The 71,729-nt window shown below is 47.2% G+C and overlaps 1 protein-coding gene and 1 gene segment (V, D, J or C); one reads left to right on the forward strand and one right to left on the reverse strand.

Moving 5' to 3' along the window:
• Positions 1–9,715: 9,715 nt before the first annotated feature.
• On the reverse strand, positions 9,716–10,696 carry LOC745160 (probable non-functional immunoglobulin heavy variable 7-81). The segment is given in 2 exon segments: positions 9,716–10,387; positions 10,472–10,696. Coding segments are annotated over 2 exon segments (486 nt in total).
• A 17,053-nt stretch (positions 10,697–27,749) lies between these two features.
• Positions 27,750–34,242, forward strand: LOC739380 (uncharacterized). Its single transcript, XM_054666359.1, has 3 exons — positions 27,750–27,874; positions 28,938–29,069; positions 32,360–34,242. Exons 1-3 carry the CDS (start codon positions 27,765–27,767, stop codon positions 32,898–32,900), a joined length of 783 nt encoding a protein of 260 aa, XP_054522334.1. The 5' UTR covers positions 27,750–27,764; the 3' UTR covers positions 32,901–34,242.
• Positions 34,243–71,729: the final 37,487 nt, after the last annotated feature.

Genomic DNA, 71,729 nt, shown 5'->3' on the forward strand with positions numbered 1-71,729 from the left:
TTGTTTTTCATTCTGGGTATTATAAACTGATGCTACTCAGCTTAGAGAGGTACACAGCTGGGAAACACATGGTTCTTATTCTTACAGCAACATAAGCAACTAAGCTTGAAAAGCTGCACATTAATCAAGTTTATTAAATACATCAGGTAATAAAAGGTATAGATTTATTTGTGTTGTGGGGTGGGTGTACGTCAGTTTCTGTGTGAGAGAGAGAAGGCAGGAAGGAAGGCAGAAAGAAAGAGAGGAATGTTACATAATTGACCACAGTTTATGAGGTCCTCAAGAAATTACAGGGAATTAGTCCTTATGGACAAGGCTGACATAGATGGAGAGGACAACTTGACACACCTAGCTATGGTTATATATTGATATAAATATCATTTTCTTTTTTTCTCTTTTTTTTTTAAATGGAGTCTCGCTCTTTTGCCCAGGCTGGAGTGCAGTGGCACGATCTTGGCTCAACGCAACCTCTGCCTCCCAGGTTCAAGTGATTCTCCTGCCTCAGCCTCCCGAGTAGCTGGGACTACAGGCGTGTGCCACTGGGCCTGGCTAATTTTTGTATTTTTAGTAGAAACGGAGTTTCACCATGTTGGCCAGGCTAGTCTTGAACTCCTGACCTCAGGTGATCTGCCTGCCTCGGCCTCCCAAAGTGCTGGGATTACAGGCATGAGTCACCGCACCTGGCCCCAAAATATCATTTTCTAATTATACAAACACTCACATGCGTTAGAACATGCGTTAGAACAAATGTAGTGGAGGGTATCTAGTGGTGAAATATGATGGTGACACAAAACCCCTCATCCAGCCCCTTTTCATCCCAGCTTCACCTGCCCTAAGGCTGAGCCTTGAACTTGCTCTTTCTGAGTCCTCACAATGGTCCTGAGCCCCCTGCTGTACCGAGCACCCTCTGGTGTCCTGATTTTCCTCGATGGTTCCTGAGAGCCCCCGGCTGACCTGAGTGCTTCTACAATGGTCTTGAGTGCCCCCTGGTGTCCTGAGAGCCCCCTGGGGACCTGAGCAACCCCTTCTGTCCTATGCACCTCCACAGGGAGGTATGGGTGTGAGCTCACACTGTGATTCCCTCACTGTGTCTTTGGCTTAAAAATACATGGCTATGTGCTTGTTGCTCACGTAGCTCAGCTGTAGGAAGAACTGCTTTTTTGGACACGGATCTGGGGATGGTGACTGGACACTTGAGGAGTGGGTGGTAATGTGTGCTCCCTTCATGACCTATGCACCCAATCCACTCCATTCCCTTCCCTGGGGGTGCTGATGGATCCAGCTTCAGCAGGAAGACCTCGTTATCATGGGGAACACAGACACAGCGCAGGTAAGGGAGAGGGTCTGTGAGGGCTTCACCAGGCCAAGAGTGCGCTGAGAAACACAGTTGTTGGCATGCACAGGTTCTGGGCAATACATTGAAATTCTCAAATACGTACATTTTTATGAGAATAAACAGCTCACTTGTGTTCAATTTGTGAGTCTCCTAGAGCAATGCAGCAGATTCTGAGGTTAGATTCAGACAAATATAGGGTCACGTTTTTCTCCATAGTTGGAACCAAATTATAAAGAGAAACTTATGTCAGTAGAATGGGCATTGAACTATCTCTGTCTATGATAATGGTGATGTTCAGAATAGGATTGGGATGTGACAACCTGAAGGGTGTCCTAATTATTAACCCACAATTAGACCTCAGCAGCAATCACTGGCAGTGGAGGTCACCCACATGGAGAAATGTCTGACTCACTGAAGCTGCACCTGGGGGTCTCTGCAGGCTCTGAGTTGTGCAGAAACAGCTCCTCCCTCAGACTTAGAGTGAGGACAATCTCTGCTCTTTCTCTGGGGGAGGTGAGGGTTAGTATGAGGAAAGAACCAACCTTACTGTAATCAAGATCTCTGTTCTTAGACAGAAATCAAAGAATATGAGAAAAAACTGATCTCAGTTTAAACAGAACAATTCATCATGAGGAAGGTAATAATATGTCTGGATGCTGCACAGAATTAAGAAACAATGAATTTGGGATAAGGTTGAACATTATTTTGCAAAGTCTGGTTTTTTTTGTTTTTTGTTTTTTGATGGAGTCTCACTCTTGTTGCCCAGGCTGGAGTGTAATTGTGTGATCTTGGCTCACCACAACCTTCACCTCCCGGGTTCAAGTGATTCTCCTGCCTCAGCCTCCCCAGTAGCTGGGATTACAGGCATATGCTACCATGCCTGGCTAATTTTGTATTGTTAGTAGACATGGATTTCTCCATATTGGTCAGGCTGGTCTCGAACTCTCGACCTCAGGTGATCTGCCTGCCTTGGCCTCCCAAAGTGCTGGGATTACAGGCGTCAGCCACCACGTCCGGACCAGACTCTGTTCTTAATTATCTATGTCATCTGAGAAAATGAAGTAAAATCATGGTTTTTATATAAAAATTCACAAACTGGGTGCTGGCCCTGAGAATCTACCTCCCATCTCTCCAACATCAGGGAGCCCAATAGACCAGGCAGCCAGCTGCTGCACTGCACTCTAATGCCTGTCACCTGGTGTGTGCCAAAGACACCCAACCTGCGAGCTCCTCCCAGACAATGGCTGTGCACAGCGGAAGTACTGAGGCATGGCTGCTGCTGGGACACATGGGAGATCCTGATGGACAACTGAGCTCTGGGAGGCACCAGTGGCCTCGCTGGACTTAGCTTGGACCCAGGGTATTTAGGGAAGCTCCATCAAACTCCCACTCTTCTCCAGCACTAGTGGTGAGATTGACATTCTGGGGTGGCAGTGTCTACAGCCTCCCTGGCCTCCTGTGCATTTTTATGCCTCCATTACTTACATCTGCCTTTGGGACAAATGAGAATGTTTCCACTTCTTATAATAAACTTTTCTAATCCAGAGACCTCAGGGATGGGCACAGAAACATAAATGTCAAGAGGCTCACAGGGGAACTGTTGGATGCAGAGAAAGCCACAGACCCTGAAGGAAAGTAGCCCATGACGACCGTCTGCACCTGCCCTAGAGCTTCCCCTGTTTTCTGTGGGTCTTGAGTGCTCCCTTTATCCCAGCCTCCTCCCTTATCATTGCAGGAAATTCTGTGTCTGTGTTCACACTGATATCTTCTTACCTGGTGCCTCACATACAGTAATACACGGCCGTGCCCTCTGCTCTCAGACTGTTCATCTGCAAATACAGTGAGTTTTGGCACTTTCTTTGGAGACGGTGAATCTGCTCGTCACAGATTGTGCATAACATATCTGACTTCCATCACACTGTATATCTACTACTCACTCCAGCCTCTTCCCTGGAGCCTGGGAAACCGAGCTCATTCAGTAGCTACTGATGGTTAATCCAGAGTCTGCACAGGAGAGTCTCAGGGATCCCCCAGGTTGTCTTGGGTCCTCTCCAGACTCCACCAGCTGTACCTCACACTGGCAACCTGTAAACTCATAGAGATCCTGGTAAGAAACTGCCTGACATATCCACTGTTTCTCTCAAATATATTCACTCATACTCTATCTCTCTGGTTTACCTTTTAAAATAACAACTGTGAAACCCAGCTCAGCCCAGACTCCATGGTGGGTCCTCTGTCTTTAGTCCTGATCACCAAACGGAAACCCCTGGGAATCCCAGGGCTGGCGCTTCTCTCCCAGAGCTGTGGGGTCAGGACTGGGCTGGTTTTCATCAGCAGAGGGAGAAACCTATTTGCATGTCTCCTACTGTATAGCAAGCTCTGGGATGGGAATCCTGGGGAGGGGCAGGACCCCGAGCAGATAAAGTGCCCTGGGGGAGATTGGTAGTCATCTTATCACTCAGGAAAATATCATTTTATATTATGTGATCATGCCTTGATAACTATTTAGCAGTCATCATCTTATTTCATTTCTACATATTTGCAGAATGCATTTAATGCAAGTGTCAATGTTACATCTTAAGGAATTTAAATTACACACAGAACAGAGTGGCTGTACAATATGGTCAAGATCACACAGCTGGACAGAATTAGCCCCATTATCCATGCCTGTGCCTCCGACCACTAGAGAAGACTGCTCCCCTGAGACAACTCCAGGGCAGTGTGGGACATGCCTAGTGAGGTTTGCAGGATTCCACCCCTGCCAGGATATCTCTGTTTTCTTTTAGTGTATTCTGTTGTTTACCTGAAATATATATAGAGAGAACCAGTGTTCATGCATGTGTACTTTCAAAAGTCAGAGATGTTTCAAGTGTTAATAGCCATCTATTTTTTGCTCCTCCTCAACCAACACATTCGTTTGTTTCTTTGTTACTGCTTTTTAAAGTACAAAATTAACCAATAATTAATTCAAATATATACTGCACAATTTGGAATATGTTAATGTATGTGTGCAACCCTTTAATCAGGGTTTCAATTAAGTCGTGTGCAATTAAGTTAACCCCTAAATCTTTCTGTCACTTCTCTGTAATTTCATCTCAACACCCCATTACTTTCAACACCCAATTCCCACCAAATTCTCTTCTCTGTTACTTTAGAATAGTTTTACCTTCTACAGTTTATTCAAATAGAAGTTTATGAAGTGCACTGTTAATACTTTAGCTACTTCCACTCAGCGCAGTTATTTGTGAATGTAGCCATGACTTTATGTGAATGAGGATGCCTTGATTCTAATTCTGCATTGTACTTTACTTCATAATCTTATGTCAAATTGTTTAACATTCACCTGTAATGGATGTGGATATTTGATCTGTTCTCTTAGTTTCTGGCTTTTATATAGAAATCTACTCAGTGTGGGAATGTGAAAAATGAGGAAACTATGATCTTATTCTGTCCTCATTAACAACAAACCTGAAAAACTGTGAATAAAGGAAGAAGAAAAACCTGTAACATTTGTGAGTTAGTTTCACAGAGAAAGCAAGAAGACTGAAATGTGAGGAGAGAGACGCCTGCAGAGAGGACTGGGGCCCGCATGTTAGTGAACCCAGGGCAGGTGCCACTGGATGGCATTGAGAGAGGAACAGGCTAACCTGGAAATATTTAGTGAGGATTTTTTTTGGATGCATGTGCTAATGGTATTAGAGTGTGAATATACTAGTCCTTGCAGGCTTTTCCCAGGAATTTGAAAAATCCACAGTCAACTCCCTTATCTACTGTCCTGTGGTGCTGACAGGAAGGGAAGAACAGCGAGGACTGTTGAACGCCTGGATCCACCTCCACTGTCTCCAGGGGAAATCCAATAAAACCTGTGACCTATGGGGTGTGGTGGAGTCAACAGAAACAAAAGAAAACAGAGGATTCCCAGGAAACTCCATCTAGAAGAAATCCTTAATCTGCAGGGTAAGTACAAAGGAGGAGAAGCTGAGGACACTGGAGAGAAACCATTGTGGTTGGGAAGACACTCTACCCCTGGTGGAAGAGGTACAGACAGGAAAATTTGGAAGGTCACCCCCAGAACCATGATTACTACTCAAGCATAAGAAGAAGGCTGATTTGGAAGGTTGGAGAACGTCCCCATTTGTTCAAGCCTCTTCTCCATATGGTCAACTAGGTCTGCAGGAAATGACGCAGCTGCATCAGCTCCATTCTGGCCTCTGTCATGTGACAGTTTTTTGTGGATTTGCTCTCTGCTCTCTCATTATTTGTTTCCTCTCTCAACTCCTAGCTCCATTCTCCTTTTAATTCTCACTTTATTGAAGAGATTCTTACTTAGCTTAGAACATTAAAATCCATGGAAGAAATTTTCATCTTAAACCTACCAAATCTAATGAGCTCTCTCCAGGGGTGCCCATCTGTTTTTTTCTTCCTTTCCTATGGGGTATGGCCCTTGTTTCTACCTGAGTCCAGCTCTTATTTTCATATGCATGAGGAGTCCAACCATCACACACCTAGGGATATCTTGGGGGAATGTCCCCTACCATCTGTCTCCTCAGCCGTCATGTGCACAGTGGCCACTCTGTCAGCTGCTGTATGTGCTTTAGGGCTTTCTGTTTAAAAATGTCTTTCTCTAGCCCCCCAAACAAAATTCCTGGACCTTAAATACTTTCAAGATCCCTTTGTTGTTAATATTGTTTTATTCTGTTAAAATCCACTGGGAACCTCAGTGACAATAGAGGTGACCAACCTACCCATCCCATTGTCTGACTTCTGCCTGACGGACCCACCCATGAGCTTTACTCCACTGCTCTGCAGCTGATGGGGCCATCTGGACCTTTATTAATAAGAGGTGTATGATTTATTAGAGAATGACTGATATCAGCAGGTGCCTGAGCGCCTCAGAACACAGGTGTGGTCCTGCAGTAGAGTCTGTGTAACTGAAATCACATGTGTGTATAGCTCGTGGCCTCAGCCCAGAAGCTGATGGCAGCTTCTGGCCATTCCTGGGTAGCCCGATGAGGGGTGTCCAGAGAAGGATGGATGCAGGATGTGGGTTTTAGAAAGTGATGTGGTGTCGGGGGGCATTGTCAGCCAAATTTCACTGAAAGTCTATTCTGCTCTTTGTACTTGGGGAAAACTGGAAAGAAGGGAATAAAACTCAGACCCCCTGTAGCTCCTCATTTAGGAAGAGATTCAGTGCAAATTTAGAAAGTTGAAGGAATAGACTATACTTTCAGGGATCATTTCTATAGTTCATTCGAGGAGGTTGAAGAAAAACAGTGATGTCGATGTGGTTTTCTTTGACATACTTAGGAGACAGCAGAAGATGGTCAGTGGTCGGTCTCCATCCAGGTGGTACTCACTGTCCATTTGTTATGTCCAAATAAAAGATAAAAGACAACTTTTGTGGCACAGACACCAGGGTTGGTTTCAGAGACCTTTCCACCAAAAATGGCCAATGGTGGCTCACACCTGTAATCCCAGCACTTTGGGAGGTGAGGCGGGAGGATCACGAGGTCAGGAGATCGAGACCATCCTTGCTAACATGGTGAAACCCCATCTCTACTAAAAATACAAAAAATTAGCCAGGGTTGGTGGCGGGCGCCTGTAGTCCCAGGTACTTGGGAGGCTGAGGAAGGAGAATCACTTGAACCCTGGAGGCGGCGGTTGTAGTGAGCCGAGATCGCGCCACTGCACTCCAGCCTGGTGACAGAGCGAGACTCTGTCTCAAAGAAAAAAAAAGAAAGAAAGAAAGAAAAAAGAAAAACAATGGCCAACAGGGCCTTGACACATTTTTTTATAAGAGTTACTATTTTTGCCTACTTTATATGGAAATCTGAGATGTGCCCAGCCTCAGGGGCCTGCTTCTCCTTCTAGGAGACAAAGCTAACAGAGTTATGTAGTATTAGTCTGTGTGGGTCTTCACAAGAAGACAACAGGAGTGGGTGGCAGAAACAACAAATACTGACTTTCTTACAATTCTGCAGTCTGAATGTCCAAGATCACGGTGCTGGCAGGGCTGGTTCTTGGTGCGGCTTCTTCCTGGCTTGCACAGGGCCACCTTCTAGTCCACTATGTCTCCACATGGCCTCCTTTCTATGTGCACTGAAAAGTGAGAGGTCTCTGGTGTCTCTTCCTCTTCTTATAAAGACAACATGTCTATTGCTTTAGGGTCTCACACGTATGACCACATTTAATCTTAATTATATACTTAAAATTCCAATATAGATCCACTGGATTTAAGATTTCAGCATATGAATTTCAAAGAGGGCACAATTCAATTGACGACACAAATCAAGAGATGGTGAGAAGCATTAGAAATTTTTTTTTAATCAAGAAGGAAAAAAGGGGCCATTCAGGAACTCGTAGGAAAGTTCCTAGTATTGTTGATACTTCGACTGTAAGAGGAAAATTTGTCTTCTTCCTTTTATTTTTTTTTAGACGGAGTTTTGCTCTTGTTGCCCAGGTTGGAGTGCAATGGCACGATCTCGGCTCACAGCAACCTCCGCCCCCCAGGTTCAAGCCATTCTCCTGCCTCAGCCTCCGGAGTAGCTGGGATTACAGGCATGCGCCACCACGCCTGGCTAATTTTGTATTTTTAGTAGAGACGGGGTTTCTCCATGTTGGTCAGGCTGGTCTCGAACTCCGGACGTCAGGTGATCCACCCGCCTCGGCCTCCCAAAGTGCGGGGATTACAGACATACACCACCGCACCAGGCCTGTCGTCCTCCTTTCTTGCCTGCCACAAGGATGTGAGGAAGCAGAACCACAGATAATAAAGAAAGAGGAGCCCTGGAGACAGCTGAGGTGCTGGCGAGGAGGGAGAGCCCTGAGCAGATGAGGAAGCCCCGCCCTCCCGGCACCTGCTCCTGACCCGGCCTCGTGCTCTGTGGGCCCCGAGCGCCCCCTGCTGGTCCTGAGCGGCACCTGCGCCCGCCCCCTCCGCCTCCGTGCGGTCACAGAGCTCAGCTTCAGGGAAAACTGGTTCTTGGACGTTTCTACTGACATGGTGACTCAACTCCTGAGGGGCGGGGTGTAGTAGCTCCTCCCACTATAATAGATGTATCCAATCCATTGCAGCCCCTTCCCTGGGGACTGGCGGACCCAGCTCCACCAGTTACCACTGCTGATGGAGTCACCAGAGACAGCGCATGTGAGGGACAGGGTCTCCGAAGGCTTCACCAGTCCTGGGCCCCACTCCTGCAGCTGCACCTGGGACAGGACCCCTGTGAACACAGAGACCCACTGTGAGCCCTGGGCTCAGATGCAGCCTCCCATATCTCCATGTCTGCAGCCTGGAGACACTCACTTCTGGGAGCTGCCACCAGGGGGAGGAAGAACCACAGGTCTTTCATGTTCTTTTCACACGAGGCCCATGACTCTCAGAAAGCATTTCCCATGTAAGCAGAACGCCGAATTTAAGGAAATGTGTGGTGGTTTCCTGTGGGCGCTTAAGTGAGGATTTGCATGTGGGTGGTGCCTTTGTATGGAGAGATGAAAAGGGATGAGGGAGGCCGCAGTCTTTCGGGTTCACCCTGGGAGTAGGATGCTGGCTGTGCCCTCTGAGAACTCAGTTCTCTACCTGTGGCCTCCCCTCACCAAGCACAGAGTCCTCTTCATCCAGATAGGAAATGTGTTGAAGGAGCTGTTCTGGGAGATGAGTGTGATCATGGATCAAGGACAGATTTTGGAACAGGGTCAATATTATTCTACCCTTAAAGACTCATGTAAAACCATCCACACACCCAAGTCATTGGAATTGTCATTTACACCTTCAGACACATTGAAACAGCAGCTGAGTGTAATAATCTCAGTGAGTTGAGACAAACCTGGATGCATCCAATGTTTATCGTAGTTCTGAATATCCATCGTAGATATCTTAACATATGTCAGAAATGGTGTATGACCATTTCTTACATAATGGGAGTTGACTGTAAAAGTAGCATGAAGATGTGTAAATATAATGCCTAGGTAGGTAAACTGCTGAATTAACAAAGCCTGGAGCCAATTATATTCTGGCATCTTGTTATTTAGTTGTGAATTTATTTTCAGTTGGTTAGTTCAATTTCCCAAAATTCAATTTCTGCTAAAATAGTCACATACAATAACCTTGAGATATTAAAATGAAAAAAAAAAACTAATTTGAAAATGAACCCAGCTTCCAGAAGTGAGAATTACTTTGTGGTGAATGGTAAGAAGGATGGAGACACAGCTGAATGCCAAGATTGTGTTCACAATTGTTTTAATTAGGGGAACTTCTATACATCCCTTCTATTTATTAGAAACTCCCATTGAGAACCTTGAACTAACATAATTTGTTGATAGATTACACAAAAACAATGAAGCTGAAGGTTATTAAGCAGGAATTGCTATTACAAAATTAGCTTTCCTTTAGAACATATTCCTCTACCTGATGTGAAATTAGCCCAGATGCACTGATGAGAGCTCGTCAGTTAAGCAAAGAGCAGGAAATGGGCTCACATGTGTCTGGAGCAGGGCATGGCTTCGGCATGCTTTGCTAACAAAGTGGCTTCTCACATCTTCTGGAAAACCCAATAAAATGGGCAAGTTAAGGATCTCTTAGGAGCACCCGTCTATTCCACATTCTTGGCTAATATAAAGGTGGATGTCGATGCAAAATGAGATAAGATGGAAGTTAAGGAAACTGCTGCATCACTGCCTCAGCTCAGCACAGCTGCCTCCTACATCAGGATTTCTGACACTCTCAGGATGTGGGTTTCCACATGGTGTATCTCGCACAGTAATACATGGCAGTGTCCTCAGCCTTTAGGCTGCTGATCTGCAGGTATGCTGTGCTGACAGAGGTGTCCATGGAGAAGACAAACCGTCCTGTGAAGCCCTGGGCATATGTTGGGTTCCCAGTGTAGGTGTTGAACCATCCCATCCACTCAAGCCCTTGTCCAGGGGCCTGTCGCACCCAATTCATACCATAGGTGGTGAAACTGTAACCAGAAGCCTTGCAGGAGACCTTCACTGAGGCCCCAGGCTGCTTCACCTCATGACCAGACTGCACCAACTGCACCTGGGAGTAGGTACCTGTGGAGTGGACACAGGAGTGGGTAAAGCCTCACTTGAGTGGCCTGGTTTCTGCCTCAACCCTGGGACTGGGGAGCCCCTTACCTGTTGCTGCTGCCACCAAGAAGAGGATGCTCCAGGTCCGGTCCATGGTGAGGAGCTGTGCTCTAGGGGATTCTCCCAAGGAGGGATGTGGTTGTTGGGTGATGCTTTCAGGGTACAGAGATACTATATTCCCCTCAGTTATTTGCATATTCATGAAGGATGCTATTTAATAGACCAATTCCTGACCCAGTATGAGAAAGAGAAAATCCATGACACATGGACGACACAATTGTAGGAGCTGAGGGTTCGAGTCGTAATCCTGTTAGAGGCCATGCATCCCCTACCCATCCCTGAACTCTGTGTTGATAGAGCTTCCTCCACTGGGGAACAACTCCCCGAGGACAGTACCTCACTTTGAACCCACATTTGAATGTCTCAGGGGCAACGTGAACCATTTCTAGACCTTAATATGTGAATGCGTTATTTTGGGAATGAGTGTGTCTCTCCAAAAATTGCACTTATTTATAAGTAATAATCTCTTCCTGACCTCCAGCTGCTATTATTAAGATAACTAGCAGAGTTTGAAATCGCCATTATAAAAGTGGTTCTCATTACAACATCCAGTTTGATAAATGCTCACAATTGAATAGGATATTTATACAAACATCAGCAGTCCTTGTGAAATACTTATTTTAGATATTTTTAAAGGAAGTCCCAGGCCCTGAGAGGAACCTCTCCCCAGCCTCGTGTGCACCTGCTCTGGGGTGGAAGACTGTGCTCGGTGTGTCCTGAGCGCCCCCTGCAGCCCAGATCCCCCCTGCAGGGAGGTTTCTATCTGAGCTGACAGAGTATATTCCTACCAGTGTCTCTAGCCCAGTATAAAGTGGCTGTGCCCTGGCTCAGAATTCCGCTTTATTTACACCATATGCTTCTCACACCATCTTTTGAAATAGTGAATCAGCCTTAGGAAACCCAGCGAACTCTGCAGGGAGACCCCAAGAAAAGATCTCACGCATCACCAGGGAGCCGTTTCCTGGAGCTCGAGAGGCACTGAATCTTTGGACACACGGTGAACCCAAACACTCTTCAGGGGTTTGGGGGGACTCTTATTTCCTTTAGGGTTCTGCAGTTGATTATTGTACCTGATAATACCTGTAGGCGCAGGTGCATGTGGATAGAAGCCCACTCCAACTCTACTATACACACACACACACACACACACACACACACACACACATCACACACACACACACACATACACACACACATCACACACACACATACACATTGTGGCTAATTTTTACATTAGTGGGCCCCATGTTTGCCCTTTTTTCTGGTATTTTTCTCATGAAAAGCACTCCCTACAGTGGAACTAAGATTGAATATGTGTCTACTTTCTGCAAACAGAATTAAAGAAAACAGAATACAAGTGGACTCTTGGGAAGTGCATGCACATTGAATTCACCTGGTCTCACTGTGGAACCCTGCAGATGCCCCATGAAAAGTAAATTTGAGACAAATGAGGGTGAAATAATTTCATTGGTGCTGAAGTTGCTGTTGTCAGAGGCTTCGAATTGCTCTATTTTCCTAAAGCTTTTTTCTCCTGTTTTCCTCCTCAGATAGAGTTTGTGCATTGCCACACTCTCATATTTAGTCCCTATTGACTAAACTGGTGAGACGTAATGTGTGGAACACGGAAGCATTACATGCTTTTACAGTTGAATTTTAATCCTGTAGATGTCTTCTTTCTCTGGTCTGTGATCTATAAAGGAAGTCTCCAGAAGTGAAGCTGATTTTTGCTCTTTTCTGGCTGTAACATCACAGGAAAATTTTCTTAAATGTACTCCTATTGGCTAATGTTACCCATTTTCATGAAAAGAAGGCTGCTGGTATGGGCTTGTAATGGCGATGGATTACCTTTCCTCACATAGATACTGTTCTAAAAATGCTCTTCCCCTGGTTTGTCTGTCTGAAGAAGGTCTGGGTGTATTTATCAGAGATTTGGTCTCCTGATAATAGAGACATGAAGGGATCTATGTGGATTCTCACCCTGAGAAACTGGAAGTTCCCTGGAGGAAAGGGCGATAAGAGTATGGGTGGGTGGAGCTCCCAGGATCTCTCACCCTCACGCTAGTCCAGACATACCCTTTATGTTTATTTAGTTCAGATTTTCATATAACAAACCACGCAGCCAGGCTCATTTAAATTATCCATACTCAGTCCATATTGGAGCAGCAGCTGAGTATAATAATCGCATTGAACTCAGACAAATCTGGGCCCAATCCAACTTTTACTGTATCTCAGAGCAACTTTACTGACTCCCTTAACTTGGAGAGTATTTCTTCCCTGAAAGAACTGTAAGGGTTGCTGTGGAGTCTCTGTGGGGTTGGGTTTTTTTGCATCAGCCTATTATGCAGGGTATTCTGAATGATGTAGACCTTTACACTTAAATGGTAATTATTCCTAGTGATGTGGAAATGGCAGAAAGCCCTCAATTCTGTTTCCTTCTTTTGTTCACCTGAGTGTCTACAAAAATCCCATGAACCTCAGGAATCTCTCCTTCATGGATGACTCTGAAGATTGTCAATCTATTCAGTGCTGCAGACACAGGGAGCTAATGGAGGATTCTCAGTTCACTGATATTTTGGACCAGTAAAATAGGACACTTCTGAGAATGAACCACTTTTGTCAATGCCAATCAATATTAAAGAGTCACGATTTTCAGTAAATTGGGGTGTAAAATTTTCATGATTCTTGACAATGAGGTCTCAAACTTGATGGTTTGCAGGAGAAACAAGCTAATTATGGTTAAACAGGAGCTTCTTTACCTGGGAAGTTAGTCTTTTAAACAAAAGCACCTGAGTGGTGGTTTCCTGAGATCTTGTGAAAATTTATCTATTGGAGAAAAACATCAGGAAAACCAGTCTCAAATAATTGACAGAAACCTTATAAGAAATTTTTAACAACACAGCCATGAAACTCTACTTAGTAGATTTTTTGGTTCATGTCTTACAACTCAAGAAGCAATTAAGAAATCTACACAATTGGAAGCCTACTCCAACAGGGATAATTTTTCCCTTCTTGAAAAATAAACCAGTATTCATACAGAGACACTTCCCATGAGGTCTACAACTTACACAGGTTTCTGTAACCTGAAGAAGTTTTCCTAAGAGGATTATCCTCTAGACATCTATGTATGCAAAAATACATTGTGTATATATGTGTATGAGTAATCTGTACAAGCCCTTGGCATACTAAACTTATGTAAATGTGACAATTTTATCACTTACTGTGCTCTCACACTTTACTGGTTTCAAAAGTTCATCACCCTTCTGATGGAGCAATAGCTGCCTTTGATAATATGCTGTTGCTTCAAGTGAACACATTCTAGATCCTCACTTGACTTCATGGTTTCATATTTAGCATTGGTGTGTCTTTGACTGAAAACCCAACATTTTCATCCAACAGATTCTCCTCTTATGAGATCATTCTGAACACTGCCAACAACCTCCATCATGCATACTTTCAACCTTTTGTTTTTAAGGGAATAAGGGTGCAAATTCATCATTGCTTTAAGGTGAGAAACTTTCTTGGACTTCCATCATATTCATTAGAAACTCTCATGAAGAACCATAATCAAACATTATTTGTTTATAAATCATACCTCAAAGCTGAAACTGTTTCTCATAATGGCTACACCATTCTATATTTCCACAATTATTGAAAGCAGTATAAACGCTCCTAAATTAATTAAAACTGGAAATATATGATCAGAAATTCTGCTTCTAGAAATATACCCAAAGGAATTAAAATTACCACCTTGTAAAGATGTCTGCATCCTATATTTATTGAAACAGTATTAATCACAGCCAAGATATGGAAACAATCTGTCAGTAGATAGACAAATAGATAAAGACAATGTGGTGTGTATACACAATAGAAAACTAATCTTATAAAAGAAGAAGATGTTGCCATTTGCCACAAGATGGGTCGAATCCATAACCACTAACAGGGCACACCATTCATTATAGTTCCTCCCTAGGGAATGGCAGATCCTTATTCAGTAGTAACCACTGGCTGTGATGGGAAGTAAACTTTCATGTACTGTTGAATTTTTCAGCATAACACATCAATGTCTTAAAATATTCTGCTGTGTCTGCATGTGATAAAGTGGAGTCTAATATTAGCGGTAAAATTTAAAGTGCACAAGCCTTCTGGACACCAAGTCATAGGATGATTATGACTCTGTCCTTTAGGTTGTGGACCATAGGTCATACATACTAGTTGGAGTACTTTTGGGAGAAGAGGTTCCAGGGTATAATTTCTTGAACTGGCCAGAGAATGCACAGGTGAGGCAGAGGGTCAGTGAGGGCACTTCCAGTCTAGGGCTGACTCTGGTAGCTGCTCCTAGGACAGGGCACTTAGAGATATAGAGGCTCAGTCCCTGTTAGACTCAGTACCTATCAGTCACTTGCAGCCACAATCATTTCTATAGGTCGTGTCTGACATCAGAAACACTCAACTTGAGAGCAGGAGAAGTTGGAAATTCCATTCCCAATGTTGATTCTATCTGAGAGCTTGAAGAAAAATCTTGATTGGCACAGCTTTGTCTTTACAAGAGAGAGAGAGACTGAGGTCAGACTCCCTTGTATTTGAAAATCTTATTGTTGTCTTTTTTTCTGGCTGAATTGAAGCACTGCCTTGCCAAAAACTACAGCCATTACAGTTGATGAAATCTTCTTGATATTGATATTTCAACTTGTGACATATAAATTTCTATATCAACTGACTCATGCAAATCTCAGGAGAATAATTACAAAATAACTCTCTAATTCATGAGTGTTACTCTAATACTATGCTGTCCTTACTGCCAACAATCTTCTGGAAAGGTTGAAGAGGAAATAAATGGTAAATTTAATTTTTAAATTAAAATTATCAAAACTTTCAGAAACCCATGAACTCCCTTTGCCAAAGGTACTGCCACTAGTGCGTATGACCTCTGGTCCACTCCTTCAGGGACACAGCCATAATAACCCTATGATTTAATATCTGAAGGTCCATGGATTACTTATTTTACCACCTGTATTAGACTCTGCTATGTCACATGCAGACACAACATATTTTAAGAGATTGATATTTACTGTATTAGTCTGTTTTCATGCTGCTAATAACACAAACCCTAGACTGTGTAATTTAAAGGGGAAAAAGTTTAACGGACTTACAGTTTCACATGGCTTTGGAGGCCTCAACATCATGGCAGAAGGCAAGGAGAAGCAAGTCGTATCTTACACGGGGATAGCAGCAAGCAAAGAGAGAGCTTGTGCAGGGAAACTCCCATTTTTAAAACCATCAGATATCACGACACTCACCCAGTATCAAAAGAACAGCACAAGGAAGAACTGCCTCCACGATTCAATCACCTCCCGCTGGGTTCCTCCCATGACACATGGAAATTGTGGGAGATAAAATTCGAGATGAGATTTGAGCTGGGACACAGCCAAACCACATGATTCCACCCCTGGCCCCTCTCAAATCTCATGTCCTTACAATTCAAAACCATTATTGACTTTCCAAAAGTCCCCCAAAGTCTTAACTCATTTGAGCCTTAATTCAAAAGTCCACAGTCCAAGGTCTCAACTGACACGAGGCAAGTCCCTTCCATCTATGAGTCTGTAAAATCAAAAACAAGTCAGCAACCTCCTAGATACAATGGGGGTACAGGCACTGTGTAAACACAGCCATTCCAAAAGGGAGAAATTGGCCAAAAGTACGGGCCCCATGCAAGTTTGAAATCCAGCCGGGCAGTCAAGTCTTAACGTTCTGAAGTAATCTTTGTTGACTCCATGTCTCAAATCCAGGTTACCCTGATGCAACAGGTAGGTTCCCATGGTCTTGGGCAGTTCTGCCCCTGTGGCTTTGCAGGGCACAGTCTCCCTCCTGGCTACATTCATGGGCTGGCATTGAGTGTATATGACTTTTGCAGGCACACGGTGCAAGCTGTCAGTAGATTTACCATTCTGGGTTCTGGAGGGGGGTGGCTTTCTTCTTACAGCTCGACTAGGTGGTGCCCCAGTAGGGACTCCATGTGGGATTTCTGACCCCGCATTTCCCTGTTGCACTGGGACTCAAGGCACATGCCACAAGGCCTGGCTAATTATTGTATTTTTTATAGAGATGGGTGTTTGCCATGTTGGCCAGGCTGGTCTTGAACCCTTGACCTCGGGTGATCTGCCTGCCTAAGCCTCCCAAAGTGTTGGGATTACAGGCCTGAGCCACCGTGCCTTGCCAAGATTAATATAACTATGTAATTTAATGATGTATTTGAAAACCTCCTGGTCATACAAACACACATATGTGCACAACAGCCCAGCAAAGACTCATACATGTGCCCATGCAAAAGTGAATGTATATGTAAACACCAAAACAACACACCCATTTGTTTCATATTATTCTAATTATTTAATTGAATTTAAATTGTGTTTGCAGTTTGAGATTTTAGTACAAAATAATGCTGATCTACGTGTATGTCTGCCTATTCCAATATTAAAAAGACAAATATATTTAAATACATGTTTTGGTAAAACTGTATGTAAATGCCATTCTTGTCAAGTATTGAAACAGGAATTAAAAGAAATTAAAGAATGTGTAAGCAGAAACTCAGTTGTATGTAAGAAAACCCAATTCTCCCTGAAAAAGAGAAAGAGCTGGAGTCCTTTAAAATACTAACTGCCTGTTTTTCTGTGGCTAATGAGCCTTACCTCTCCTCCCTTCTCAGACATTGTGAAGACCCTGATTCCCTAGCAGTGTAGCTGCAAGGTCACTAGAAAGATAAACTCAAGTCGCAAAACATGTTTTTCCTTGAAAAGGAAGAAATGATGTAATACATGTTTCAATTGAATAACTGTCTCTGTTTCTCACTTCTGTAGTATGCTTCACCCTGCACAGATCTCCCCTCTCCCACCCCACAAAATGCTTAAAAGGTAACTGAACTCTGTTCTGGGCTCAGTCCTTTGGATGTTAATTCGACTTGGCCGGTGCACCTAAATAATAAATATCCTCCTGAACCTAAATAATAAATATCCTCCTGAACAGAGTCGGTCTCTCTGATTCCTTAAAAAATCCCAGAACAGTATGGCACTTAAATGTGCAATGGTATTTATTTTAAATATCAGTCTGTTGTTAATAAATTGAATAACTAATAAGACAAACATCACTTTTAAAACTGTATTACCTTATTTGTTGAATTTAGATGGTAATTTTCGAACTAGGCAAGATAAAATTTTTTACTTGAAAAGTTTTGAAAAAAACTTCTTTGGCATGAATATTCAATACAAGCTGTAGTCTTTATTTGCCAACATGCCTTTATAATAGAGAACCTCCAGCAATATGAAGCTAAACCCAAGCCCATGCTTTTTAGGGCTCACTCACAATGGCAGCTTCCTAGAGGGTGGTCTGAGAGGGTGTAAGCACATGGGGATTTGGGCTTCATCATCAAAGTGAAGAAGTAATTTATGAATTTTACAATATGTAAAGCCAGAAAATTAACTTTCCCCTCAAGGCTTACTGTAGTGTGTAGCCCCTCCCCCGTAGTCTAAGTTAGAGAATACTAACCACCTGTTTTTCCTTCTGTGCTCAGTGAGCCTTATCTGTTCTCACTGGTTTCACATTCCTTGAGGCTCAGAGGGTTCTTGCTTACCTCCCCAGCACAGCTGCAAGGTCATAAGATTGTTAAGTATATGTTACAGAACCATGTATTCCCAAAGATGTAAGACATGAAGTAACAAATAACTGCCTTTGTTCTCTCTTCTGTAATTACGCTTCCGGCATCATGTAGCTCCCGGCCACTGACTGTGTAAAAGGTGGCTGCTTTCTTTGTCCAGGGCTCAGACTTTCCTGGATGCTAGTCCAACTGAGCCAGGTGGTCACCTTTTAATAAAGGACTCTCCTGAACTCTGTTTGGTCTCTCCCATCTTTGATCGTCCTGCAGCAAAAGCACTAGTGAGCCCCAGGGCTGAGCACACAGAAGGCAGCAGGAGCTGCAGAGCCCACTGTGTCGTACTTAGGGAAGGGAGGGTATGGAATGAGGGTGATGTCTGCAGGACCCTAGAAAAGGGTGAGGAGGGCAGAGAGTGCAGGTAGATGAGCATATTCTAAGGAGAACTGTCATCCTCCTAAACTTGGTTGGCTTCAGTTATTATGAAGAGAATGAAACTGTTCACCAGACTTGGAGGACAGAAAGTAAAGGGAATTTTTATTTCCTGCATGGAGACTGAGGAAGATAAAAGACTTTTAAAGTAAAAGGGAAGATGGAGAAATAGTCTGAAAAACAGGACACCAGGAGCCAACCAAAGTGGAGAACAAGAGCTTTTAAAGTGGTGTTTAATTTCCATTCCACTTTCAGCTGATGAAAGAAAAAGAAACAAAACACCATGCATATGGTGAGTTAATGTTAGAAAACATATATAATTGTTTGAGTATCACAGCACAAAAACACAAAACTCTATTCATGGAAACAATTTGTATCGAGGATACACATTTTTTAAGACAGGGTCTCACTCTGTCAACCAGGCTGGAGTGCAGTGGTACAATCACATCTCACTACAGCCTCAACCTCCCAGGATTAAGGGATCCCCCCACCTCAGCCTTCCAAGTATCTGGGACCACAGGCAGCATCACACCCAGCTATTTTTTTTGTATAGAAAGGATTTCATTGTGTTGCCAGGCTGTTCTAAAACTCCTGAGCTCAAGTGATCTGCCTGCCTCAACCTCCCAAAGTGCTGAGATTGCAGGTGCAATTTTTAAAATTTTACTCTTTTAATAATAGTATTTTAATAAAATATATAAATAACCTATTTTAAAAATTGTTCTGACAGATCATTGCTAGCATTACTCAGAAAACACGCAGCATTAAAACTTCAAATAGGCTGGGCATGGTGGCTCACGCCTGTAATCCCAGCACCTTGGGAAGCCTAGCGGGGCAGACCACCTGAGGTCATGAGTTCGAGACTAGCCTGGTCAACATGGTGAAACCCCGTCTCTACTAAAAGTACAAACATTAGCCACGCATGGTGGCAGGCACGTGGTGGCAGCTACTCAGAAGTATGAGGCAGGAGAATTGCTTGAACCCGGGAGTTGGAGGTTGCCATGAGCCAAGATCATGCCACTGCACTCCAGCCTGTGCGACAAGAGGGAGACTCTGTCAAAAAAAAAAAAAATTCCCGGTTCTAAGTTAATGTTTTGGAAGTAACATTTGTAAAGAAATCATGGATTTACAAGGAAGTAATGGTTCTGAGCATCCCCTGGTGTCCTGAGTGCCCCCTGGTGGTTCGGGGCACCCCCTGGTGTCCTGAACACCCCCGGTTGTCCTGAGCATCCCCTGGTGTCCTGAGCGCCCCCTAGTGGTTCTGAGTACCTCCTGGTAGTTCTGAGCGACCCATGGTAGTTCCAATCAGCATCTACCATGCGATTCCCTCCTGTCTCCCTGCAGAGGATTTTGTGTCTGGGCTCACGCAGATGTTCCCGCTCCTATGTCACTCACAGTAATACAAGGTCTTGTCCTTGGCTTTCACATTGGTCATTTTAAGGTAGACTGCACTTGAAAGGGTGTTGCTTGGGACTGTTAATTTACTTGTACTCATGGAGAGTAACCCTGAGAACTCACTGTTGCCACCCACACAAATCCCTGTCATGAAGCCTGCTGGACCAAGCTCATGCTGTAGCCAGTACAAGTGAAATCAGAGGCTTTGCAGGAGAGTCTGTGAGAACCGCTGGGCTGTACAATGTTTCCCCCTCTGACTCCATCAGTAAGCTTCAACAGGACTTACATGAACACAGAGGATACGTACTGACTGCAGCCCCATGCAGAGCAGCCACAGCTGGACCTGATTCACAATGCACACTAATACTGTGAGTGATGAGAAGGGAAGCCCAGATCAGTGCAGACTTCATGGTGTGGACACTGAGGAAGGGACAGACATGGGGTGGCTCTTCACCAAGGGCCTGAAAGAACAGAGGATGAGCTGCCTTTCATGAGGTGGGAAGAGGCACATTTCCATGTCATTCTTTTTGTGATCATGGGTGCACTGCTCAGTTTTGCTCATCCATCCTCTGTGTCTCCATTTCAGGGAGGGTAGGGTCAAAGGATTCCTGGGTCTAGATGCACAGGGTTAATCTGTCCATTACTTTCTCTTATTCTCTAATGTGGACACTGTTCAGGTATCTTCATAGTAGCAAACATTATCAGCAAATACATCCAGTAAGAACATAAAAATACATTTCCAGAGAAAATGGACGTCTGTCTTTAATCAGTGCATTTGGAGCTGCAAACTACTGTTCTTAACAGTAAGGCAAAGTTAAATTACAATGAAAAAATGGAGATCTACACTGTCAGTAAAGGGTTTTATAATTATCATTATCTTGAGATCATGTTGCCACAAAACAGTTCAATATTGGATATATGTGCTTGTGTAAGGAAATAGTCAATGTAGAAATATGTGTACTTATCTGAGTGAGAGTTCATATGGAGAAATGTTTGTTTGTCTGAGACAAGAGTCCACATGAGGAAATGTCTCTTTTCGGAGGAAAGAGTAAATGTAAGGACATATGTGGTAGTCTGAGGAAAGAATCCATGTGGGGACATGTGTGTTTGTCTGAGGAAAGAATCCACATGACTAGAGGTGTGTTTGTCTGACAGAAGAGTCCACATGTTCACAGGTATGTGTACCCATCTGAGGGTAAATGCCCATTCAGGGACAGTGTGTGCCTGAACTGAGCTGAAGTTTGTGGAAAATCTTTCTCACCCAAGGGTTAGGGTTAGGGTTAGGGGTTAGGGTTAGGGTTACAGGTTGGGGTTGGGGTTAGGGTTAGGGTTGGGGTTGGGGTTGGGGTTAGTGTTAGGGTGAGGGTGAGGGTTAGGGTGAGGGTGAGGGTGAAGGTGAGGGTTGGGGTAATGTAAATAATTTCACATTATTATTACTAATAAATTATTATTTATATTTCACTATTAATGTAAAGGCTATTAAGACATCTTTGTCTTCAAAGAATGGCCTTGGTTTCTGTGGACAGTGTCTCCTCATGGAAAGGTAGTGTGTTCCTGCTAAATCATGGGAAAAACGGGCCTCCAGGAACTACAGGCTGCAGCAGCAGCTTCTCCTCTACATCCTTCACTGCCTCATACTGTCGTTGACTTTGTAAGCTTCTTTTGGTCTAGTTTTATCAACAGAGCTAGTATTTCATGAGGATCTACTACATACCTGGTTCCAGAAAGCTAAATGCCTTTTGTTTGTTATTATTCACTAAATACAAATCACAACTCTCTCCTCATTACTCACACAACAAAATTTAGCTGAGGGAGATTGAGTGACTTTCCCAGGGTCACATAGCTACTAAGAGCAGAGTCGTGTTTAGATTCATGTAGGAATACTGAACACAGAAATGAACCAGTGGAAACATCCTACGTTCCAAAAGCCTACTCAAGGCATTTGTTTGTATTTTAAGGAAAATCTTTATGCTAATTTTAAACTGCAAATACTTATGAATGGCAGAGATCTACAGATTTGATTCTGATGTAAGAAATGATGCTCACCAGCTGCTTACTGCTACCACCCCGCAACCCCGAGCATACTGGACAAATGTCTAAGCCTCGTGGTTAGTGGGGACAATGCTGGTGGAGTCTGAAGTTGTCATGCAGTGACTCACTCAAGCTCAGGCAGATTTGGTGATATATGACACAGAGATGCAAAGAAATGCTGTAGCTGACACACAGAGGCTGGCTGTGGGAGATGCAGAAGGAGCACGTCACCCAAAATAGAGCCAGAGAGACATCCTTAAGGAAGGAACAAAGGGGCTGCATCTTAAAGAATGTATAAAGGATTTGTCATGAGAGATGGGGCAGGAAGTTCTTGAGAGGCAGAGGGAGAGCATGAGAATGTTGGGAAGGGAGGAGAGATTCTCGCACATCTGGGAAGCTGACAATCCATCAGCATGGCCAGGAGGAAAATAAGGAGGAGGAGCAGAAATAGATGAGGCTGGATATAGAAGCAGGGCTGAAGCTGTGTTGATTGTGGTAAAGAGTTGTGATTCTATCCAGAACACAATAGGTAGCATTCTAAACAGAGATCTTTTAAAACAAGAGTCAGCAAGTATTTTCTGCAAGGGGCTAAATGTTAAATATTTTAAGTTTTCCAAGCCATATGGTCTCTCTCTCAATGACTCAGCTCTTCCATTATACCATGAAAGTAGCCAGAGACATTATGTAACACATGTATTGGCTGTGTCCCATTACAACTTTACTTACAAACGCAGACTGTGTCAGACATTGTCCATGCATGGTAGTTTGCCACACCCTGTTTTAGAAAGCTCAGGTTTATGATGTGATGGAGAATGCCTGCAAGAGCTCTTGTTTTAAATGGTAGAGTGAACATACACTGGAATTCTATCCTGCTTGACCCAAGCTCTTGATAGCGAAAGGTAGAAAAGATAGATGGTAAATAGATAGATAGATAGATAGATGGTAAATAGATAGATAGATAGATGGTAAATAGATAGATAGATGGTAAATAGATAGATAGATAGATAGATGGTAAATAGATAGATAGATAGATGGTAAATAGATGATAGATAAAGAAAATACATAGCTGTTCCAGAAAACAGAAATGGATAACTTCATGAATCAAAAGCAGAGTAATATACTTTAGAAAGGAAGCAGGCCGGAAAACCCACAGTTGCAAAACAAATAGAATTTCCAACTGCCTCTTGTAGCCCCTTCCTGGAAGTAGTCACAGCCCAGGGTGTTCGACTTCTTCCTCTGTTTTTTGTTTGTTTGTTGTTTGCTTTTCTGTGGGGTTTTTGTTGTTGTTGTTTGCTTTTAAAAAAAAAATTCCCTTTCCCTGCTTTTTGGTCACAGCAGCCTTTGTCACTTCAAACACCGCAAGTGTTCTTTAAAAAAAATTATATCAACCTTTCAATTAAAATGCAACATGTCTGAAACTTGGTATCTGGAGAGGTGAGTTGGACAAAGGAGCCCTTGTTACTGCACGTTTTCATTCTTCAAATTTCACCTTGCACGCAGTAACAGACAGTGCACAAAGCCACTTCCTTATGGACGTAAATTCTGAAATCCTTTTATGCCTGGCCTTTCCATCCTTCAACTTCCCGTCTCCCATGCTGTGAATGATTGTATTGGACATTTTTGTTTTAATGTCAGTGACAGGGGAACACAGGTAGCTCTAATATAGCTGTGACCCAGATGCTTCTGTTTCTAGCATGTATTTATTTTGCAGCAAACATTTACATCCATGATGTTTCACTGTCTTTTGAAAATAATTAGGCAATATCTCATCTGAGGTAGGATGTTTCTAGGGGTTGTGTTCTGAGGGAGGAAAACTAATCTGTTCTCTTTCCACTGCATTCTAGGAACAGTAAGAGGACCTTGTGCATGAATAATTTGTTTCCACACTACAGAGTGGGTAATAAGCAGATTAGTAAAAACAATTCTGCTTCACTTCAATAACAGCCTCCTCCAACTCATTTTTTCTCAACAAACTTATTTTTCCAGCAGAAGAATCCCAGACTTCTTAGAGAACCCAGTGACTTTTTGCACCTTAAATCTGTGAAATCCTCATGTTTTCTTCTGCTGTATCCATAGTTCAAACAAAGATGAGGCAAAGCTAGACGCATTCCTGAAGGAACCCAATAAATTCCTCTCTTTCTTTCTCTGGAATGAAATGAATTCTCTAGACCACCAGTTCTAACCTTCAAAACCCAAACCTGTTTGTGAGATCTCCTTCAAATACTACTGTAGACCCCAGTGTTTATTCATCAAATTTTTTAAATATTTGTTTTATTTGGAATCCATGTATTTGTAATTTTAGTGTTTGTATTAATATCAGGGAGAAATGTTTAAATCTGTCTATGCCATATGTGCCTCTGGCTTATTGCCCAATTAATTGTAGTCTCAGGCTAAACTTTGGTTTCTGTCTTTAATTTTTGTCAGAAGAAATATAACTGATCTCAAAACATCTGCTTTTATTGTGGGGGCTCGTGCTGCCATCTCCATTCCTCTCTCTTTTCTTGCAATCTGGGTGGAAGTTCTTTAATATGAACATTTCAACCACCTTCATTCTACCATGTCCACTATCAGCACATTCAAACTGATCCAGCCAAGGCTGTCATCTTAGGCCAGGGATTTTTTAGGAATCTATTTTGCTGTAATGCGGCTGGCACCCCTTTGACTCACTGTATCACCCCAGGGTTCTTTTCATTTCAGAAGCCCAAGAGGGCAGAAAAAGAAGTAGGTGAGCAATTAAACACTCTGAGTCAGGAGCGTCTCCCCTTGCATTAAGCAATGTTGTAGAACATCGATGTTCTACATCGATGTTGGCGACCTTGGTACCATTTTGTCCACTTGATTGGAAAAGCCAGTCAATAATTTCAGGTCACTGTTGGCCTTAGAAGAAGAGCCCAAAGGCAACAAGCAAAGGCGCTGATGTCCAGTCGCCTTCTAGAAGCATTTTCACTTTCCCTTAAGGTTTCCCTTGATGAACATAGAAGTACTGTATGTAGAATTGACCCAGTGCTGCCCTGGCAACTTTGTATATTAGGCCAAATTTACATTTCTTACCTTTATGAGAGGCACCCTGGTAGGCTAGTAGAGTTACACACAAAGTCTGATCTCAGCTGCACTGTCCAGAAATGCAACACGGTCCAATCAAATAACATTCTCTGAGCCTGTTTCTTTAGCTGTGAAAGAAGAATAACATACCCATCTAAAAAGGCAGCTTATTGTATTTGATTGGTCTTTTATTTTCTATGAAACTGTGTTTAACACAGTAATTATTTTCATTTGTGTACTACATTTGTGTTGTGTTTTTGGTTTTAGTTTTGTTTTTGAAATGGAGTCTTTTTTTTTAGTGGTTTTTTGTTTTGTTTTGTTTTGTTTTGTTTTGTTTTTGAGATGGAATCTTTCTATTGTCACCCAGGCTAGAGTGCAGTGGCGTGATCTCCGCTCACTGCAACCTCCACCTCCCAGGTTCCAGTGGTTCTCCTGCCTCAGCCTCCTGAGAAGCTGGGATTACAGGTGCCCACCACCATGCCCAGCTAATTTTTAAAATATATTTTTAGTAGAGATGGGGTTACAACATGTTGCCCAGGCTGGTCTCAAACTACTGACGTCAAGTGATCCACCCGCCTTGGCTTCCCAAAGTGCTGGGATTATAGGCTTGAGCCACCGCGCCTGGCTTGTTTTAAAATAAGGGTTTCTTGGCTAGGCATGGTGGCTCACACCTGTAATCCCAGCACTTTGGGAGGCCAAGGTCAGTGGATCACCTGAGGTCAGGAGTTCGAGACCAGCCTGATCAATATGGAGAAACCCTGTCTCAACTGAAAATACAAAATTAGCCAGGTGTGGTGGTGCACGCCTGTAATCCCAGATACTCAGGAGGCTGAGGAAGGAGAATTGCTTGAACCCAGGGGGCAGAGATTGCAGTGAGCTGAGATCACACCATTGCACTCCAGCCTGGGCAATGAGCAAAACTCTGTCTCAAAATAAAAAAAAAGATTTCTTAAAATGATATTTTCAGTATTTTATAGATGATGTGTAAGCAGCAATCTTAATAGGATGTTACCCGACACTTTGCGAGACTGGCAGCTGATTTGATCCAGATGTCTCTAATTCTTTTTTCTTTTTCTTTTTCTTTTTCTGTTTTTTTTTTTTTTGACAGAGCCTTGCTCTGTCCCCCATGCTGGAGTGCAGTGGCATGATCTCGGCTCACTGCAACCTCCACCTCCCGGGTTCAAGCGATTCTCCTGTCTCAGGCTCCCGAGTAGCTGGGATTACAAGTGCGTGCCACCATGCCCAGCTAATTTTTTGTATTTTTGGTAGAGACAGCATTTCACCATGTTGGCCAGGCTGGTCTTGAACTCCTGACCTTAGGTGATCTGCCTGCCTCGGCTTCCCAAAGTGTTAGGATTACAGGCGTCAGCCTCTGTGCCTGGCCCAGATGTCTCTAATTCTAACATGAGATATATTGCAGGATCATAGCAGAATGAGTTGCTGATGTATCCAGAAGGAAACGAGCATGGAACTCTCATGACAGCTGTCCTGAGAAGTGTGTGTGTGCTGTGCTTGAATATCTCACTGCTCATTTATACACAGGCTTTCTGGTGACTGAGTTAACAGTATCTGTTTCATAAATAATGTAGCCCTGTTTCTTTCTTTCTCTCTCTCCTTTTTTTTTTTTTTTTTTTGAGACAGGGTCTTGCTCTGCTACCCAGGCTGGAGTGCAATGGTGCAGTCTCAGCTCACCGCAACTTCAGCCTCCTGGGTTCAAGCGATTCTCCTGCCTCAGCCTCCCAAGTAGCTGGGATTACAGGCATGCACCACCACGCCTGGCTAATTTTTTCTTTTTTTTTTTTTTTGAGACGGAGTTTTGCTGTTTTTGCCCAGGCTGGAGTGCAATGGCACAATCTCAGCTCACCACAATCTTTGCCTTTTGGGTTCAAGGGATTCTCCTGCCTCAGCCTCCCGAGTAGCTGGGATTATAGGCATGTGCCACCACACCCGGCTAATGTTGTAGTTTTAGTAGAGACGGGGTTTCTCTATGTTGGTTAGGCTGGTCTCAAACTCCTGACCTCAGGTGATCTACCCGCTTCGGCTTCTCAAAGTGCTGGGATCACAGGCATGAGCCATCACTCCTGGCCTAATTTTTGTATTTTTAGTAGAGAGAGGGTTTCACTCTGTTGGCCAGGCTGGTCACTAATTCCTGACCTCAAGTTATCTGCCTGCCTCGGCCTCCCAAACTGTTGGAATTACAGGCGTGAACCACCATGCCTGGCCAGCTCTATTTCTTTAAGCCTACATGTTTTGCACTTGTTAAAAGTATTTGAACATACAATTACTCAGCTTCCCTTGTTTACGCGTGAATTTTGTATAATCTTAAATATTTTTTCCAATCTAAGCTTTATTTTATCCCGTTTCTTCTATATTTGTATAACTTTAGGAGGCTATCTTCATTGAAAGTTTTTTCTCAAAAGCCTTAAGACAGAACATAGTTCTTGGCAGCAATTTGAAAGTTATTTGAGGAGAAGGGGAGACTTACAATGATGATTCAAATGAAGGAAACTAAAAAGTAATGAAGCAAGGCAGAGGAAAAAGCAGTACTCACTTGAGCACATCCCAAAAGAATAACATTTCAAATGTAACTAGAAAAAAGTATGCTGAAGTTCGCAATACAGAAATAATTATTAATAAGATAGCTTTAAAGCCCTGCTCAGCTTTTGAATGTTGGGAATTGACCCAGAGGTGGCTGTAACCTAAGATGTTTCCTTCAGTAATGACCATTTTTTCTTTTTCAAGATGATGATTATTCCCCACCTTCTAAGAGACAAAGACCAACGAGCCACCACAGCCACCAGTCCTAGAACCCGCCAATGCTGGGGAACGGAAAATGAGGGAGTTCAACTCTGGTAAGTTCTCAGCGAAATCCATGACCTTTTCCTTTATCTTCTGGACTCTCAATGTGACTGATGAAAGTTACCACATGCTCTGCAGGGGGAAGTGGTTTAGCATGTGTTACTACATCTTAATCACATCTTTGTAAAGCCAGGAGCATTTTACAAGTCACGTTACAGACATTGTTTAAACATAGTCTGTATTTACCAAAGTATAGGACATCGTATCATCTCATATTAATTAGTTAGTTGGCTCAAAATTAGTGCTAATGACTTAGTAATTCAGTGATTTCTGTTAGCTTTAAAACCTTTATTTCAGAACTATTTCACCTCTTGGTTTTCATTTTTGCTGTGTGTCACTGCCTGCCGGCTGCTAATTAACTCCCAGTGAATCATGTGTCCTGTGAAGGGGACTGAATATTAGTGGCAATTTATGTTGATGATTTGTATTTTGAATAAATAGTTTGAATACATAGAACATTAAGCTTGTATACATTTTGAAAATAGTATTTTAATATTCTACTGTGTCATAGTTACAATGATTGGATATATATTGAATTTATATGTACTTTAAGTTGTTATATGTTTATGGTCTTTAGCATTCTAACGTGCAATTGTATATCTGTTAAGTCTTTTTATTTTTCAAGATTAGACTGATTTATTGAGGCATCTGTTTGATGCCACATTAAGTGGCCCAGGCTTTGTGTAGCGGTTGAGGTTAAAGCAGGAAGAAGGGTGGTGAGAGGCGGGGTACCAGGATTAGGTTGGAATACCTGGGGGTGCTCTGAGGCTCCCCAAGTTTCCCTGGTCTTGGCTGGCTGTGCTGCTGGCCTGGGCATCTGATGGGCCTGCAAGGGTGGTCCAGGGGCTAGGGCAGGGACTTTGGAGTCACGCCGTTGGCTTTGAATCCAGACTCCTACACTTGGTAGCTGTGAACTCTCCATGCCTCAGGGACCTGCAGAACTGAGCTCTGTCTGAGCCAGGTTCCATCCAGGCACTGCGCATCCATCCAGAGGGGCACTGCCTCAGGCTGCTCGCTATTCACTGCCTTCTCAAGCAGACCCTTGTCTCCTTCTAGGCCCTCACAATCCAGTGGAGGAGACGAAACTCATCTGCCTCTGTCCCTCTGGGCACGCCTCATGCCAGGTGCATCTGTGGACAGGGGCCATGCTCCTGGGCTTCCAAAGTTGGAGAAAGCTGCCAGGCTCAGGTGGGTACATCACAGCAGCTGCTGCCCTCTGAACACAGTGACAAAAGAACACTGTGGGCCTGGAGCCCTGGTCTGGGGCATTGGGCAAGGCTGTTGCACTTCTCTGATCCCATTTCCCCATCTGGAAAGTGCGCTGATTGTATCTCCCTGTGGGCACTGAGGGCTCAGTGTTAGTTTGAGAGCCAGCATCTGGGGTTTGGGCTGTAATTCCCTGTCAGCCCCATAGCTGCGGGGAACCAGGGACTTTGTTGGGATTACCCTAGGCATCAGTTTAGCTTCCTGCCCCTGGCTTGGGCTCAGCACCTGAAGTAGTCTAGGGGGTAGGTGGTCCTGGTGGGGGCTGGGGCTTTTACCCAGACTGAGGTCACACCCAGAGCCAGAAGTCTTGGTGCCTGCTCTGGGCAAAGGTGCCAGCCTGTGCGACAAGAGCGAAACTCCGTCTCCAAAACAAAAACAAAAAAGCTTGCATCATTTCAAGGGGATCACACCTCCCTAAGGGCCTGGTAATTGGCTGGCTCTGGCCTGCATCTGGCCCCGAGGGTGTAGGTAACACCCCACCTTACCTGGTTTCTTCCTGCCAGGGCCAATCTTCAGACCTCAGGACTTTGCAGCCTATCCCACCTCCCCTCTGGCCAGCCTTGTGCCCTTGTGGGTCTAGCACTTTTTCCAGGCTCTCTCCTGGTTGTCCTTCTGCCTCGAGGCCTGGCTCATGCTGCTCCCCCTCCCACTCTCCAGGACCCACAAGGACCACTCCACACCCAGCTCAGCTCCATCCCCTCAGATAGTCCTTTCTCTTTCCTCAGGTGGCCAGGTGCATATCTTGGTGTGAGGACCTTCGCTGTATCTGGGAATGCCTACTGGCTACCTTGGTAACAGAGAACAAGGCATTTACCTGATATGAGTGTCTTGGTTCACTGTCTACATGGCTAGGGAGGGAATCAATAATAGGCTTTTCACTTGCTGCAAGGGCCAGTTCTCCTGGCCCCATGGCTCTAGGGATGGAGGACGCTGCAGGAGATGCAGCGCTCACTTCCCAGCTGAGGACTGTGGGTCATCTCAGGGCGATTTCACAGTCCCCACATGCCCCACCCCCTCAGCTCTGCAAATACCAAGCAGTGCAGCCTGCCTAGGGGATGATGGGCTCGAGAGTGCCCAGGTAGTGCCCAGAGTGCCCTTGGCAGGCCCCTCACCTGGCTGCTTCCACAGCTCTGTAGCAAGAGTTCTAACCTTTTTTGACCGTGAAGCCTGCTGAGAATGAGAGCTGTGGACTGTTTTCCCAGAAAGGCATGTACATGCTCTCCACACAAAACCTTTCGTCGTGGCCAAGCACAGTGGCTCATGTAATCCCAGAACTTTGGGAGGCGGAGCCAGTCGGATCACCTGAGGTCAGGAGTTCAAGACCAGCCTGCCCAACATGGCGAAACCCTGTCTCTACTAAAAATACAAAAAATTAGCCAGGCGTGGTGGCAGCCACCTGTAATCCCAGCTACTCCAGAGGCTGAGGCAGGAGAATCACTTGAACCTGGGAGGCGCAGGTTGTAGTGTGGTGAGATCACGCCACTGCACTCCAGCCTGGGCGACAGGAGCGAAACTCTGTCTCAAAAAACAAAACAAAACAAAACCTTGCATCCTTTCAGGGGGCTCACACCTCCCTAAGGGCCCAGTAATTAAACCCTTTGGGCCTGAGGGTGAGAAACTTTGTCTCAGTTCTTCCCCAAGTGATCAGCCCAGGGGTAAGGAAGGAGAAGCCAGAAAGCAGGACCCATGAGAAGGGCCCCCTCCTGGAGTTTGAGGCCTACTCCCTCCTGCCCCTGCCTCTCCTCTGTCCAGGACTCCTCCCTGCTCTGCCCCACTCCTGGGGCCATAACCATGGGGAGCTGTGGTTTTCTACAGGCCCCTGGGCACAAAGTGGGCAGGCTCACCTGGAGGCAATCAGAGTAACATGGCAGGAAGTGAGGGGGAAAGCCGCCCTGGAACTGCGCCTCTCTGCCCCCTGACGTCACTGGCATGCACTCCTCCCTCCCCTCACTCAGGCAGTGGCATGAGTTCCATGTGAGCGCTGTCCTGCTCCCTCTGCTGCCTCTTTTTTTTCTTGGGGCTGCCATAACACTTTCCCTTCCCCAGCCCTGCCAACCTGGTGGGACATTGGGCTTCCCTCTCACAGGGTCCTGGGGACAGGCCCATCTTTTATCATACCCACAGAGAGACCGTTTTTTTCTTCAGGACCTGGGGAGCAGCCAGGTTCCATGAGTTAAATGCAGATCTGAACCAAGCTGGGATTGGGGTACACACTCTCCTCTACTGAAAAGTAGCTAGGGATTCCAACTAGGTGAGGAGAGTGGGGCAGAGCCAGACCAGACAAGGACTGATCACCTGGAAAAAGCGTGCCATCAAAGGTCTTGGCAAATGCTGGGTGCAGTGGCTCACTCCTGTAATACCAGCACTTTGCGGGGCTGAGACAGGTGGACTACTTGAGGCAAGGAGTTCGAGTCCAGCCTGGGCAACATGGCAAAACTGCATCTCTACTAGAAATACAAAAATTAGCTAGGCATGCTACACTCCTGTAATCCCAGCTACTCAGGAGACTGAGGCAGGAGAATCACTTGAACTGGGGAGGCAGAGGTTGAAGTGAGCTGAGATTGTGCCCCTGCACTCCAGTCTGGGAGACAGAGTGAAACTGGCCTCAAACAAAAAAGAATATGGCCTTGGCAGAGAGGGGCCAGCCCAGCAGTGCCTTCCCTTGGGTTTCTCCTGGGTAGGCCTCTGCCATGAGAAGATGCTTCCTTCTGCCTGTCCATGGCCCACAGCAATGGAATGTCTGCTTCTGGGGGTTGGGTGGGAGACTGCTGGCAGAACTGGAAACCTTCAGGTGGGGTTTTTTTGTTTTGTTTTGTTTTCGAGATGGAGCGTCGCTCTGTCACCCAGGCTGGAGTGCAGTGGTGGAATCTCAGTTCACTGCAACCTCCGCCCCCCTGGGTTCAAACAATTCTCCTGTCTCAGCCTCCTGAGTAGCTGAGATTACAGGCATGTGCCACCATGCCCGGCTAGTTTTTGTATTTTTTGTATAGATGGCATTTCACCATGTTGGCTGGGCTGGTCTCGAACTCCTGACCTCAAGTGATCCACCCACCTCGGCCTCCCAAAGTGCTGGGATTACAGGCATGAGCCACTGAGCCCAGCCCCTTCAGGGGGGTTTTGAGGCTTCACTACAATACTAGTTTCCTGTGGCTGCTGCAACAAATTACCACACACTTAGTGACTTAAAACAACCAAAATGTATTCCCTTACAGGTCTGAAGGCCAGAATTCTACAGTAAGTCCTACTGAGTCAAGGTGGGAGCAGGGTCGGTGGCTTCCGAGGCTCTGCGGGAGAATCCGTTTCCTGGCCGTAGAGGTGGCCTGCACTCCTCAGCTTGTGCTGCCCGTCTCGAATGACTGGAGTTTCCTGCTTCTGTTACTACACCTCCCACCCTCTCCATCACCTGCTCTGCTCTTACAGCAGAGCTCTGCCCCTCATTCCCCGGCCTCACTCACAAATAGCCTTCACCCAGACAGCCTTCGCCCTGTGCACCGCGGCTGGGGCTGGAGGGGAGGCAATGGCCGTCTCCTGTGTGTGCACTGGACGCCCGGAATCTCAACAGCACTCACACTGGAACTTGAAGGTGCCCCGGGGAAACCCACGGAAGCACAGTGGTGCCTCTGGCTGCCTGGAGCCTACCCCAGTTCCTCCCTGGCAGTGAGAGAAAGCTGCAATCACCCATCAGCAGGCTTTATTACAGAAAAGGAAACGCAAATTGGGCCTCCCCTCCTGCTGGGAAGCATGGGAACATAAGGTCGAGGAAGATGGAAGGGGGAACAAAGAGAAACACTGCAGACCGGCTGCAGCCAGAGGCTGCAGGTGCAGGGCTGAAACTGAATCATCGCCATGCCAGCAGGAGTGGCCTGCCTGGAGTAACCCACCCTTCCAGGGAGCACAGGCTGGGTGCCCTCCCCAGGGCCCAGGCAGGCCCCTCCTCTGGGTCTTGGGGCCCCCGTAAGAGCAGGAGTTGGAGAGGGTGGGCTCCTCGCCTCCACTTTCTCTGTCCTGTTAGAATTCTAAAGGGCGGGGCATTTTCTGTGTTAGGGAATGCTCCAGAAGACTTATGTGACCTCAACTTCAGCTAAATTTCTAATAGGAAAAGTTGGTAAGCTAAACAAAACCCTAAGCCCCCTAAACAACTGAAAGGGGCCCCAGAGAAACCTGAAAAGCTGAGTTCCCAGCCTCGATGGGAAGGGAGGTCCGCCACGCTTCATTACGCTCCTTCCCTTTTGCAGCTTAGATGCAACCACGGACCAGCATTAGAGGTCATGGAGATCTTAAGACTGACAGACAGACTCTTTGTGGCAATAAGACACCAAATTATAAACAGGACCCATGCAGGCAAGGGTAAAGTCACACCTGCAGGTCATCATCTTGCTACACAGCTTCCAAGTTTTAGACAGAACCTTCCTCCTCCAACCAAACGCAAATTAAAGAATCTCTGAATCCACTGATGTCCTGTAAGCCCCAGCTTTGAGATGTCCCTCCCTTTCAGCTCAAACCAATGCCGACCTTCTGTGCACGGCTGTATGCCTTTGCCTGTAACTCCTGCCTCCCTGAAATGTTAAAACCAAAGTGCGGCCGGGCGCGGTGACTCACGCCTCTCATCCCAGCACTTTGGGAGGCCGAGGCAGGTGGATCACCAGGTCAAGAGATCGAGACCATCCTGGCCAACACGGTGAAACCCTGTCTCTACTAAAAATACAAAAATTAGCCGGGCGTGCTGGCGGGCGCCTGTAGTCCCAGCTACTCGGGAGACTGAGGCAGGAGAATATCTTGAACCCGGGAGGCGGAGGTTGCAGTGAGCCGAGATCGCGCCACTGCACTCCAGCCTGGTGACACAGCGAGACTCCATCTCAAAAAATTAAAAAAAAACTGCAACCCGACCTCAGGTCCTTTCTCAGGACTCCTTGGAGCCTGTCTCCCAGGCTGTGGTTACCCCTGTTGGCTCAGAAATAACCTCTTTAAAATATTCTACGGAGTCTGGTTTTTCCATCAGCAAGTTTTACTCTAAAGTGGACATTGTTTTCCTTTCACAAAGGGCTGGGGCTTCCCAGATGATAATGAAAAAATTAAATTTAAATGTTATTTAAAATACATTTCTTCTTTCATTATGAAAGTAACAAATGGAAGAACATGTTTCCAAAGCCATCATGGTTTGTTAGTTAATTTTTAAAACCGATGAAGATAGGTTAAAAAAGTGAGCAAACATATTTTACACATATTTTTAACTTGAAAACTTATACATATTTACTCATTAATTTCTATAGTAAACTTATTGAGGTATAATTTTCATACAATTGAGAAAAGGAAAGAAATTGTGCTGAGGGATGATGCAAGTCCTTTTAAATGATCAGGCCCAGAGAGGCAGTCAAGTGAGGCGGCAGTGACTTCCCACTCCCCGCCTTGGAGCTGTGTATTCGTCTCTTGAAATGCTGGCTGTTGCCTCAGGTTAACCTAGTGCAGCAGCAGACACTGCAACTCACACCCTACGGCTTAACAATATAGAGCCAAGCAATAGATTATGTTACCTTAACATAAATCCTTGGTCAACAACTTGGAACAGCCTCTTCTTTCCCTTGAAAAACCCACCTGTAACAGCTGCTAATAGGAGGTGTATTCAGGGCAACTTGAATCTACGCTTCCGGGCAGCAGTCCTCAAGCTTCACCCAAACTCCCTCCTTACATGAATTTTGCCTCAGGTCTTGCCTTTGAGTCTAATTCAATGTGATGTTCAGTTTTCAGTCATACAAGTTGACAAGTTGTGACCAATGTAAGCCATGCATCCACCGTCCTGGTCAAGATGCATGAGGCTTCTGTGACTCCAGAGAGGCCCTCCCACCCCTTCCTAGCCAACGCCCCAGTCCCATGCCTCCAACCCTACCTCTGGTCGTCATCACCATCTGGCCACTTCTCCATTCATGAATATTCCCACCCCTTCCTAGCCAATGCCCCAGTCCCAGGCCTCCAACCCTCCCTCTGGTCATCATCACCATCTGGCCACTTCTCCATTCATGAATATTCCCACCCCTTCCTAGCCAACGCCCCAGTCCCAGGCCTCCAACCCTCCCTCTAGTCGTCTTCACCATCTGGCCACTTCTCCATTCATGAATATTCCCACCGCTTCCTAGCCAATGCCCCAGTCCCAGGCCTCCAACCCTCCCTCTAGTCGACATCACCATCTGGCCACTTCTGGCTCCATTCATGAATCTAGATATTTCCATATAGGGACAAGCTTGTATTTAGCATTGGTCTGCTGATTGAAGTTCTTCTTCTTCTTTAGTATAAACCCCAGGCTTAACTCTCCTTCCTAGCCACCCAATTTCATATTTTTTAAAGTGGACCAAGAAGTTGGGCACATTTTGAGACAATCTAAGACCAGAATTTCTCCAAACGTTCACCAATTAGTTTTCATTTTTAAGAGTCATCTTGTCTATACCTAATTCAAAAGCAATTTTTAAAGCAGCCTCAAGTTACCTTGATCTTGATTTCCCAAATCACTTATCTAGGTTTATGTAGAAACAACTTTCTGTCATTTTGCACTGATATGTAATAGGTTACATAATGTTGAATTAAGTTTCATGGTGTTACTGGAACAGGGTCTCAATCCAGACCCCAAGAAGGGGATCTTAAACCTCGTGCAAGAAAGAATTCGGGGCTAGTCCATAAAGTGAAAGCAAGTTTGTTAAGAAAGTAAAGGAATGAAAGAATGGCTACTCCGTAGGAAAAGCAGTGATGTCGGCTGCTCGACTGAATATACTTATGGTTATTTCTTGATGATATGTTAAACAAGCGGTGGATCATTCAAGATTTTGCCGGGAAAGGGGTGGGCAATTCCTGTAACTGAGGGTTCCTCCCCTTTTTAGACCACATGGGGTAGCTTCCTGACATTGCCATGGCATCTGTAAACTGTCATGCACTGGTGGGAGTGTCTCTTAGCATGCTAGTGCATTATAATTAGTGTATAGCGAGGAGTGAGGGTGACTAGAGGTCACTTTCGTTGCCGTCTTGGTTTCAGCCAGCTTCGTTACCATATTCTGTTTTATCAGCAGGGTCTTTGTGACTTGTACCTTGTGCAGACCTCCTACTTATCCTGTGACTAAGAACACTGAACTTCCTGGGGTTACAGCCCACAGGTCTCAGCCTCATTTCATCCAGCCCCTATTCAAGATGGAGTCGCTCTGGTTCAAATGCCTCTGACACTAGTAAGGATCACAGGTGGCATCAACAGGTTTGGAGCAAACCTGAGTGTCTCCCGGTTGGTCATATCTCAACTGACGAAATCCACAACCAGCAGAAAGCAACCTCCTTGCCCCCTGTGCTCACTGAGTCATCCAGCCCATTTTGACCAAGATTATGTGAGTTGCTGGAGCAGAGGTTGGTTGAGGGAGCTCCCACTGTATGTAATCACAGTGTCTTGCACAAAATAAATAGAAAACACAAGAATACACTCTTATGCATGATCCTACAGCCCAGAGGCATCCACTTCCTACATTTTGCATATCGTTTTCCAGTGTCTAACAAATACTTTAATGTACTTACAGTCAACATCATTGCAGGGCTAGAGGGAACCATAATCTACAAAACTGTCCTCAATTCTGCACCAGTTATAAGGGTAGGGGTCTCCAAGACCACCCTCAGGTTTGATAATTCGATAGAAAAACTCACTGAAAGCTGATATACTCATGGTCATGACTTAGCACAAGGGTAGGACACAGATGACTATCAACCCAGGGAAAGGCGCTCAGGCCGGAGTCCAGGAAGTTCCCACCTGCAGAGGGTCCTTCCCCACAGAGCTGTGGGCAGTGTCACTTGGGGCATCCAGGTGGGATCCCCCGAGTTTAGTGTCCCAGAGCCTTTGCTGGGGCCCCATGGTTGACTGCCCATGCGGATGGAGGTCTCCAGCTCACTCGAGGGTGAGCTCATCGCAACCCCTACCTGAATCACACTTTAGGCCTCCTGGTGTGGTCCAAAGGCCCAGGCAAACCAAGACCGTCCCATGTGGCTTAGAGACCACCTCTCAGAAGCTGGGGGAAGAGGCCAGGTCTCTCTGGGCAAGGTTCAATTCTTTATTACACCATCATATATAAACGATTTATTTTTCTTTCCAAAATTTGGATTGCACTACACGCTTTGCTTTGCAATCTGCTCTCAGGCTCGTGGCATGACCTTGTGCCACACGCCGCTTTGTTCACTGAGGCGGACTCAGAATTCCTGTCATCGTCCTCTGCGGCTCACCTGGCTGTCCTCGGCACCTGGGTGGGAATGGAATTTGAACACTGGCGTGATTGTGGGTTGGTATCTCAGTCTGGGGTTCTAGAAGCAGACCCCAAGACGAGGATTTGTGTGGAAGCAGTGTAAATGATGTGTTCCCTGGAAAACCCCATTGTGGGAATGGGGGGTGGTACTGGGTGGGGAGGAGGCCGCACGCTGTGGGGGTCACTCCGGCTCCATCTCATGGAGGAACTGGGAGGCTGCTTGTCACTGCTCACAGGTGTGCCCTTTGGTTTGGGAGGTGCTCAGGTGCTCTATGTCTTATCTGTCATTCACTGTCTGAGGGTTATAAATTCCCAGACAGCGTAGCCCTCCAGGAGCTCAGCGAACCCCAGGGAAGAGGTTCCTGTGGCCAGAGGGCAGCCCCTGCAAGATTCAGAAGCCGGATGCTGGGACTGAGAGACCTGGGGCTCGGGGGCCTGCAAGATTCAGAAGCCGGATGCTGGGACTGAGAGACCTGGGGCTCGGGGGCCTGCAAGATTCAGAAGCCGGATGCTGGGACTGAGAGACCTGGGGCTCGGGGGCATAAAAATGGTCAGTGGATACAGAGAAATGTGGGCAGAGTCCTCACGGCATCTGCTACGAATAAAGTCTGAAGGCGCCACAGCACTCAGAAGGGCCGGGTGTGATTCTCTCCTGGGTACGTGTGTGCTCTCGGTGGGGTCAGCTGACGGAGACCGGGACAGAAGCTTAGTGGCCGCTCACCACGGTTTCGTCCCAGCCGCGTTCACCTGGGTGTCAGCTCCAGCAAACTGGGCAAGGATGGGGGAAGAGCATTCTGTCCCGTGGGTGCCGCGTATGCTCAGGCCATCAGCTCTACCCCAGTGGGTGCAGGCTCCCTCCTCTGCACTGAGCACCTCGCCCCGTCGTCCTGAGCCCTCCATCGTCTCCACTTTGGGCAAAGGCCAGGGGCTGCTTGGCAGGGTCTTGAGCAATGGAAAGGGACCAGCAGGCTGATCGCTTTCCCTCCTCCCTACCTTAGACCAACTCAAGGTGCAGGGGCCCCCACGGCCTCCCTGAGACACCCTCATGAGCCATCATTGGCTGTTTTCTTTGTGATCTGTGGTAGCTCAAAATAAATGCATAAATAAATAACACATAAACGGAGCATCACTCTGAATTTGTCCCGTTTCTTCCCTATCTCCGAGCCTAACCCCACTCCTGCTTCCCTGGGCTTGCGGGCCACCCCCCATCCCCACCCTCACCCTCACCCCCACCCCTAGCCCCCGACCCCCACCCCCACCACCACCCTCACCCCCACCCGTAACCCCCGACCCCCACCCCCACCACCACCCTCACCCCCACCCCTAGCCCCCAACCCCCACCCCCACCACCACCCTCACCCCCACCCCTAACCCCCGACCCCCACCCCCACCACCACCCTCACCCCCACCCCTAGCCCCCGACCCCCACCACCACCCTCACCCCCACCCCTAACCCCCGACCCCCACCCCCACCACCACCCTCACCCCCACCCCTAGCCCCCGACCCCCACCACCACCCTCACCCCCACCCCTAACCCCCGACCCCCACCCCCACCACCACCCTCACCCCCACCCCTAACCCCCGACCCCCACCCCCACCACCACCCTCACCCCCACCCCTAACCCCCGACCCCCACCCCCACCACCACCCTCACCCCCACCCCAACCCCCGAGCCCCACCCGTTGTGCAGATCTGGCTTCTGGACTTCCTTCTGCTGTCCAGCCCACCACTGCCCAGCTCCTCAAGAAAAAGGGCTCCAGGTCTGAATCCTTCCCTCGGGGGCGGGATGTGTGGCTGGACCTGAGGTCAGAAGCGCGGCTGAGGCTGCAGACGTGTGCACAGAGTAAATGTGTTGAAATACTTTACTGCACGTGTTCCCTTTATACTCTCTTTTCACACTAATTTCAGGCCTGCAGTCTTTGTGCATCTTTGCTTACAGGATTTTGCCGTATTGTAAATCAGAATTACCCTGAAGTTTACAGCTAAGCCAGACTCTTATGGAAGAAAAAGCTAGGTGTCAGAGATGGTGGGGGTGGGGGATGCAGGGAGAGGGCTTTTGGGAAGCGCTGGTCTGAAAATCTTTCCAGACACAACCATTTCTTACCTCCACCATCAGCACTCTGATGGAGCCACTGTCACCTGTGACTTCTGTACCTGTTTTGTATGGCTGCCATGCCCCTCCCACCCACCTCCAGTCTACAGACAGAAAGGCACATGGATAGATAGAAGGATAGATAGATAGACAGAGACACATAGATAGATGATAAATAGATAGATAGATAGATAGATAGATAGATAGATAGATAGATAAATAGAGATGATAGATGATAGAGACAGACAGATGATAGATAAATAGATGGATGATAGATAGATGATAGAGGATAGGTGATAGATGATAGAGACAGATAGATGACAGATAGATAGATAGATGATAGATGATAGATAGATAGGTGATAGATGATAGATAGATAGGTGATAGATAGATAGCGACAGATAGATAGATGATAGATAGATGATAGAGACAGATAGAGACAGATAGATGATAGATAGATAGAGACAGATAGATGATAGATAGATAGATGATAGATGATAGACAGATGATAGAGACAGAGACAGATAGATGATAGATAGATAGATGATAGGTAGATAGGTTAGATAGATAGGTGATAGATGATAGGTAGATAGATAGATAGATAGATAGATAGATGATAGATGATAGATAGATGATGGATAGATAGACAGAAAGATGATGATATAGCTCTCCTTCTCCCGCTTTCTGTTCTGAGGTAGCAGGCCACACTCAGGAATGCTGGAATGTGGGTGTTTGGTGAAAGTGCTCTGTGAATGAACAATATACATGAGCTGTATCTATATCCAGTCTAGTCTCAACACAGCAGCCAGAGGTTTCTTCCAAAAATACATGTCAGCTCAGACCCCTCTCAGCTCCCGTCTCTCCAGCAGGTCCCCATCCAGCTAGGTCAGGAAAAGCCACCTTCACGATGGCTATGGAGGCCCCCAGGGATGTCCCGCACTCACCCCCAGAAGCTTGAGTGTGATGAGAGGCCGCCCTGAGGCACATTGTTCTCTGGACAGTTGGCCTTAAACGAGGGAGGTTATCCTGGGTTCTGGGGGAGCCCTGACAGCAAAGAGCGTCCTCTGGATGCAGGCGGAAGAGGGTGGCAGAGAGGACTCGGCGTGAGGAGGACTCAGGGTGCCCTTGCTGGCTTTGAGAAGGCGGAAGCAGCCAGCCTTGAGCTGACAGCCCACAGGGGAGTGGGGCCTCTGTCCCTCAGCCACAGGGAGAAGTCCTCTAGCCCCCAGTGAGCCTGAAGCATGTTCTTTCCTCGAGCCCCAGACAAGAGCACGGCCCACTGGCACCTTGACTTTGGCCTATGAGAGCAGAGTACCCCGCTGAGCCAACCCTCTCTGACTGTGATAATACATGGGTGTTGTTCAAGCTGCCACATTGTCCGGGGGCTGTAAGAAATGAATACTGTGGTCTGCAAGTCCCCCTGACAGTCTCCCACCCTCCTCCCTGGTCCCTCAGACACCCTTGTTCCTCCCGTCAGAACCACAGGCCTCATACTCCCTCTGCCAGAGGCCCTTCCCCAAAACAGAGGAGTGAGTGGAGCAGACAGCTGCCAGCTGGGTGTGTTCCAAGCCTCGGCGGATGCTTCAGAATAGAAGCGCCCACGCCGCTTTGCAAAGTGTAAGTGACCGCGTGGCTCACAAACAAGCCTGTTTTCTGTGAGTCCTGGCCTTTCCTGGAAATGGTGGGGAGGGTGGCTTGGTGAGCTGCCCACATGGTGTGTGCAGGAGGTGAGCTGATCACTGGGCCACAGGTGGCTGATGGGGGGCAACCATTGAGTGGGACAGGAGTAGGTGACCAGCAACTGCAATAGTCAGGAGTGTTTGGCGAGGGCCTTCCTTTGGCTGAGAAAGGAGGCAGATGCTGAGTGTTCAGCAGTTTGGGAGCAAGGAGAGTCCCTTCTCCACCTCCCCTCCCCTCCCTTTCCCTCCTGGGCCATGCAGTAGGACTGTGAACAGCATAGGAAATGCACACAGAGGAGCTCAGGACGCCCAGGAGGACCTCGAGGGGTACCCAAGCAGAGGAAGCTTGCACCCTGAGTCTGCAGTCGGCTGGGGTGGGGCCCCTGCACTGGAAGGAAGGCTGGGCCCCCGACCCAGTGGTGGCTTCAGGGCCTGGTGAGGGTCACTTTCAGGCTGGTTAGACCTGCAGCCTCCCCAGGTGGTGTGCTCAGGCAGTGCCTCTGGGCCGGCACAAACGGGAAGGTGCTGAGGCCGCGTCTACCTGTGGCTTTAAACACTGGCTTCCACCTGCTGGCCTCCGCGTCCCTCCAGCCGGCCGCCTGGAGCTCATTTTGTGAAGCTGGTTGTGTGTGAATTAGGTGATTCCCACTGTGAACAGTGGAACTCTTGCACATTCCTTGTGTAATTTTGTCCTTAGCATTGTGTTCACCTCGTGCGCCAGCTGCAGACCCTCTCAGGACCGCCCCAGAAATGCTGGCAGCTGGTGAGTGAGCATCTTCAGGCAGCTGTGAGCTGTGTGAGATGATTTTACCAATGCCAGCCTCATATCCACGCTCTGAGCATGTCTGAGGTGAGAGGGCTCAGCTATGATGCCCGGAAGATGAGGTGCATTAAATGCATTTTGACCTGGGGTATTTTTTTTCTATTATTATACTTTTAAGTTCTAGGGTACATGTGCACAACGTGCAGGTTTGTTACATATGTTTACATGTGCCATGTTGGTGTGCTGCACCCATTAACTCATCATTTACATTAGGCATATCTCCTAATGCTATCCCTCCCCTCTCCCCACCCCACAACAGGCCCTGGTGTATGATGTTCCCCTTCCTGTGTCCAAGTGTTCTCATTGTTCAGTTCCCACCTATGAGTGAGAACATGCAGTGTTTGGTTTTCTGTCCTTGCGATAGTTTGCTCAGAATGATGGTTTCCAGCTTCATCCACGTCCCTGGGGTATATTAAACTTACGATGGGTTGTCAGGATGTGGCCCCACCAGTCCAGGAGCATCTGGGCTATGATTATTTATTTTGTTCCTAGAATTTCTCCAGCTTGGGCATTGGGAGCTCTTGCAGACCCCGTCGACATTCACTCCCTGAAGCCTCCAAAGCCACCGCCCTTCCCTGACATCTTGTGCAAGGCAGGAGGTGTGCGGCCAGTTTCCACAAGGAACAGGGTCTCCTCCAGGCTGTTGGTCCCTGGAGAAGTAACTTTTGCAACTTTTGTAACTTTTCTGTAAGCCTAAAATTATCTCAAAATACACAGTTAAAAAATGAGTCAAGCGATTTCACCCTGGAATCTGCAGACGAACACTAATGATAGCAGCAACAATAATAACAGTGGCCTTTGTTGAGTGTGGCAGGCAGTGTGCTAGCACCTCCTGTGCGTTTTCTCATCGAATCCTCCTTAGGAACCCAGGGTCTTCCCATCAGCATCCTGACCTTGTGCATGAGGCAGCGGAGCCTGGGAGTGCGGCGGGGCAGCTGGGGAAGCAGAGGCGTTCCAGGGACGCCCATCTCCGCCGCTGGCTGGCAGCCTTCGCTCTGTTAGCTCAATGTTTGCCTTAATGCACCCTTTAGAATCGCACTCCATCCTTGGAGCCTTCAGCAGCTGATAAAAAAAGAACCCTTCTGTGTACACATTGGCAACTCTACCACCCTATTCCCAGTGGAGCTCCGGGAGCTGAAAATAACCACTTGCTTTCTGTTTCATGCAGAAAAGAGGACGTGTGCACTTTATTTCGTAACACTTGCCATTTTTGAAACTCTGATTTTTCCACATGTATTTTTAAAATGTCCTTGGAGGAAAAGACACACTGCGGATTTTGCCAGCTTCCTCTTTTTTTGTAATCCAGCCCAGGTCTATGGGCAGGTCCAGATCTTCAGGGAAGAACTCCTGGCCACCAGATGTGAAGAACGACGGGAAAGAAAGCCTTGAGCCAACACAGATGGCCATGGGGTGGACTTGCCAAGAAGTGCCAGGAGACAGCTCCCTGGGGGTCTGGGGCCGAGGGCCATAGGAGGAATGCCATCCTCAAGGGCCCCCTGTCCCTTGCAACCCAGGCCAGGGAGGAGCAGTGGCCTGCCAGGGTCTCTGCATGGCCTGTTTCCTGTGCAAGGAAAGGCCACTGGCTAAGACAATCCAGGGCTCTGTGTCCTGAGACAGGAGCAAGGGTGGTCGTCCAGGGCTCTGCCTTCCCTGAGCTTTCAGCACTGTCCTCACCCCGGCCAAGCACGGCCAACGGAGGGAGGTGTTTGTGTCAGCCTTCCATCTGCGTGATGCTCACTTGCTCCCTTTTAACTGAGTGAGCCCCACAGAGATGCATTTTGGGGAATTTCCAGTGAGCACAGAGCAGGTGGGTCATGGGAGGGTCAGGGCTGAGCACGGCATCAGAGGACGACCCTGCCCTCCGAGGAACACCCTCCTCCGAGGCCACCAGCAGGTTTTCCGGGTCAGCTCTCTCCTGAGGCTGCCAGGCCGTGCCCTTTCCCATCTTGCTGCACTCACCCTGGACCAAGGATCCCAGACTTACCACCGGGCTGATGCTTGGCTGTGAGTGAAATTCCTAGGATTCAGGGCCAGGCTAGAAGGGCAGTGGGAGTGGTGTCTGTGGCTGGAAAAGACCCATGCCTGCCTCCCACAAGGCCACACAGCCAGGAGGTTAGGCAGAGAGGTGGGACATGCCCTTCGACCCCAGTGAATCTGCGCAGTGCTGGAAATACGGCTTGGACTGCACAAACGTACACAGTCGGTCAGCCCTAGTCCTCCCAACTGGGACTGAGAGGAGACCCTCCCAACACCTGCTGTTACATCGAGGGGAGCCTCTTGCCTTGTGCAGTCACTAGGGCTAGGCTGGTCTCATCTCCTTCAGTGATGCACCCAGCGGGTCGCACTGCAATACGACAGGAAAAGGAAATACACGGTAAAAACAATGACAACATAAATGCATAAAGTGAACACATTTCCTCTACAAAGTCAGTAACAAATTAGAAAATGTAATACGGACAAACTTAGTTCTGTTCTCAATACTAACAACCCACACATGAACTTAGCCGGGAACTGTATTAAGAACAGTATTAAAGCAGAGGCTTCATGTGGGGAAAGGTCCCAGGCTTGCTGAGGTTAAGACAATTTACCTGTGTAGAGAGACATGTCATCACCCTGGAGACAAAGGCTGATGAGCAAATAGACTAATCCTCCCCTGACTTAAGAACTTATAAAGTCGAAACAAAATTATATTTGGCCCTCTTAAAACATGCTAATGGGATTCAAAAGCTTATCTGGAAAGCAACTGAGCTTGAAGAAGCACGAGCCATTTTAAGAGAAGAATATTAGGAGGGGCATTCCCTGTCAGAAATTAAACCATGGTGTGAAGCTATGATCACTGAAAACATGTGGCACAACTGCAATCATCAATTATATCAGGGAAAACATAGATTACTCTTGAAAGAATTGGAATTTATGAAATAATTGTATGTGTTTGCAGCAGGGGTTAATGGTATCACATATCTCTAGAGAAAGATGTATTCAACCAGTGATCTGTGATAAAAATAAAATATGTACAATAAATTAGATCTTCTCATATCATCTTAAAATATGACAAACTCCGGAGGTGCCCAGAAAACAACTCCAATGAATGGTCTCCCCCAGCCCCAGATGAAGGCAGTGCCCTTGGGTGGCCCCAGGGAAGAGCTCTCTGCCCAGGGCCACTCTGTGTGGGTCGTGTGAGGGACTCTGGGTCTGGAGCTGTGTCACCAACTACCCTTTGGACCGGCCACTTTCTAAAGGATCAACATCCACAGATTCAGCAGGGCTGGGTGAGGAGACCCAGGCGCCCACCCAGACGGACGACCTGCAGCGGCACACACCCAGGTGCCCACTCCTCTTGGGGGGAGTCCCCATCACTGGATCTTGTCAGCCCTGTGCCACAGAGAGGCTGTGCTGCTATTGTGCGTTTTGGCAGCAGAGGGTGGACATGTCCAGGGAGGGTGGATTAGCTGAGGAGCAGAGCTGGGGCCGGTGCCTCGGCAGTTCACCCACTCCCAGTCTAGAGCAAGAACAGGGTGGACGCTGCGATCCTCGAAACGAGAGTGTTTCCCTTCCTCAGACACATGAGCCAGGCAGTGGAGTTGGGATGTGTCCCTGGATGGTGGCAGGTTAGAGGGGTCCCCAGGCTCCCACAGGAGCCCAGGCTCGGGGAGGAACCCTCTGCCCCTGGCAGAATGGGCACCTGCATCTTTTATAGTGGGAGCTGGGCCCAGGGAGGGACACACTTCCTTGTCAGATCTAAGACCCAGTTTCTGGGGGGACAGGGGTCTCCAGGCACCCAGGGAAGCTCTCCCAGGCAGAGCCGGGCCCAGAGCTTGCACTCAGGGATACAGAAGGGATACAGGTAAGGACGTAACTGGATGGAAATTTGTGACTTCAATGCAAAAATTAGAATGTCAGAAAACCTAATAATTAGTAAGCTAAGCATTTGCTGTGAATCAGGTAATAACTAGGAAAATTAATATAATGCACAATGAACGGAATGACTACAGGTAGAAGATTGAGAATAGCAGGTGGTGGCAGAGATGTGGATCAACCAAAACTGCTTCTGTTGGTCAGAGTGGATGTGAACTGTGAGGCTGTAGAATGATTTGGGAAAATTGTCTCTTCATATCTGTTAAAGCTAAATGTACGCCTAGCCTATGACTCAACAATTCTGCTCCTAGGTATATAACCAAGAAAAATCCACAAACAAGTTCACCAAAAGGCATGTGCAATACGCAGAGTGACACTATTCATGACAGTCTCCAAACTGGAAACAACCCACATATCCACCAATGGATAAACCGTGGTCTGGTCACACCATCAAATACAACAATGGGAGTAAATGAGAAGAATGAATGAATCTCACAAGCACAATGTTGAGTGAAAGAAATCAGACGCCAAAGAATGCACACCAAGTGATTCCATTAAAAACAGATCATGGAGGCTGGGCACGGTGGCTCATGCCTGTAATCCCAGCACTTTGGGAGGCCGAGATGGGCGGATCACGAGGTCAGGAGATCAAGACCATCCTGGCTAACACAGTGAAACCCCATCTCTACTAAAAATACAAAAAAATCAGCCGGGCACGGTGGCGGGCGCCTGTAGTCCCAGCTACTTGGCAGGCTGAGGCAGGAGAATGGCGTGAATCTGGGAGGCGGAGCTTGCAGTGAGCCGAGATCGTGCCACTGCACTCCAGCCTGGGTGACAGAGCCAGATTCTGTCTCAAAAAAAAAAAAAAAAAGATGTTATAATGTCATAATGCCAAAGCTCTGATCTCAGAGGTTATGGTGCCAGAAGCCATGATGCCTCAAGACCTGATGTCAGAAGTCATGATGTCAGAAGTTACGATGTCGTGATGTCAGAAGTTATGATGTAGGAAGTTACGATGTCGTGATGTAGGAAGTTATGATGTCGTGATGTAGGAAGTTACAATGTCATGAGGTCAAGAGCCATGATGCCAGAGCCCTGATGTCAGAATTGATGATGTCATGTTCTCAGAAGTGGGGACAGTGGTTATTCTTTGGGGAATGGTGATGAGAAGAGGCACTTGAGGGACTTCCAGGGGCCTGTAGCTTTTTATTTCTTGATCTGAGTATGGCTTACACCAGTGTTTTCAGTTTATGAAGCTCTACATTTATAATATCTGTGTTTTATAATCCCTGGGTATGCCACACACTTTAATTTAAAAGTATGTTTAGAGAAAAGGGTTGCAGTCCTGGCCCTGTGAGGCTCCTCATGTGATCTTTGACAGCCCCCTTCTCCCTCTGGGCCTCAGTTTTCACATCTGCAAAGTGACGATCTGCGTGCAGCTGAAGGAGCATGGAGACTTTACGTCTCGTCCTGATGTCCAGGAGGGTGGAGGCCCTCTTTCCACCGTGTCTCTTTAAGAGGGGTTACCAATGCACTCTGCCAGGAGCCTGGAGGGGAGCAGGGTCTCTTCGAAGCCCACCCCTGGGACAGTGGCCCACACATGCAGGATGCAGACCTTGGTGGATGCCAGCACAGGGTGGAGGGGCCAGGGAGGCAGAGTCAGAGAGGCCACGGGGCCCACCGCCAGTATTAATATTAAAGGCGGTTCTGCACAAATGATCGCATCAGGCCTGGAAAACAGAGCAGCCAGCTTACATGGGAATGTTCTCACCACAGTCAGCCGTGCAGAACTCTCGTCTAATCAGTACTATTGAAACCTTTAATTTCCCTTATTTTGTGCAAGGCGAGAACTGGATATCAGAGGGATTTCTCCCAGAATCACATCCGCTCTTGCCAGTGTCTCCCCTGGGAGGCCTGATGGCCCCGGTGTGTGAGTGGGAACAGCAGCCCTATCCTCAGCGTTTATTTCCCCTGTGGCCAGTGAGAAAGGATCACCAGCAAGCCTGAGCCCAACCGTCTGCAGGCTGACCTTGACTTTGACCTTGGACCTCAAGGGGCAGGCATGGGAAGCTCATATTCCAGGCATGGGGCTAAGAGTGGAGGCCTGCTGAGCCCCAGAGCTGAGGCCCCTGTCTTTACTGGACCAGCCCGCACTGCCCAGAGGCTCTCTTGGTGCCAACAGTGAGAAGCTGGGTGCCAAAGGCTGCACCACTGCTGCCCTGGGAAAAAGAAGCTAATTTAGCTGAAGGACACCCTGGCCCCTCTTTTCCCACGCTGCTGAGCCCACTCTCTCGCAAGCTGCCTCCTCCGGGCATCACCAGTGATCCCCATCTCCTGAGGCCTCCTCCCAGCCTCAGGGGGGCGGCTGCCTCAAGTCATATTATAAACTAGCACAAAGCCTGTGTAGGACCCAGGAAGCAGGTCCCTGAGCCGGGAGTCCCCATCCCTGCACAGCATGGCCCTGCTGAACCCCAGCTAGCAGGGGCTGTTCCCGCCTGCGCCTGCCCCTTCCCACCGGAGGACACACCTGACAGTGGGACCTGAGCTGCGGTTTCCTGGCGCCCGCCAGGTGGGGCTCTTCATGCGTGTGCACCTGTCCTCAGGCCACGAAGGAGTTACCATCACTGTGTCCATTTCACAGAGGAGGAGACTGAGGCTCAGAGATGGGAAAAGGATCAGGCCAGGAGGTGGGGGAGAAGGATCCTGTGACTTGAGGCCCGCCCGGCACTAGAGTCTGCCTGAAATCATCAGCTGTAAGATTTCGCCTCTCATAACAGTAATAATGATAATAATAGTAACTCATTGAAAATAACTTTATGGTCCTTTTCCATGTATAGAAATACAGATGCTCAATGAAAAAAAAAAATCCAGTCTTCCCAACTCTGCAATGTGCGTTTTCTAGTCTAAAATCTAAGTCTCCATTTATTGCTTCTAAAATGCTCCTCAGGAGAGTTTTGCCGTTTCCTTCAACAACTCTACCTTTCTCACTGAATTCCCCACCATCAGGATTTTATGTGTCTTTCTGCTATTGTGAATGAGATTTTTCCCCCTTTATTTTCCTGTTTTCTAAGTGGATATCGGTGACTATTGACTAGTGTTCATTTTGTTATGCTAAGTGCTCCTGTTTCTTACAGCCTTGCAGTTGATCCTCTGTGTTTTCCAGATCAATCTCAAACCATCTGCAAAATATGGGAATTTTGCCTTTCCCATCTTTGTAGCTCTTATTTCATGATTTTTTGGTCTTCTGCGGAAAGGAACAGGCTCAGGTAAACAGCCAGGCTGGGGCACCCTCAGGGCAGCTGCGGATCACCCTATGCCGTCCCTCCACCCCTGGTACCCACCCCTCTGGGAGTGAAGGCTGCCAGCCGAGATGCACGGTTGCTGGGAAGTGCATGGATGAGGCCCACCCAGGTCTGAGGCATCTCACCCTCCAAGGAGCGGATACTGCCCGCCCCCAGCAGGGGAATGCTGGCTGCTGCCATGGTGGCTGTGGGTGTGTGGTGACCGTCCAGGCCTCCCTGGGCGCTGCTGGGATGGGTGGGCCTGGTTTCGGGTTTATTTCTGGGGTTCCGGGGTCCCCCAGGGGCAGAAGTGTGATGGCACATGGTTCCGTCATGGCTGGCTGCTCTGTGGCTCACGCTGTCTGCCTTTCCTGCCCTGGTGAAGTGGTTGTTTTGTGATGTATTATTTCATTGAATTATATTGGTACATTTCCTAATATTGAGCTTGTTTTAAAGTGCTTGGAAACCTCAACTGAAGCCGAGAGGTGGTCGTTACATGTGTGAGTCTTTAATCTGCCACATGAAGTAATGTGTGAGGACGTTATTACTGTAGCTGGTATGTTTCATTTCATGTGTATGTGCAACTTTTCAATGTTTTGGTGCAAATATTATGCTGGAATCCTAAGAAGAACACAGGGTTTTCTTTCTTTATGCTCATGAATAGGAAATTTTAATCATATTGTAAAGATTGGTGCACCAGCATTTTGAATTAGTGAATTTGTGATTTATCTGGGCGTAGAATTTCGGAGGTGAGTGGGCTGGGTTTTAATAGATTTCTCAATTTCTTCTGCAGTTAATAATAGTCTGCTTACTTTTCTGTTTCCTTTTGGTCAGTTGGGGCAATTCATATTTGCCTGGGATAATCACCCATATTATTTAGAATTTAAAGTATTTGCATGGAATCTGTAAATTATGCACTTGTGTGTGCTTCTGTCGTAACTGTTTCCCATGTTGTTAGACTCGTGTGCATGTGTGTGTCCGTGCCGTCCCCATGGTTCCTGAATTAGGGTAGACACAGGCTCATTCACTGGTGAATTTCAAAGGCCCACCACACGAGCACGATTTGAGTCTCCTGCTTCAAATCACACACTTTTACCATCTTATTTTCTTCTTCTTGATTCTTACATTTATCCTGTTCTTTTTATTTTCTTGAGTCTAATTTTGTCAGTTGAATGAATAATTTACTTGTTTGTATTTGGTTGTTGCTAACGTAATTGTTATCGCTGTGAATTTTTCTCTGAGACTGTTTTAGTCACATTGTTCGGGTTCTGATAGATCATATTCCATAATTGTTATTTGTGGTGGTTCTGAAATTTGGACTCTGTTGTCCCACTTGACCCAAGAATTGTTCAAGAGGCATTTTGTTTGCTTACTTGTTATTCAGGATGTTAGGGTTTCTGCTTCTACAATTGCTGTTATTTTCTTCCTTTTGTGGATTTTGGCTGGAGAATATGGTCTAAGTGTTCTTGGGATTTGACATAAGTTCAAGTTAAAGAAGAGGTTTCACGGCTTCTTGAAGAGAGAGGCATTTCCCACTCCAGGTGTGATGTACCTGTCAGGATCCACTCCTGGGTCTCCCGATGCGTGTTTGGGACCCTGGGTTCACAGAGGGCCACTGAGGTCCCCACTGCTGCAGGCCGCCTGGTCATCTTCAAATGATGCTGGAATCTCCACTCACGTACTTACCTCCATTCCTAAAATAGTATCGTGTTTTTCTTCTTTATTGTTTGTGCTATTGGGGAGGAGCCTATTATCAGAGGAAATGGATGCACATCGGACACCCCGGTCTGGCTTTATCAGGTTCGCAGGCCCTTTCTTATCACCCCCTTTCCCTGCCCTTCCCCTGCCCCTCTCCACCCCTTTCCCTCCCTCCTTCTCCTTTTCTCCTCCCTTTTACTCCGTCCTCTCTCCTTCCCTACTCCTTCTCCTTCCTTCCTTCCTTTCCTCCCCCCTCCTTCCCTCCTGCCTCTCCTTCCCTCCTCCCTGTCTTTTCCACACTCTTCCCTCCCTCGGTTTCTCTCCTTCCCTCCTCCCTCCTCCCTTCCTCTCCCCCTCCCACTCCCTCCCTACTCCTCCCTCCCTCTTTCCCATCTTCCCTCCTCTGCTCCCCCAGCCCTTAGCTTCAGAGATCTGAGGTCCTGTTCCTTAGCACCTGGGAAAGCTGGCCCCACAGACCCTCAGGTTCTCTCCACTCACCGACTGGTCCCCTTTCCTGCCAGTGCCTCTCTTGGTTCCCACCCTTCTCCATGGGCAGCCAATTTGCTGTGTTTGACATCTTTTAGTTTGTATGTTTTCTTGAAGAATCGGCCTGACTGTTACGGGTACGGGAGTCACCGTGCTGGAGAGGACCCTCTGTGTGGCCGCGTGCTCGTCCAGGGTGGGGCCTGCCCCACTGCGGAGCCCAGCCTTGAAGCTGCCATCTTTCCACGCTCACACCGAGGGCATTCAGGTTGCCTCCCAGTAATGCTTGGTCCAAGGAGTCCCGGACCGAACAGGAAACTTTAATGCTGATTATACCACATTCATCTTTTTAAAACTTGGTTCTCACTTGCCTCTGATTTGTGCTGTTGACATGTTGTTTAAAAAGCCTTGCCTCGCTCCTTGGCCATGGTTATATTCCCTTATATGAGGTTAAATTTGTAGCTTCACCTGTAGGTGACGGCCATGCCTGGTGTGGCTGGCTGTTGAGGTGCAGGGCGCCGCCGTCCAGCAGAGGCCAGTCCAGGAGCAGAGTCCAGAGGCAGCCTGCAGCCCCTGTCCAGAGGCCCTGAGGGGTCCGGGCCAGGGAGGTGGCCTGGCTGCAAGCCCAGCAGAGCAGCCACGTGGGCAGGACCTGGCCGCAGTCTCACGGGGCGGGCCCCTCCTTCTTCCCTGACGCTCCCCGCTCCCTCCCCACACAGGTGTGCGGGGCTGAGCCCCCGGTGAGTGTAGTGTTTCCAGCCTATGTGCCGGAGTCACCTAGGAACAAGCTCCTGAACTTGCAGCAGAATGTAGCTGCGGACGTTTTGAACACACTGTGGAACAAGCTCATGAATTCACAGCGGAATGTCGCTGCGGACATTTTGAACACACCGTGCAATGTTCTCTTTCTTCATTCATCCTTTTGCCAATTTACTTAACAAATATTGAATTTCCACCATGACTCAGGCACTCCAGAGTGAACCAGGCCAGACCCTGTGCCCAGGTGCCTGTGCCAGAAATAATTGGGCTCTCCTGGGCCTCTAGGTCAGTTTAAAGTTAAGGGTCCGTGCATCATTGCTGTTAGAAAATTCCTAGAAAAAGTATTTGCATGTCTTTGGGGAAGAGAACCGGAGGAAAGGAATGGGTTTTCTCCCTGGACAGTGAGTGCCCTTCCCTGCGAGTGACCAGGACCAATGTGATGTGGCTGGGGCAGTGGGGCTGGAAGAGGAGTGGCAGCTGTGTTTGTCACAGGCCTGGCTGAGGAATTCTCTGAGGCTCTGAGCCCTCGCTCCTGCTCCTCAGGGGCTCCTGGCCCCTCTCCTGCTCAAAGCTTGCTCCCCCAGAGGGTCCAGGCAGTGAGACCTGGGTGTGGGCCGGCCTTCCCTGCCCTGCCAATGATGGCTGGGTGGTGGCAGAACCCCCTAAGGCCCAAGGAGTTCTACTCAGTGCAAGACTCATCATCTGGCCACACTGCAGGTCCGCAGGGGACAAGGCTCCAGGCACAGGAAGACCCAGCTCCCATGGCCTGGCCCCCGAAGGCTCGACCCCGGGGACAGACTCTGGGAAACTCTCTCAGCTGGAGGCTTTCCGTGCAGCTGGAGTTGAAACAGCCCAAGGCTCTGGGCTGTCATCTCCGCCCAGGATTAGCTGCTGCTGGAGACTTCCTCTCGTGGGCCCCGTGCTGAGGCTGTACAGCTTCCTACCTCACGCCATCTCTGTGGTCACAGGACGCTGAGTGGAGAAAATAAAACCCACGCAGGGACGGCAACCATCGTGGGGATACGTGGGGCTGCGTTCAGGTCTGCAGAGGCCGAGGCCGGACGGGGTGGGCCCTGCTTCCTCGTCAGCAGCGGGAGCCCCGTGACCCCCAGCACGCGGTTCAGAGTGGAGAAACTGCCGGGTGACCACGCTGAGCTTCCCTTTCCTTCCCCTTGTCCAGGCTCAGCAGGGGCTCTGGGCTGATCCTACTCTTCCCACTGGAGGGAGCCGTGGGTGCTGGGGGCTCTGGGGGCCTCCTGGCCTCTGGGTGGTTGTGGGCTGCTGGCTTAGGGTGAGGGCACCCAATGGCCCTTCGAGCTGCCCTCCTGGCCCCCGTGGGGCCACCAGGATCCGGGCTCAGGGACGTCTGTGCCCGCCGTTCCCACTTCCCTTCGACCTCCCCCACCTGATTTCTTCTCTGCCCTCCCCTCCCTGCCGCTAAGGAGTCTTTGGCCTCTGCTGATCTTCTTTAAACTCCCTGCTGCAGCGGTTCACGGAAACTTCCCAATTACCACATGATGACACTGGCAATGGCTTCTCACATTCTCTGTGGCCAGACTGTGCTCAACACTCCAACCATTATCTCGTTTACCTCAGAAACGTCCCTAAGCTGGGGGCAGGGGCAGTGTCGTGGTGACCGTTCCTCCCTTTTCCAGGCGACTAACCTGGGGTTCCAGAGGTCGGCCCTTCTTTGTCCTGGTGGACGGCCTAAGGCCGAGGTGTGCGACCCAGGACCGAGTGTCCCTGTCACAGGAGACTGGCTGACACCTGCATGCAGTTTATTCCAACCAAGACAGCCACGCCAAAGGACCACGCTGACGGGAGGAGAGGTGGGTTGAGGTGTGCCAGTCAGGTGAGACTCAGGTGGCAACTCCACAAAACGCTGGAGTTAACAGCGTGACTCACAGATCCAGAGAGAAGAGGGCAGCCCCCTTGCAGGGCTGGTGGTGGGAACGGGGCGCTGTCTTGGACGCACACAGCCAGAGGGACAGGGGCTGTGGTCAAAGCCTTCACTGGGGTCCAGGGTATTGCCCAAGCAGGTTCCCACAGGAAGCTCTGGTGGGTGCACTCAGCCAGTGGGCCACAGCCCCACGAGGTCACACTGGAACTGGGAGGGGTCTGCTGTGGGACAGCTACACAGTCCTTGCAGGGTGTGGGATCTGGGCGAGTCCTGTGGGCTGTCCCATAGCGGGGTGGTCACCAGGAGACGTCTGAGTAAGGCAGGTGTCTGGAGGGACCACCCTGAGATACTAGGGGGAGGCAGAGAACTGGAAACTGTGTTAAGGGTGACTGAGCCCCGATTCTGGGAGGACAAAGCCCCAAATGGGTGTTGAGGGAACACGATATCGTAAGAATTCCGCACAGACGCTTCAGTGCTGCTGATGAGAGAGGGCGTCAGGCTGTGAGCGTGTCAGAGTCTGGGGGGTGTAAAATTATTGCACGTAAATAATCAGGAAACAGCTGCCTAGAATAACCTTTATATTGGAAAGTGTGCTTTGAGGTCATTATGCCGGATTTTATGGCCATTTCTTGGCTGAGCCCTGGGATGGCTTATGTCTTTGCAGAAAGGCATCATCACATTTTATGAATGACAGATGGCTTTTATCACACCTTTGCATGATCACTTATGGTAATAGGACTGCGGTGCCCTGAGACGTGGGGATCTGCGTGAGTGCCCCCGGCAAAGTCTGCTCTTCCGGCCTCGAATCTGGATCCCAGGTGAGGCCTGAGGATTTTATTTCTTCCTCTGATCTCCCTGCTGGCGGGGCCACTGTGGCAGGACAATTCGGGGCCCCGCCCCCCAGATGTGCAGGTGCAGGCCAGTCTCGGGGGGATCGGCGGCTGCCGGGGGGCTGTGGGATGGTGCCCCGTCCCAGGGCTCCCGCACGGGAGGGCTTTGCACGTCCACCCCTCCTTTCCTTGACCAAACCCGGTTCTTATCCAGTCTTGTCTTTTCCTTTCTTTTTTTCTAAGCCCCCATGACCCAAGTCCGGGCTCTAGGGTGAGGGCTGCGTGTTCTGCTCCATGCAGCTGTCTGGACACTGCTGGACGAGGGTCTGTCTCCTGTGGGCTCCCACCCATTGTGGCGCAGGTTTACCCAGCCCTGCTTCACCAAAACATGACTTTATAAAGAAGAGTTATTTCTCAAACTGGGAGAAATCACTGCATTTGGTCAAACAATGATATATATATATATATGTATATATATATATATATATATGTATATATATATATATATATATATTTTTTTTTTTTTTTTAAGACAGAGTCTTGCTCTGTGGCCCGGGCTGGAGTACAATGGCGTGATCTCAGCTCACTGCAACCTCCGCCTCCTGGATTCAAGAGATTCTCCTGCCTCAGCCTCCTGAGTAGCTGGGATTATAGGCGCGCACCACCACGCCTGGCTAATTTTTGTATTTTTAGTAGAGACAGTGTTTCACCATGTTGGTCAGGCTGGTCTCGAGCTCCTGACCTCATGATCCACCCATCTCGGCCTCCGGAAGTGCTGGGATTACAGGGGTGAGCCAGCATGCCCGGCCGATTTATATTTGTAAAATCAGCTCTGCTCTGCTAAACAAATAATTAAAGAAAAGGTGAACACAAGACAGTGTAGACTGTTTAGGTGGCACCAAGAGAACCAGGGCCAGGGGTTGAGCCAGGATGAACACCAGGGGTCAAGGCCACAGCCAGGAGGGCCAAGGTGGGTGCCAGCTGTTGTGGGTGAGGCCAAGCCGGAGTGGGATCAGGGGTGACACTAATCCCTGGAGGAGAGACAAAGAGGGGGATGGGGGCTCAGGGAGTTGGGCCTTGAGGGACTTGCTATCTGATGAAAGGACGGACACGACCCACCAGATGAGGTGGACGGGCCTGGTAAGTGTCTGTCAAGGGTGGTGTGGAACAGAGAGGGGGCTCCTATCTCACAGTGGGCAGCAGCCCAGCATCTTTGAGGCGGCGTGGAGATGGGCCTAGATCCTAGATGCTGAGAGGAGGCGTCCACACGGCTGAGGCAGGCCAGGCAGAGGCCATAGTGTGGGTGAAGGCCAGAGAATGGGCGAGCTCAGGGAACTGGGGGCCTCTGGGCAGAGCCCGGAGCAGAATGATGGGTGTGGGTGCAGGTGGGGCACAGGCTGGAGGTCTTGGGAAGAAGCCTGCGAGGCTGGTGCTGAGTGCCTGGCCAGCACCGAGTTCACCCGAGGAGCTCCTGAGTGTGGAGGGGAGATGGGGCTGGACTGGGACACTGGTGAGTCCATTCCTGGATGGGCAGAACTCAGCCACAGAGACCAGCCAGCAGGTTATGGGAAAGAGCCCCTGTGGAGGGCAAGGAGGGTGAGGGAGGGAAAAGGGTCTGCTTCGCTTTTTCCCGAGGACGTTGAAGGAAGGGAGAGGGCTTATGGAGAAGAGCAGGCCTCCATGTCCAGAGCAGGAATCCGAAAGTGGAATGCGTTTGCCAGATGTTCTCTCTCCTCTGTCTCTCCCACTTCTCTCTGCCTGTATCTGTCTCCTCTTTGTCTCTCCCTCTCCCTCTCTGTCTCCTCTTTGTCTCTCCCTCTCCCTCTCTGTCTCCTCTTTGTCTCTCCCTCTCCCTCTCTGTCTCCTCTTTGTCTCTCCCTCTCCCTCTCTGTCCCTCTTTGTCTCTCCCTCTCCCTCTCTGTCTCTGTTCTCGCTGCAGGAGCCCGTCCATATCCTGCATCCAGCAAACTCCATGGCCATGCAGGGCTCCTCAGGACACTGCAGTTGTGCCCTGTTTAAAACAATAACTGTTTCTCAAGTTTCTTGGAGTGAAGCCACCATGACCTTTGCAACAGACGAAGCCTACACTTTTTCCAAGTGTGACTCAAAGGACAAAAGGTTCATGCACAAGGCAGTTCTAAAAGTGGATGGGTAATTGCTGGTTCTGCTTCCTGTAAGGATTTTGTAACATCACACCAAACCCACTCCCTTACAGAAAACAGCTTCAAAATCTGTACACAATGCAAACAGGATGCTTGTGGGTGTTGGAGAGTGAACAGCAAGACGGACCTGGGGTGTACAGGGGGGATAAAGGAGTTGCAGGAAGCACATTCTCTTTGACCGTGGCTGTTAGCCTGGGCACTATGTAGTTAGGGCATGAGGAGCTGGGGGTCCTCAGGGAAGACCACAGTCTTCATGGCCTGGAACAGGAGCAGAACGAAATTGGGGAAGCTGTGGCCAGTGGAAGGGGGGAGCGTCCAGAAGGGGAAACTTGGCAGACTCTACTCATGTTTCCGACTGGCCCTGAACTGCACACACCCAAAGCAGATAAAAGAAGCCCAGCTAAAGGCTGGTACAAAATGACCTTCTTTATAATGCTGGTTGTGTTCATTGTTCAATATTAATATAGCTGTTCCCCCCCTTTTTTTTTGACTAGTGTTAGTACAGTGTATCTTTTAAAATCCCATTCGTTTTCATGTATTTGTGAATTTATATTTAAAGTGGGTTTTGGGTAGGCAGCAATTAGTTGGGTCTTGCTTTATTATTAAGTCTGACGAACTGCCACTGAATTAGACCAATGGTTATAGATCATTTTCATCTACCATCACTGTTGATAATGGTTGGACTTAAACCACCATCTTGCTATTTGCGTTTTATTTATCCTGTCTACTTTTTGTTTCCTGTTCCTCTTAGCCAACCTTCTTCTGGACTGGGTATTTTTTAATCATCCCATTTAATCAATTCTGTTGACTTATTCCCCATAACTGTGTTTGTACATATGTATGTGTGCGTGTGTGTGTATACATTTTCGGGTTTATAGTGTGCACCTTCAACTTATCATAATCTATCTTCAAATAATATTACACTACATCATGATGGTTTAATAACCTTACAGCAGCACACTTCCATTCCCTGCCCTCCTTCATGTCCTTGTGGGCACATATTTTATTTCTCTACATGTTCTATACCCAGCAAAACATGCTTTTCCTTCCTGTGCTTCTATCGGGTCTCCTATAATGTCATTTTCCTCTTGTCCAAAGGACTTTCTTTAATATCTCTTAGTGCTTATCTGCTGGTATGATTAATATTTTATCTTTTATATGTCTGAAAAACTTGATATCTCACCCTGTTTCTACCTTTGTTGCCAGGTACAGAATCACAAATCAACAGGCTTTTCCCGGCAGTACTTTGCAGAGCTTGTTCCACTGTCCTCTAGCTCGCCTCATTTTCAAGGAGAAACCTGTCGTCATCCTTGTCTTTGTTCCTCTGTACCCAGCACGTCTCTTTTCTTCTGCCTGCTGTTAAGATTGTCTCGTTCTTACCCAGTTTAAGCAGTTTGGTTAAGATGTGCCTTCTTCGTACTTCATACTTTTTGGACTGGGATATGTAGCTTTTAAAAAGCAAATTTCAAAGGTTTCAGTCATTATGTCTTCCTTTTTTTTCTGTTTTTTTTTCTTTGTTTTCTTTCTGGGACTCTAAATGTATGAATTTTAGGCCAATTGAAGTTGCCCCCCAATTAGCTTTCTGCTCCTTTTGAAGGGGTCTATTTTCTGTCTGTGTTTCACTTTGGATGGTTTCTATTATATACCTTTAAGTTCATTAATCTTTCCTTTTGTAGTGTCTGTCTAATCTCATCATCTCATCCAGTGAATTTTCTTTATCTCAGAAATGGTTTCATCTCTAAAAGTTAGAATTCGGACTTTTTAATGTCTTTCATATCTCTACTTAACGTTATCATGTGGAATAGAGTGATAATAACTACAGTTCATCTGTGTCTAGGAATGCCCTCATCTGTGCCATTTGTGAATTAGTTTCAATTTGTTGATATTCCTCATGACATGATGTGTTTTCCTGCCTCTTTGCATACTTGGTGATTTTTTACTGTATGCTAGACATCATGTACTTTTCCTTGTTAGATCCTGGATAGTTTTGCACTCCTAAAATTATTTTAAAACTTTTCAGGGATGAAGTTACTTTACTTGGAAACAATTTGATATATTTGAGGCTTGATTTTAAGCTTTTTTGGGTGGGGCCTAAATTAGTCTAGGACTGATTATGCTCTACTACTGAGGTGATACCATGCTGAAAAAGCTTAATAAGGAGAAAAATCAATCAATAAATATTCACGTATATTCACAAAATATAATGAGGAGAAAAATCAATCACTAAATATTCACATAACCCTAAAAAAAAGTTAAGAAATGAGAAACAAAGGGGAAACTGGAGGATATGTATAGAGAGCAAGGCATAAAATTACAGACCCAAACATAACCATGTCAATACTTATTTAAATACGAGTGGACCAAAGATTTCAGGTAAAATGCAGAGGTTGTCAGAATAGATATGAAAACAAGACCCACACACATGCTGTCTTCCAAAATTGCACTTGAAGAACAGAGACACAGGTAGCTTTAAATGACATTAAAGTTAAAGCATAAACATTGGAAAAGGAGAAGACGAACTGCCTCTTTATGCAGATATCATGAATCATGTATGAGGAAGTATCTTAAGAAACTTACAAACAACTAGCATAGGCACTGAGAAAGTGTGGTCTACTCATCAACCACAAACAGGAATGAAGCCCTAACATGCCACAATATGGATGAACCTTGAAATTGAAAACATGATGAGTGAAAGAAGACGGACACAAAGGGCCGCATGTTATGTGATTCCAGTTATACGAAATGGGCAGATCTAAAGAGGCAGAACGCGGATTAGTGGTGCCAGGAGCTGGGGGAAGGGAGGAACAGAGAGTGACACCTTGATTGATGTGGTGTCTCCTTTCGTGGTGATGCGAATGTCCTGGAGCCGACAACGTGGTGAACGCACTGGATGCCACTGAATTGTGCACTTCAAAATTGTGAAAATAATGAATTTTATAATATGTGAATTTTACCACCATAAAAACCAAACTATTAGTACAAATAAAATTAGTTTAGCCAAGTTGCAGCATTTAACTTTCATAGAAAAATCGATTGTATGTCTTTGCTCATCAATATACTACTGTGCCACTTATGGTCCTTTTGAAGAAATGAGACAGCTGATGCTAAGATTTACATGGAAAGACAAAAGGGTTAAAATATCCAGAAACAACTTTGAAAAATAAGAACAAGGTTGTGGGGCCCACGCTACTTGATTTCAAAAATTACTATACAGGTATGGTAATCACGACAGTGTGGTTTTGGCATCAGGAAAGACACAGAGGCCAATTGAGCCGAAGGGGAAGTCAGAAAGACCCACATTTATATAGTCCTTTGATTGCTGGTAAAGGTAAAAATTTAATTCTTTCAGAACTAGCTGTTTCAATAAATGGTGCCAGAATAAGTTGATATCTATATGGAAAAACAAAATAACCTTCAAGCCTTACCTCCCACCACATGCAAAATTATCTTGAGATGGATCATGGACTGAAAATTATTAGAACTTTTAAAGTTCTAGAAGAAAACATACAGAAGAATTTTTATGACTTGGGCTAGAATAAACATTTTTTAGAAACAAGATGTGAAAGCACAGATGATAAAAAATGATAAAACAAATTCAGCAAAATTGAAAAGGTTGCTCAAAATTAAACAGAGTTAAGGGAATGCAAAAGCAGACTACAAACTGGCAGAATAATTTTACAAAATTCACATCTGACAATGGGCTTGTACTCAGAATATATGAAGATATCTTATAAATCAATAATTTGAAAACTGCAGTTAAAAATTGAAAAGAACTTGGACGAATACATGATAAAAAAGATATATGACCCATAGGCACATGAAAAAATGATCAACATCACTTGCCATCAGAAGAGTACACATTAAAAGCAGTCTAAAGTTAAAAAGATTGACAATACTAAGTGTTGACAAGGATATAGAACAATGGGAATTTACATACAATTTAAATTGGAATGCATGAAATTTGGTTGGAATTTTAAATGGAAATACTTTGGAAAATGGACTGACACTGTCTAAGAGGTAAAACATTCACTTACCACATGACCCAGCAATTCCAATCCTAAATATTTACCCCAGGAAAATGAAAACATATGTCCACACAAAGACGTGGACACAAGTGCTCACACCAATGTTATTTGTAATACATCCAAACTGCAAACAGCCCAAATGCCCATCAACAGGCAAGTTGGTAACTTACGGTACATGCATATTATGAGATACTACCCATTAATAAAAAATGAACAAAATATTAAGCCTACACGACATGGATGAGTCTTGAAATCATCAAGTTAAGTGGAAGAGATAGAGTACTGTTCCATGTCTATGAGCTTCCAGGAAAGGCAAAGTTACAGGGACAGGAATCAGATCACTGTCTGCCTGGGGCTGGGAGCTGGAGGAGGGAATCTAAAGGGGCAGGAGAACACTTTTTAGGAGAATGAAATGTTCCACATCTTGACTGTGGTAGATGTTACATGACTGTATACAATTGTCACATGAATGGGCTTTACTGTTTGTGAATGAAACCTAAACAAGCTAGGGAAAGAAACAGAAGGAGCATGGGCCGGCTGAAGCCGTGTCTGCAGGTGGGTGCTGGAGGCCCTGGAGCCGCGTGGCACAAGCCACAAACCTCAGGTGTCTCCCGTGGGTGGCTGGGGAAGATTAAGGCAACCCTCAAGAAGCCCACCAAGGCGCCACTGGGGGGCTCCTGTCTTGGGGCTGTGTGGGGCCAGCCTGGGGAGGTGGGAGCCTCATAAGAGTCCCCTGAAAGCTACTTCATTTCCAAGTAGAGAAGGGGGTGGGGGTGGGGGGTGCAACACAGAAGGGTCTTGATGGAGAGGGTGTCTGCACAGCACAGTGATTACAGCCCAATCAGGGGTCAGACTTCCTTCGTGGACAGCCTGGTTCTCACCTGCATTCGCTGTGTGACCTTCAGAAAGTGACCTACTGTCTCTGTGCCTAGTCTGCTCTTTAGTAAAAGATGGCTAATGAAGTGGCTACCTTACTGGGCCCTTGAGAGAATGAGGTGAGAGAATACAGGTACAGCACTGAGAGCAGCACTGGGATACAGTAGGTGTTCATAAATGGCATCTGCTATCATTATTGGTGATCTAGGAATAGGACCTTAGCTTAAACCCCACTGTGGGAAAAAGGGAAAAGCAAGGAGGAGAGGCTTGTCCAAGGCAGCAATCCCATCTTCCAGACACCAGGCCAAGAGTTCTGGAGCCCGAACACAGGCGTGGCAGAGAGCCTTTGCTGCCCTTTCCCTGCCCACGGGGCGGAGGGGAGATCTTGGGCCCCACAGCTCCTGAGCAGGGCTCGGGGGTCACCCTCAGTGCTGGCAGGGAGTGCGGAGTTGCTTTGACTCACTCAGGAGTAGGTTTGAGCCCTGGTTCCTTTCCTTATCACTCAGAGGCCGATGGCGCAGTAGCTGCCTGAGGAACACGCAGCCTTTGCAAGTCTTTGGGAAACAGGAGAACTGTCTTCCTTTGTCCGAGAAGCACTCAAGCTGACGGACAGTGGTGCTGCTACTTGCTGCTATTTCTCTCCAAACTTCGGGACTGCGGCCACAGCGGCGGCCACAGCTGTTATTCCTTGTGTCTGCCAAGGGTCTGAGAGTGGCCTGGCGATTCAGCTGTTCCCTGCCCACAGCCCACCCTACGGGATGGGGCCAGTGATGTCGGATCCCTGGTGGTCCTGGTTCTGGCTATCGCTGGAGGGGACACAGACTCCACCTGCGTTGAGCGTGCTGCTCCCTGTGTTCTCCATCTCCATGTTCCCATCTCTTCCTGCTCTTTTCCCCGTGCTTTCAGCTACCTAAGGGTCGCCACTTACCGTCCCTGCAGAGTGCAGAGATTTCTCTTTGAAGAAAAGGTTCTGGAGCAATCAGAGGGGTGAGTGTGGATGCAGCCAGCCCCAGCCCTATGCTGCTCCTCAGACTAATGGTGCTGAAGGCTAAGAGAACGAATAAATGGTAGTGAGCGTTTTTCTCATTAGGGTTTTAAAATCCTCTAAGTAATAGATCATTTTGTAGCATCTTACATGTCCTGCTTATCCTAATAATGTGTTATTACTGAATCTCAATAATTTTAATGGGGAAATTCTTTATCTTAAAAAATGTGAAGTGGCTATCCATTTAAAAAGTGTTAACGAGGTAACTCCAAGGGTTTCAATGAACCAGGAGGCCCATAGCTGTAGTGACCCAGTGCCCTCATGTTTTAGACACTAGCTGAGATCTGCACACTGGAGCCATGGCCGTGGAGGGAGCAGTGACCAGGACCTGCCTCCCGCAGTGGGGGGCCTTTGGTGCTCAGCCCAGGCTTCTGTGCTGGGATGCAGGGCCAGTCTGTTCATACAGACCAGGATAGGCCCTGGACGCGTGCACAGACAAACCCCCACAGGGGTTCATTTTATCTGGGGTGTGGCAGGAAATCATGAGCTGAACAGAGATGCTGGATGCTGAAAACAGCCTCTGTCCCTGCCTCTCTCTGCCAGGGCTTGCTGTTTGCCTGGAAACAATCCCTCTCCTTCCTTGGCTGCAGTTTTCTCACCCATGAAGACGTGTTCGATGCAGATGTACCGAGTTTCCTCTGGGTCTTCCTGGTTGCCTGGTGTCTCCAAGTGCTCATTTCTCTTCCTTGCCTTGCCCACCCCACTGGCCCTTCCCCCGTGAGCGAGCTTCACAGACACACACAGACACTAGTGGTTTGGGGTCCTTAGTTGAGGCCATCTTAACTGGCTTCCCTCACCTCCCGAGTGGCAGGCTAGGAGGAAGCGGTGGTTTATTACAGGGACAGATCACACTGTGCCAGGGAATGCCAGGAAAATATATTCCCATTTTACTTCCTCTAATAATCTCCTATTTTCATCAGTGGGTGAGTGAACATGGCTTGTTCTTCCCAATGATGGTGCAAATGTATAATTTCTCCCAATGAAATCTGATTTTAATGAGAGACTAAATCAGAGGAAAGAGTAATTATTTAGATAGTATATGCACATGTCAGGTTAATTTAAAATCAGCTTTTAGGTCAATCTATCTTAATTATTCTATTAACCGTTTTTGACTAGCAATTCCGATAATTGTGTTTGCGTAATACTTGGCAGTGTAATTGCTTTTTGGATTCTCTTCATTGTTTTGTCAGAGTCTGTTCCTGGGCCTCTGTCCCTGGTGAGCTGTGCTTGGGTTGAGTATGTATGCATGGGTGTGCCTGTGTGCACGTGCTTGGGTTGAGTGTGTGCTTGGGTTGTGTGTGTGCACATTCGTGCAACTACACATGTGCTTGGGTTGAGTGTGTGTGTACAAGTGTGCGTGTGTGCACATGCTTGGGTTGAGTGTGCAGATGGACGTGCATGTGCATGCATACCTGGGTTGAGTGTGTGTGCACATGTATGTATCTGCTTATGTGCTCGAGTTGAGCATGCATGGGTGTCTATGTGCACATGTGCTTGGATGGAGTGCATGTGTACATGCACATATGTGCAGAAGTGCTTGCATAGTGTCTGTGCAAGGGTATCATGTGCATGTGTGCTTGGGTTGAGTGTGTGTGCACATGTGTGCATGGGTGCATGTGCTCAGGTTGAGTATGTGCATGTGCACACGTGTTTGGGTTGACTGCATGGGCATGGGCATGCAATGCATATGTGTTTGCATCATGTGTGTGCACAGAAGTGCATGTGCTTGCATTGTGTGTGCATGGGTATGCATGTGTGCACATGCTTGTGTTGAGCAGGTGTGCATGTGCTCAGGTTGGGTGTGTCATGGGTGTAAGGTGCACACGTGTTTGGGTTGACTGTGGGCACAGATGCACACATGCATGCATGCTTGGGTTGAGTGTGTGTGCACAGGTGTGCATGTGCACATGTGCTTGGGTTGAGTGTGTGCCTGGGTGTCATGTGCACGTGTGCTTGAGTGTGTGCATGGGTGTCATATGCACATGTGCTGGGGGAGGTGCTTCCCTGATTATTAATGAATGTGTTTTCATGGGGTTTATTGATATCAAGGACCCCTGTCTTTATTTTTTATTTTTAAAATAAACTTCATTTTAGAACATTGTTAGATATAAAGAAAAATTGTGATGATAGCACAGAGTTCCTGTATACTCCACACCCAGGTTTCCCTACTCTTACCCTGTCACATTATACTGTACCTTTGTCACAGTGAATTAGCCCATGTCGATACAGTAGTAGGAACTAAAGTCCATACTTTATTCACATTCCCTCAGTTTTCCCTTAATATCCATTTTCTACCTCAGAATCCAAAGTATGATGTTACAGTTGGCCCTCATGTCTCCTTAGGGCCCTCGCAGCTGTGACAGATTCTCAGACTTTCCTTATTTTTAGTGATCCTGACAGTTTTGAGGAGGACTGGTTGGGTATTTTGTAGAATGTCCCTCATTTGGGACTTGTCTGATCTTTTTCCTGTTATTAGTTTGGGGTCACGGGTTGTGGGGAGGATGGAAAGTGACCTTCCCACAGCATCACACCAAGGTCCTTGCTGTCTGCGTGACTTGTCACCGGTGATGTCAACCTCGGCGATGTGGCTGAGGCAGAGGTTTCCAGTTTTCTCCACTGTAAAGTTGCTCTTTTTCCCTTTTCATACTGTATTATTTGGCAGGAAGACACTCTGCAATGCTTATACCTTTAATTGTTTATTGATGCATAACATTTTACATATTTATGGGGTGCATGAGATGTTTGGATATGCGCATGCCATGTGTAATGATGGAATTGGGGTATTTAGGACGTTCATCACCTCGAACGTCTATCCTTTCTTCATGTTGGGAACATTTCAAATCTTTTCTTCTCGCTATTTCAAAATATACAGTATGTTGTTGTTAACTATAATCCCCTCACTGTGCTATCAACACTAGAACTCACCCCTCCTACCAAACTGTTTATTCGTACCCATTAACCACCTTCTCTTCATTCCCTCCACCCGCCCCCCACTATTTTTTAAACAGCTTTACTGGGTTATAATTCACATACCATGCAATTCACCCATTTAAAGTGTACAATGGTTTTCAGTATATTCACAGAGTTCTACAGCCATTACTACAGTCAATTTTAGAAAATTTTCACCACCTCAAAAAGAAACTCCACACCCTTTAGCTACTCTCAGCCACCAGCCCTGCCCCCATCCCCAGCCCTAAAGAACCACAAATCCACTTTCTGTATCTGTGGGTTCTGCACGTTTCTCAAAATGTAAACATACAGTGAGTGGTCTTTTGCGACTGGCTTCTTTCACTTCGCATAATGTTTTCAGGCTCATCCCCCTTGTAGCCTGTGTCAGCACTTCATTTCTTTTTTCTTTTTCTTTTTTTTTATAAGTACTTCATTCTTTTTCATGGCCAAATAACATCCTGTTGTACGGATACACCACATCTTCTGTAGCCATTCGCCAGTCACGTGTATCGGGGCTGTTTCCATTGTTTGGCTTTATGAGTGGTGCTGCTACAAACGTTTGTGTTCAAGTTTTTATTTGGATGTACTTTTTTGTTGTTTGGTTGTTTGTTTTGAGACAGTCTCGCTCTGTCGCCCAGGCTGGAATGCAGTGGTGCGATTTCGGCTCACTGCAACCCCTGCCTCCCGGGTTCAAGCAATTCTTCTGCCTCAGCCTCCCGAGTAGCTGGGACTGCAGGCATGTGCCATCACGCCCAGATAATTTTGTATTTTTAGTAGAGATGGGGTTTCTTCATGTTGGTCAGGCTGGTCTCGAACTCCTGACCTCATGATCTGCCTGCCTCGGCCTCCAAAAGTGCTGGGATTACAGGCATGAGCCCCTTAGCCTGGCTGGATGTATGGTTTTAATTATCTGGGACGCACACCTAGGAGGGGATTGCTGGGCCATGTGGTCACTCTACGTTGAACTCATTTTCAGCGCCTTTTCATTGTTTTTTTCTGCACTATTTTCTTTCCCAAAGAAGGTTCCTATTTCTTAAGCCCTTGTCAAGACTATTTTCTGTCTTTTTGAGAATCACCCTCCTAGTGTATGAGGTAGCATCGCCCTGTGGTCTTGATTTGCGTCTTCCTAATAACTAATGATGTTGAGCATCTTTTCTTGCACTTACTGGCCATTCGTACATCTTCTTTTGAGAAGTGCCTATTCAAATCCTTTGCCCATTTTAAAATGGGGTTAATAACCCTTATTTTATTTGAGTTTTAAGTGTTCCTTACATATTCTGGATATGAGTCCCTTATCAGATACAGCAGGTCCCATTTACCTGGTGTCTTGGTTTCCACAGTTTCAGTTACCTGTGGTCAGCCATGGCTTGAAAATACGACATGGAACTGTGCATTGTTCTGAGTAGCACAGTGAGACCTTGCGCCAGCCCAAGCTATCCCTCCCAGCTGTGAACCATCCCTTTGTCCAGTGTATCCACACTGTATAGACTGCTCCTTCCTTAGTCGTTACACTGTCTGCTCCTGACATCCAGCCATTGCTCATCATGGCTTGGTGATCCTCCTTCCGATCATTCATCGGAAGGTCAACAGCATCCTAAGACAATGTCACAATGCCTGCGTGATTCACCTCACCTCACCTCACCTCCTCCCGGAGGCAATTCCGTCATCTCACATGATCACAACAAAGAGGGGTGAGAACAGTACAATAAGGTATTTAGAGGGGTGAGTACAGTACAATAAGGTATTGAGAAAGAGAGATAGAGAGAGGTCACATTCACATAAGTCTTATTACGGCATATTTTTATCATTGTTCAATTTTATTATAGTTATCCTTGATAATCTCTTCCTGTGCCTAATTTATAAATTAAACTTTATCACAGGTATATATATATGGGAAAAAACAGTATATACAGTGTTTGGTAATCTCTGTGGTCTCAGCCATCTACTGGGGGCCTTGAGATGTATTGCCTGCAGATAAGAGGGGATTACTCTAGAAGATTTGCTAATATTTTCTCCTTTTATGTGGGTTATCTTTGCACTTTCTTAATGGCATTGGTTGTAGCACAGAAGTTTTTAATTTTAGTGAAGTGTCATTTATCTCTTTTTTCTTTTATCACTTGTGCTTTTGGTGCCATATTGAAGAAATCATTGCCAAACTCAGGCCATAAGGATTTCCTCCTATGTTTTCTTCTAAGAGTGGTTTTGTATGAATCCATTAATATGCTGTATTACATTGATTGGCTTTTGGATATCAAATCAACCTTGTGTTCCTGGGATAAATCTCATCTGGTTTTGCACATAATTCTTTTTATATGTTGCTGGATTTGATTTGCTAGTATTTTGTGGAGGATTTTTGCATTTATATTCTTAAGGATAATGGTCTGTGGTTTTCTTGTAATGTCTTTCATCTCAAAGTATTTTCTACTTTCCGTTGTGATTTCTTCTTTGATCTGTTGGTTATATAACAGTGTGTTGTTTATTTTACACATTTTGGTGAATTTCTCAAATTTCCTTCTGTTATTGATTTCTAACTTAATTCCATTGTGGTTATGGAGCCCACTTTGTATGATTTCAGTCCTTTGAAATTTATTGAGACTTTCTCTGTGGCCCAACATGTGGTTCTTCCTGGAGCAAGCTCCAGCACACTTGAGAAGTGTGTGTGCTCTGCGGTTGCTGGGTGAAGTGCTCTGCGGATGCGGTTGCTGGGTGGTGTGCTCTACGGATGCGGTTGCTGGGTGGAGTGCTCTGCAGATGCCATTGCTGGGTGGAATGCTCTGCGGTTGCTGGGTGGAGTGCTCTGCAGATGCCGTTGCTGGGTGGAGTGCTCTACGGATGTGGTTGCTGGGTGGAGTGCTCTGCGGTTGCTGGGTGGAGTGCTCTGCGGTTGCTGGGTGGAGTGCTCTGCAGATGCCGTTGCTGGGTGGAGTGCTCTACGGAAGCGGTTGCTGGGTGGAGTGCTCTGCGGATGCGGTTGCTGGGTGGAGTGCTCTGCGGTTGCTGGGTGGAGTGCTCTGCAGATGCCGTTGCTGGGTGGAGTGCTCTACGGAAGCGGTTGCTGGGTGGAGTGCTCTGCGGATGCGGTTGCTGGGTGGAGTGCTCTGTGGTTGCTGGGTGGAGTGCTCTGCACATGCCGTTGCTGGGTGGAGTGTTCTGCGGATACGGTTGCTGGGTGGAGTGCTCTGCGGATGCGGTTGCTGGGTGGAGTGCTCTGCGGATGCGGTTGCTGGGTGGAGTGCTCTGCGGATGCGGTTGCTGGGTGGAGTGCTCTGCGGATGCGGTTGCTGGGTGGAGTGCTCTGCGGATGCGGTTGCTGGGTGGAGTGCTCTGCGGATGCGGTTGCTGGGTGGAGTGCTCTGTGGTTGCTGGGTGGAGTGCTCTGCACATGCCGTTGCTGGGTGGAGTGTTCTGCGGATACGGTTGCTGGGTGGAGTGCTCTGCGGATGCGGTTGCTGGGTGGAGTGCTCTGCGGTTGCTGGGTGGAGTGCTCTGCGGATGTGGTTGCTGGATGGCGTGCTCTGCAGATGCGGTTGCTGGGTGGAGTGCTCTGCAGATGCGGTTGCTGGGTGGAGTGCTCTGCAGATGTGGTTGCTGGGTGGAGTGCTCTGCGGATGCGGTTGCTGGGTGGAGTGCTCTGCAGATGTGGTTGCTGGGTGGAGTGCTCTGCGGTTGCTGGTGGCGTGCTCTCATGCTCTGCAGATGCCGGCCAACTGATCCAATCTCACATTTCTTTGTTGATCTTTTGCCTACTTGTTCTACTCATAACGAAAGTGTGTTATTGAAGTCCCCAGTTTGTTGCTGAACTGTAGTCTTGCCTTTTTCCTCAGACTTAGAATCTGTGTCGAAACTTCTTGATGGGAAACATGTGATTGGCTCTCAGGTCTCAGCCTCTGCTCTCTCCATTACATGCCTAGAACATCCTGAGGGAGCTCAGAGCAGACAAGGCCCCGGCTTCACGCTTCAGATATGCTTCCATTACTCCCACCTTATAAATGAGGAACTGAAGGGCAGAGGGGTCCAGAGCACTGCTGAGGACAGCTGGCTGGCTCAGAGCTGGACTCGAACCTAAGGCAGCTCAGTCTCAAATTTATGCCCAGCTCCATGTTGGTGCATGCCCTCCTGGGGTAGCCAGAGAGTGTCATGATTACACCAGAGATGAAGTAGTCGGAATATGGACCCACTCCTAAGCTGCTGTGTGGGGAGTTCCAGAAGCGCACTCACCAATGGAAAAATTAAATGTGGATTTTTATGGTATCCCATCTGGCTTCTGCCACCTCCCAGGTGTGGATCTGCTCACAGCCAAGTGACCTCCCATCTGCAGGCTTCTGCCAACGCGGCTCAGTGGTGCCTCATCTGGACCACGAGTCCTCTCCACCCCAGGTGCCCTTCCATGGATGCCCTTGGACTCTCCTGCCTGGTCTTCCCACCGTTCACCCTGGCCTCTCTCCAAAATCCCCCATGGCTGCCTTTCTCTATCATCTGGCCTCAAAACCTCAGTCATTCATTCAAAGCCCTTTGTAATCCAGACCTGACATGGGTCACAAATCAGCAAGTGTATCCATGACACCAGTGACCCTCAGGCCCCACTCTGCGACTTTGGTGAGTGACAGATGACTGTTGAGTGACTAAGCAATGGTGCAATTGAAATTCCAGGGAATGAGACCCATTTGGAATTTCCTGAAGAAACAAACCCCCAGGCACAGGAAAGAGGCATCCGTGCATGTTTGGCTCCCTTTTGCCTTGAAATCCACGGAGCTCCGAGGCTCTTTCCGGCATGCTGGCTGTACACAGGGCCTTTCAAGGGCAAGGAGTCCTCAGCTTTCTGGGCCTGCTTAATGAGCCTGAGGCCTGCTGCCTCCAAGTGCGGCCCCTCTGTGCTTTTGCTGGCTGTTTGTGAAGTCAGCCCTGCCTTTAATAGGCCTGCTTGCAATTAACATGGAATATAATACTGAAGAAAATGCTGTAAAGCACTTGGCCTCTCAGGAGCATAGCACTAAATGTTGATGCGCAAAGGCACTAAACAACCTGCATAATTAGGCAAATAACTCTCCCCTAGTTTCCAATGCAGAGAAAGGAGGGAAGTTAAGGAGGGTGTGTGTTCAAGCCTGTTGGATCAGTGATGCTTGGTAGAGGCCTGGAGCTGGCTTCCTAGGGCCCAGGGTCCCGTGAATGACTGGGGTGAAGCAGCCTTGCCATGTGCCTTTGGAACACCCTCAGGGAAGGGTCACAGGGAAAGGGCACACCTCAGTTCCTCAGGCAGGTGCAGCTTACAGCTTTCTAGGCTGATCTCTATCCCTGGTCAGAAGGGAACGGCAGACCCAGAGAGGGAACAGACCTGCCCAGGCCCGCGGAGATGGAAGAGACTCGATTCTCCTGCAGATGAGGCTTGAATCTGTTGGGTCCTTTGGGAAAGTAGGTCTGGAGAACTTCAGGGTGCAAACAGGACACAACCATGCAGAGTTACAGTTTTTCTCATAACAGGGTGTTGAATTTTCTCAAGTCCTTTTTCTCTATCAATTGAGACAGTCCTGTAGTTTTTGTCCTTCATTATGACAGTATGGCAGATTATCTTGATTGATGTTCATATTTTGAGCCATCCTTCAAATCCCACTTGGTCAGTGAGTGTAATCCTTTAATGTGCTACGGAATATGGTTTGCTAGTATTTTGTTGGGGATTTGGCATCAACAGTTATCGGGGAAATCGGTCTGTAGTTTTCTTTTCCTGTAGCTTTCTTGTCTGGGCTTGGTATCAGGATAATGCTGGCCTTATACATTGAGGTTGGAAGTGTTCCTCTTGTTTAGCTTTTCAGAAGAATGTGAGGAGGATTGCTGTTAATTATTTAAATCCTTGGTAGAATTCTCCAGTAAA

Source organism: Pan troglodytes, chromosome 15, assembly GCF_028858775.2.
Source record: "Pan troglodytes isolate AG18354 chromosome 15, NHGRI_mPanTro3-v2.0_pri, whole genome shotgun sequence".
Lineage (NCBI taxonomy): Eukaryota > Metazoa > Chordata > Mammalia > Primates > Hominidae > Pan > Pan troglodytes.

Bases quoted from the DNA above. Each gene is read 5' to 3' on its own strand.
- LOC739380 (XM_054666359.1), top strand. From the start codon at position 27,765: ATGATGATTATTCCCCACCTTCTAAGAGACAAAGACCAACGAGCCACC. The intron at 27,875-28,937 runs GTAAGTTCTCAG...GTCTCCTTCTAG, and splicing joins AATGAGGGAGTTCAACTCTG to GCCCTCACAATCCAGTGGAG. The intron at 29,070-32,359 runs GTGGGTACATCA...ATTCCCTTACAG, and splicing joins GAGAAAGCTGCCAGGCTCAG to GTCTGAAGGCCAGAATTCTA.